This window comes from Cryptomeria japonica, chromosome 3 (genome assembly GCF_030272615.1).
Source record: "Cryptomeria japonica chromosome 3, Sugi_1.0, whole genome shotgun sequence".
Taxonomy (NCBI): domain Eukaryota; kingdom Viridiplantae; phylum Streptophyta; class Pinopsida; order Cupressales; family Cupressaceae; genus Cryptomeria; species Cryptomeria japonica.
Window position 1 is genome coordinate 882038111 of NC_081407.1, and position 72089 is coordinate 882110199.

General features: G+C 34.8%; 1 protein-coding gene across 1 annotated transcript; it reads right to left on the reverse strand.

The window, feature by feature from the left end:
- Positions 1 to 15987: 15987 nt before the first annotated feature.
- Positions 15988 to 43869, reverse strand: LOC131070777 (WRKY transcription factor 23). Its single transcript, XM_058006423.2, has 4 exons — positions 43094 to 43869; positions 42550 to 42655; positions 42197 to 42340; positions 15988 to 16399 (listed from the first exon to the last, which is right to left on the reverse strand). Exons 1-4 carry the CDS (start codon positions 43539 to 43541, stop codon positions 16222 to 16224), a joined length of 876 nt encoding a protein of 291 aa, XP_057862406.1. The 5' UTR covers positions 43542 to 43869; the 3' UTR covers positions 15988 to 16221.
- Between the last annotated feature and the right edge of the window lie 28220 nt (positions 43870 to 72089).

Below are 72089 nucleotides of genomic sequence, written 5' to 3' on the forward strand. Positions count from 1 at the left end.
CCTATTAGAAAGAAATACAATTTGCACTAGCATTGGTTGCTTTGTGCTAGGTACAAACTTAGGTTTCCACACCTTTTCAATATTTGTCTTTGATTTGCATTGACTAGAAGTATGTCCAAAGGTGTTACACTTGATACACTTTACAGTGTTTGGAAAGCCATGGGCTTGTTTATGTCCAAACCTAGGAGTTCTATTCAACAAAAATATGCAAGTGTTAACCTTTTGGCCAAACTTATTGTAATAAAAGCAATAGCCTTGAAAGAACCTAAATCTAAATGGTGTCATTCTATTGTAAGCCTGAAATTGCTTTCTATTTGCAGGCTTAGTGGTCTATTTTGATGATTCAACCTTTTCAAAGCCTACACCAGTCAAATTCTTGTGTTGTTTTTTCTTGCTCAATATATCATTTAAATTCATTGTACTTTCATACTATTCAATTTGCTTTTGCAGATTTATTGTTTGTTGTTATAAGGTTTCAATTTTCTTTTCTTTGTCTTCAAAAAGAGACCTTAGATTTCCAACTAGCTTTTTTAGTCTCTTTATTTCTTTGAGAGCACAAAGTAACTCTCCCTCAAGATAAATTTCACTTTGACCTAAATCAGATTGTTTTTTAGGTTTAATAGTCATAACTTTCATTGAAGAAGATCATATTTTTGCCATGAATAGTGTCTCATCACCTTCACAAGGTGAGTCATCTGACCCATCTTCAGAGTCTTCTTTTGTGAAGAGACTCTTCTTTTTCTTAAAAGTATTGAATTTATTTTTAGGGTTCCACATTTTCTTTTTGTAAATTTTTTCTAGTTTTTCCTCTTCATTGTTTTGATCACTTAGAGGATATTGAGCAGCAAAGTGTCCAGCTTTACCACAATTAAAGAATTTGAAGGGTAATTTTTCCTTATACTCCTTTTTCAGTTTTCTAACAAGAAGGGCTTCAATAACATCTGAAAGTTCAGATTCACTATCAGGTTCTTCTTTCTTTTCTACTTTGAAAGAAGTCTCTTTAGAAGTAGAAGGATTGCTACCTATCCTCATTTCATAGGCAGTAAGTATGCTTTGTAGGTTATCAAGAGATATAGTAGAAAAACTCTTCTTTTCTTCTAAGGTTGAAACCTTAGTTCCAAATTGGGCAACAAAGCTCTAATGACCTTTCTTACAACATCATTTTTCATCAATATTTTCACCAAGACCCCTTCTAGAGTTCACAACCTCATCAATTCTAAGAAAATAATTTGCAATAGTCTCATCTACTTTCATTCTCAAGGATTGAAACCGATTCTTGAGTGTCAGAATTTTAGATTCTTTGAATTTTGCATCTCCTTGATAAATAGTTTCAAGTTTGTCTATATCTCATGGGCAGATGAACAATGTATAATTAACAAAGACATCCTTTGTGAGACCACATAGGATAGCATGATTAGCTCTCGTATTTAATTCATATTGTGTCTTTGCATCAGGATATGTGGGAATAGTAGTAGGAACAACATAATTTGTGGTCACAATGTTCTACACATTAAGATCAATAGAAACCAAGTAAGTTTCCATCCTAATCTTCCAGAACACATAATTTGTGTCATCAAAGAGAGGAGCTCTAGAAAGTGAAGCACCTTCTTGTGATTGAGCCATATGAACTTCCAAATACCAAAATCAATCCCTTTGACAGACCTAAATGGAGGGACCCTATGCTCTGATACCACTTTTTGGAAGTGGATTGACTCTGAGGGGGGGTTGAATCAAAGTCAATAGCAATTTTGACTCAATTTGCTTAATTGAAAACTTTTAAGAGACTTGACGATTCTTTAACAAATGCTGACCAACAGAACATGAGATTAAGTGACTTTATTAAAGCATGTGTATTGGACCATTCAACATAGACAAATTGAGTAATATTTTTATGCTTTTATTTGAACCTGACTTTGACAATGAGAAAACTTGACCACAATATAGAATGCAGATTTAATGACAGTGAATGAGATATGAATCATAAGTATGTTCAATATTAATTACATTGACTAGATAACTGATGAATTTCAGAATGTAAAACACAAGTATCAAAGTATAACATCTAATGGAACAAATAGAAACAATTTGACACATGACACAAGAATTTCATGAGTGGAAAACCCTCTTGGGGTAGAAAAAACACTCAGCAAAATAATCCTTTTATTAACTCAAAGAGAACCAACTCTGTACACTGAATTTATAAGTATCAAACTTTAGGGAGCACCAACCCCCATGTCTCATACAATTTCAAAAATTATCATAAGTTACAAACACTGATAAATTTATAACTGCATCGTACTTTTGCAACTACAAACTTGTCAGTGATTGAACAAGTTTACTGAGATAATGATATTCAACAATCCCAATTACAAGGTACTATCAGAATAGTACCAAAATGCCTTACACTATCTCTATTCAATAGTCAGAGAATACAATATGCATTATGTATCAAAATCAGAGTACTACAACAATATCTTTTCACAAATATTTCTATCAATAAACCCTTTACAGTGTGTCTCAAATAATATGAATGCTTTGTTTTTCAATTGGATTATGTAACATTGTTTTCTCAAAAAGTGTCATTAAATAACAATGAAGTTTGTATCAAATAAGTCTTCAAATGTAACCCTCCTATAGGGTTACCAAACCTTAACTAGGGTTTGCTATACAACTGAAAAACCATCTTTCTTTTAATAAAAAATCAGAACTGAAAAATATAATCATTTTCCAAAATAAACAAAACCCTTTACATTTTTTGTTTCTATTTCAAAAAGAATTTTCAAAATAAAACCTTTCTTTCTCATGTTGCTTTTCTTTCAAAAAAAATAATTTCATTTTTGTTCCTATTGAAGAAAAAAAAAAGTAAACTCTACAAGTTACCTTTTGAAAATAACTCAAACCAAATCGAAATACTTGTGCCAAAAGATAAAACAATATCCCAAAAAATCTGCAACCATTTCCAAAAAAATTGGCACCATAACAATCTACACCATCGAATATCCAACATACTTGAAAACCAGATGAAAATTCGAAGCCAAACAGCCACTGTAGCTACCAATAAAACTTCCATGGTGGTGCCCTGTTTAGGGTTTTCAAAAATGCAAATGTAACAATGTCTTTTGTTCATTGTAAAACTTTCCTTATCGAACCCTTTACCATATTGCAATTTCATTTGGAGTCCACAAAACATATCATATCACCGATGAAACAATACCAACTCACATCCATGTCATTGATGATTGTGTTACATATTCAATGAAGCTCGGGCCCAAATTTATAATGTTGTTTAGTGAATAGTGTAGTATATGTGTAATCCACAAAATGTCGACAACACTGTTAAGTTCTTTGTAAACTTTAGTGAAGATTGAAAATTGGCAATCAATGATAAATGTCAATAGCACTATATAAAGTCCTTATTAAAACTTAGTAATCGACTATGTGTATATGAAACAAAGTCAATAGCAATATGTGCTATATACCATGCCAAGCATTTAAAAGTGCAAATTAAAACATGTATAAACCATAATACTTGCCTAGCACAATGATGTGCTTAAAAATACAAACACTATTCTATCACCATGTGCCTTCATAATGAAACCATGTTTTTTAATGTCATGGCAAACAAAACCATCATGTAAACAATGAATATTGCTAAGGCCATATGTGACAAGAGTAATGATGACTGTGTATGTCAAAACATTAAATGAAAAACCTTATACCTGTAGCATGAAGCATGAAACAAGATCATCTCTGCAAATATGATCATTGCACAAGATATCACATATGTCAAAGAAACAAAAATCTGATTATGTCAATGATCCAAAAATATCAAATCTGATCCTGCTAAAAGTCTTTGTTATGTATCAAATAACCTTTTTGTCATCAAGGACAAGTAGAAGGGGCAACATAAAGGGTGGGAGAGATAGGGAAAGATAGAGAGAGAGGTGAGATAGAGAGGGAGGGAAAGAAAAAGATTCAAATAATTAGAGGGAGAAAGAGAAGGGATAGAGAGCTAGATATATATCTAAAGGAGAGGAAGAAAGGAAGATAGGGAGAGAAATTTCAATATATAGAGATAGAGAGGGAAAAGGAGAGGTAGAGGGAGAGAGGGATAGATATAGATAGAGGGTGATATAGAGAAATATAAAGGGATAGATATTGATATAGAGAAATAAGGAGAGTGATAGAAAGAGAGGGAGATAGAGGTAGATAACAATATGGATGGAAAGAGATAGAGAGTAAGGGAGAGAGTAGGAGAGGGTGATAGAGAATATGAAGAGGGATAATGAATGTGTAGGGAGATAGTGAGAGAGATAGAAATGTAGAGAAAGAGATAGATATGAGCTGGGTAGCGAGAGTAGGATAGGTAAAGTGAATAAGGGAGAGGGCGATAGATGGAGAGATCATTCAATAGATAATTCTTCTCTTAATATTTTTGGTTGATTTTAAATTTGAAAAACATAAATAGATATCTAGATAGCTATATACTATGAACTAGATATTTATCTCACATGTATTAAATAGATGTCATGTTGCAGATACAACTAGCTTAGATATCTTTAATGCATCTATCTACAATGCATCAAGAGATATCAATCTTGAGGTGCCTAAGTTAAAATAGTTGATGGGAATAGATAGGCACCTCGAGATTGATATCTCTCGACGTATTTTAGATAGATGTATTAAAGATAACTAAGCTAGTTTATAATATAGTGTAGTACTTTGAGAATATTTTGTTCTTATTCAAATTGATATAAAATAAAAAATTAAAATTATATTTTACATTAAAGAATTGTCATTAAAATCATAATAGTATATCAAATATATTTTTCTTTTAATTATTATAATATTTGATATTATATATGATTGATTTTGATATTGTAAAACATTTTATTGTTGTATAAATAAAAAATAAAAAATTTAATTAGAAATATTTTAGATTTTAATTTATTTTATAAATCAATAAAAAATATTATTTTATATATATTATTTCACTAAAATTATAAGGATGTGTTTATATTTATATATATCAAATGCATTTCAAAACACAATTATTTTCTTTATATCTAAAATTAAATAATCATAATTATTTTATAATATTAGATCCATGAATAAAGAACATACAAATATTTGAAGATAAAGTGTTTCTATATTTATTATAGATAATATTACAAATCACATGACTAGATTCTAAAAGTATCATTGATTGTTGATAAATTTTATTTTAAATATATTAAATATTTTTATTTTATATAATATATTTTTTTCATATACTAGATATACACATGCATTTATATACAAAGAAATTATTTAAAAGAAAATATATAAATAACATATATTGTTTAGTTTTATGGATATTTCTTAAAAAAAAACAAATGTATTTGATTAGTTTCACATATCCTTTTTATCCATAAGAACATCTTAATGTATTCGCTCTCTTCATTTTACAAAAGTAGGAACATAATAACTATTACAAATTTATTATAGAATATTGATCAACATTAATCTCACATTTTACACAACATTGTGTAACTATACCCATGGTACACATTGGTATATGGAGCAATATAATATCTATATTGTTTAAGTAATTATGAAAGCACAACCAATTATCATTTTAAATGATTCTCAAAACCACTAATACTCTCGAAGAAATTGCATTTGATTTAATATATTGTCAAAATTCTCCATTGATTTCTTTGAAGGGTGCATGTGAATACCTTCATATGTTGTAACAATAACTCCAAGAGCTATAGACAAGCGTTGAATTTCATTCTTAACATTACATGTTTGTTATGTGCAACGATAATGACTCCTTTAGATATAATACAAAAGAACATATATTAGTTCTGAATTAAATTCAATAATTCAAATAATTTTCTGTTTTATAGCATATGACAAATCCTTAGGTACAATAGAAAAAATTGAACAAGAAGTATTAGAAAAAAAATTAAAGATGTATTTCGCCAATAATAATTTTACACAATTTTATTATAGCTATTTAAATTTATAAAAATACATCACCAATAGAAAATGAAAAAGGGTTATATTTAATCTCATTGCCATTATTTTTTTTAATATGTATCTAAATAATGTTCATAATTATAAAATACCTACCATCACAAGAAATTTTAACTACTAAAAATATTAAAAAAATAGATTTCACATATGGCTAAAATTTTAAAGTCCTCACTATCCTAAAAAGTTAGAATATTTATCAACCTACATAATATTAATGATGATCTTCCTTTGAAACTATGTTTTGGTTACTTCTAGTTAATTGTAATTTCTACTTTATAGACTTGATCAGAAACTTTGAAAATATTTATATCATCTCCATTCATTTGAATGTTTCAATGGTGAAATCTTGAGTTTTTACTCCACTAATTTTAAGATCATGGACTCTTTTCTTTGATTCACCCTTGATTAAAAAATCTTAGAGAATAATTATATCTTATCTATTCAATTGTTTCAATGGTGAAATCTTGACTTTCTAACTCTAACTACTTAAAGATCATTTTTTTTCTTGTATGCACCAATATGTAAATATTTAACTAATCTTACAAATTTTATTTTCCCCAATAGCATTCCATCTTTTCATCTCACCTTACAGATAACTCATGATTTGAAAAAAATTATTCAATATTCCTACCATGAGATAGTTTAATGAAATATAATAATTATTCAAACTCGCTCCTAAAATAATAGTCCAACTCTTAAACTCCACAAATATTTCCACACATCAATGTAAAAATAAAATAGAATAATGATGTTGAAAAGGGTCATTAAATTGTTAGTATTGGCATGATGTGATGGTTAAGTTGTGTTGTTGTTGTTCTTGCCATAAAGGTTCCTCATTTGTGACCTCACTAATTCATAGCTCCAAGTCAAAAGTGTTTACCCCTTAAAAGGACAAAAAGTGCCAATAAATTAAAATTTGAGGGGTATAATTGTAATAACTTTTATTTCTCAGATGAGAAATTTTATCCAACTAATTTTGAGCTTCAAGATGTAACTTCTTTTTCTCATCAAGTTATTATTACAATCCTATAAAAAAGATATATAGTTATTGAAAACCTTTCTCTATCCCTACCAGAATATATTAAGGAACCGTAAGGCAAGATCTACTTTCTAATTCTTCAATTTCTCACACAATCATTAATGGTATGCTCCAAAAATTGACTTCATTATTTGACAACAAAATCAAATATGATTGTCTATTTCTTAGGGGTTAAAAATGTATCCTACATTATTTGTATCATGTCACATGGGTCAATCTCTCCACTCAATCATATAAGATCAAATCTCTCTAGGTCTTTTAGTCCTTTCATACTTCATTTATATGTGAGAGCCACCCATAAGCACCATTGATTAATTTTGTAGTCATTTTCCATACTTCATGTCTATCCGAGGAACTCCATGTAAGTACCATTGAATTTCACTTTTTAAAAAAGAATAGTAGCAAGTATGACTCCCTATTTTTTATGACTATAAATTCACAACTTAACTATTGAAAAGAATTGTGTTGTTGTCACAATAAATTAGGTCCAATACTAAGAAATTCATAACTTTAATTAAGTGATGTTTTTGCATGCTTCTTTTAATACAAGTATTAAAATACTCTTACAAACTATAATTTGTGGATGCATGATAGGAAATTTGGTAATTTAGCCCTTGATTTCTCTCTCTATGACATTATAATTATTATTTTTCTATCAACAAGGAGAGTGCCTTAAGATAATTGTTAAGATCAAAATCATGTCTAGAAGAAAATGACTATAACAAAAGAATCTATCATTCTGTAATAGATCCAATTCATTCACAATATTATATATGTTTGATTTTGATATTGTCAAAATATTTTATCGTTGTCTTAAACAAACATTAAAAATTTAATTTAAAAAATTTTAAATTTTGCAGATTAAGTTTTTCCTTTGCATGGAGTAGCATCATACTATACTATTCATTTTTATTATGCAATGCGATGTCTGCGGAGGATTTAGAGCACGTTCAACAGCGAGTATGGCAATAATCAACACCATGTCGTCGCTATAGCTCCCTGTCGTTCCCTTCAGACCTTACACTTTTGGCTACTTTTTAGTTTCAATTTTTCCATAACTAGCATTTGCCAGATGATAGCTGACAGGACATTAAAGGAATGGCGAACAGGCAGATGCGATGGGCAGATGTTCCATTTGATGATCATGATTTGGCTCAACTACAAACTTCTGATCATTCTCCTCAATGGGTTGTCAAGGATGGTCGCTGGCATGACTTGGCTTATGACAAATTCCTTCCAACTTCGTCATATTTTCACAAATTTATAGGTAATTCTATTCCAAAACTTTCACATTCTTATTATAAATCTTCTGTTCCCAAGGCATTAATATTTCAGGGCATTCTGGGTCCTCATCTTGTTGATCACCCAAAGACTCCTTTTAAGCATTTTCATTCCTTTTTTGGTTCTAAAAAACCTAGGAAGCATAGGTATGTTTCGCCTCAACCGCCATTCGACATCTGTGATGGCTCCCCGTGTCCTGATGGTTTTTCCCCATTAGCTTCTTCTGGATCTCCCTCCTAGGATTGTAGTCCTTCCCTCCCATCTTATGTCACCTAGCCAAATAACACTTTGGTTTCGAACCCTCACTTCCTTTCTTCCCCGAATGACATTCATGTTGCTAAACAAGCTCCCTTCCATCCAAATCCACTTCCCCATAACTCTCCCTTTGCATTTTCCAATTTGATAAGGGGTAATCCACATTCTTCTATGCAGTATAAGGTTATATTCCCCGATTACATGATTCAGGACTCTGTGAAGTTGTTGCGTTCTACTAACCTCATTGGTAAGCTTCTTTCTCTAGTTTCTTTTGGTAAATTGTTAACATGGGCAAAGTCTAATTGGGATGGTATGAAGGATTTATTTCTGTTTGATAAAGATTCTCTATATTTCACTGTGATTTTCGATTCTGAAAAGTATAGGGATTGTGTGCATAAATTTAAAGGGTGGTTTTGTTTTGGGATGGGAATTTTTACCTATGCTTGGTCTCCTCATTTTGATATTCAATCGGCGAAGCCACAGTTTATGCCCTTCTAGGTAACTTTCCCGGGTCTTCCTTTGGAGTATCGTGATATATATATGGTTGAAATCTTGGCAAACAAATTGGGCATTTTTATTAAGCATGATTTAGTTCCTTTCAAACAACCTCATCTTCCGGTTAGGGTTTGCTTGTTATTAAATCTGTCTAAACCCATTCCCTCTGAGATTACTATTTGCTCCAAATATGGTGCATGGATTCAGCCTATGGTGATTCAAGATTCGATCGCTATTCATTCTTATGCTCTGTTACTTGGCCATTTCACCTCTCAATGTTGTGGTGATTCTAATGCACCTTTACAAGTTTGTTCAGATTTTTCATCTTATTTTCACCAATGTTCTCTTTTTAAAAGTAAGGATCGTCAGTCTTTAAAGGATCATAATGTTAAGGATTCTGCTCCTTTACCTCTTTCTGTTACATCTCTTGTTCCTTTTTCTGGATATACAGCATGTGATGTGCCTCTGATGGATTTTACTTTTCTCTGCTCTCTGGCCGTGTTCTTCTCTGTTCTATCTGCCATTCATCAGTTTTGTTTTGTTAAGTTTCTTCCTAGTTCTTTCAAGGATTATTGGTCTTCTGAATTTCGTTTGGAACCTTTTCTGTTCTCCTCTGCGAGTTTTTTTCAAATTTCTTGTCCTTCGGTTCCGTTTCCAAAATTGTTGTTACCTTCGAATGGTTGCACAAACCATTGTTCTGTTAATTCTTCTCCTCATTCTTCTTTTGTGGGTCTGGCGGATGATACCAAAATTGTTCATAGTTTGATTTTTGATAGTGATTCTTTTTTGCCCATTCCAAGGTCTCCTTCTTCTCTTTCCATTTCTGAAGAGAAGATTTAGCTTATTGCTTCAAATATTTTATTTTCAGTTTCTTCTGATCTATTTGATGAGATTGTTGCAAAGGAATTTCTTGAATTTTCTTTTTCTTCTGCTTCTACCTCTTCGGGGCCTGTTCATGATGGTTGTCATGTTTCCTCTTCTCAGCCAAGTTCAGTTGAAGGTGTGGATGCGAATCTTATTGATAGTCCATCTTCAACTGTTTCTAATGTGTATGGATTTGATTTCTCTCAGAAGCTAGCCTTGGAGCAATCTCCTTCTGTTTCCCCCCTTATTGTTAAAACTCCTAAGAAGAGGGGTCGAAAGCCAAAATTGGCTAAAATAAAGGAGGAGATTGCTGCTGGTATTCAATCCACTATTGTAGATAAATTTTCTTCTCATGTCAAAACAAGGAGGGCATGTTGCTCTCCTTGTGATAGATGAGGATTTTATCTTGGAATGTTAGGGGCTTAAATGCTCGTGATAAAAGGGGAAGGATCAAGAAATTTCTTGATTCTTCAAAAGTGGACATCATCTTATTGCCAGAGTCTAAACTTTCTTAGGATTCTTTTGATAACATAATTTCCAAATGGTCACTTTGGAAAGCTATTCATGTTCCTTCTTTGGGTGCTTCTGGTGGTCTTATAACTTTATGGAATCCCAAATCAGTCAAAGTTGAGATGTTATCTTTTGCTTCTCATTGGCAGTTGTTAAAGGTTGACTGGTTTGAAGTCTCTTTTGTTTTGTTTAATATTTATGGTCTGACTTCTCCTTCAGATAAAACCAACTTATGGGATTCCTTATCTGAATTGTTTTTACAATATGATGATTTTTTTATTGTGCTTGGGGGTGATTTTAATGCTCTCGTTTCCTCGAATGAAAAAAGAGGGGGTAATCCTATAACGCAGAAGGTTATTAATGACTTTTCTTCCTTTGTACAAAACAGTGCGTTATTTGATATTTTCCCTTCTAATGGTTCTTTCACTTGGACTAATAGGAGATCTAAATGCCAAATTTCCTCTCACCTTGACAAATTTCTTATTTCCCTAAACCTACGTTTGAGCAACTTTTCCTTTTCCTCTGAGATTCTTACCTCCTCAGATTCTGACCATTTCCCAATTTTGCTCAATTTTGATAAATTGGATCCTGTTCCCTCTATTAGACCTTCTTTTAAGTTTGAGAAAATGTGGTTCACTCATCCTTATTTTCTTTCTTTATTAAAGCAATGGTGGATAAGTGCTCCATTTTGCAAAGGGACTAAGATGTTCCAGTTTTATTCCAAACTGAAATTCGTGAAATCTCAAATTATGGCTTGGAATAAATTGGTCTTTAAGAATATTTTTCATGAAAAAGAGGCAGTTGCCAATGATTTGAAGGTTGTTAATTAGGAGATTATTAGACATGGCACTAATTCCTCCACTAATGATGCTCAAAAGAAATTGCAAGCTTACTGGGAGATCCTTTGCTCCCAGGTTGAAATCTATCGGCAGCAAAAATCTCATGAGGTTTGGCTTAAAGAAGGTGACAGGAATACTACCTTCTTTCAAGCTGAAGCCATGCTTAAAAGAGCTGCTTCTACAATTTTTAGTATTAAGGATTCTAAGTCTGGTTATGTCCTTAATTCAGATCAGCAAATTAGAGAGGAGGGGGTGTCTTTTTTTAAGGAATTGTTATCTCCTTCTTTTTCTTCTTCCTCCATGGATCATCATGTGGATTTGCTTTTAGATTCTATCCCCTCCCTTGTTTCCCATGAGGATAATGACTTTCTTATGAGGCCTTTTTCTTTAGATGAGCTTCATTCTATTGTTTTTTCCATGGCCCCTGACAAAGCTCCAGGTCCTGATGGGTTTACTATCTTGTTCTTTTAGAAATGTTGGGATTTTATTGGTTTTGACTTATTAATGGCTTTGGAAGAGTCTAAGAGGGGTGGGTATATCCTAAAAAAATTTAACATCACTTATATTTCTCTTATCCCGAAATCTAAGAATCCCCAAACTTTTGCTGAATTTAGACCCATTTCTTTGTTCAATTCTATTTACAAAATCTTCACCAAGGCTATTTATTTAAGACTTAAAATTCTCCTTCCTCATATCATCTCTCCTCAACAAGGAGGTTTTGTTCCAGGTCGAGAAACTCATGAGGGAGCAATTGTTGCTCATGAAACTTTATATTCCATAAATACGTCCAATATCCCAGCTTTTGTGGTTAAACTTGATATGATGAAGGCTTATGATAAAGTTTGCTGGGCTTTTTTGCTCAAAGTTTTGAGAAAATTTGGTTTCTCTGAAAGCTGGTGTAAATAGATCAAGAGTTGTATTTCTACTGCTTCATTTTCTGTTATCATTAATGGGGCTCCCTCTGGATACTTTTCTTCAACCTAGGGTGTTAGACAAGGAGATCCTTTATCTCCTTTCTTATTTATCATTATGGCAGAAGCTTTTAGTCGATTGGCTATTAAGCAAAGGGATCTGGGCTTTTGGAAAGGGGTATTAATTCCTAACTCTGATATGTCAATCACTCATAACCTTTTTGCCCATGATACACTTTTATTTGGGTCTTCTTCTATCCAAGAGGCTACTCATATTAAATTTATTCTGGATACTTATACTGTTGGATCTGGCCAACAAATTAGCCCCCATAAATCCAAGATCTTCATTTTTAATACTCCTTAGTTGGTGGCTGATAGACTTGTGAATATCTTAGGTTTCTCAGTAGACTCTCTTCCTTCTACCTATTTGGGGATTCCTTTCTTTATGGGATCTACTAAGTCTTCTATTTAGAATTCGGTTATTGAGAGACTTAAATCTCATATTTTTGCTTGGAAGGCTAGGTGGTTGTCTCTTTCAGGTAGGATACTTCTCATTAAAATAGTCCTATCTGCCATTCCCAATTACTATATCTCAGTTCTTCAAGCTCCCAAATTAGTCATTTCCCAAATTGAAAAGATTATTCAATCTTTTCGGAAAAACAACATGACAGAAGATAAAAAAATTCCACTGATTTCTTTGACCAAGATGTCTCTTTCCAAGCAAGTTGGTGGTGCTGGGATTCATGACTTATCTAAAAGAAATAGGGCTTTTGGGGGAAAACTAGTTTGGTCTATGTATACTAAGCCCCAATCTTTGTGGTACCAAATTATGCAGGCTAAGTATTTGGATTCCCAGAACCCTGCTAGGATCTTCACAATTTCTAATCCTCCACAGGGGTCTGCTATTTGGAACTTTATGATCTCATGTAGGGAAGTGGTCTCTAATTTTCTCTCCTAGCATGTCCATTCAAGGGAGAATATTCTGTTTTGGAAAGACTCCTGGAATGGCTTTCCCCCTCTTTCGCAACATGATTCTCTTGCTTCTGTTTCAGTTGTTCTTTCTCAATCATGGGGAGCTAGATTGGTTGATTATGTAGATAGTGTTGATCTGTTTTCTCACAAGGTCTCGTGGAAGGATCCCTCTACTCTGCCATTGTCCTTGCAGGAAATTCAAAATTTTAAATCTGTTTTGCAAGACTGAGTGGCTTTCCTTTCTAACATCAAAGATCAACTTATTTGGTGCCCTTCTAAATCGGGAAACTACTCTGTTAAAGAAGGATGTTTTGTTGTTCAACAAATGGCCAATCAAAATGCTCCTCATCGTGCCTTTTTGTTCTGTTGGAATAACTCAGTATTACCTAAAGCTGGTATTTTTTCCTAGCTCGCGCTACAAAATAGAATTTTGACTAGTGATCGTTTAGTCAAATTTAATATTGCAGCCTCCTTTTCTTGTGTCTTATGTGGTAAAGCTCTTGAAGATGTCAATCATATTTTTCTTCATTGTGAGTTTGCGAGTAGTTGTTGGCATTTTGTCCTACAAAATTTATCTCTTTCATTCCCTTTACCTTTATCTTTATGGGACATGTTTCAGTCTTGGCCAGTTTTGTATTCATCTTCTCTATTTGCTTGTTTGTGGTTTATAATTCCCTCTTCAGTCATATGGGCCATTTGGTGGGAAAGAAACAAGCGCATTTTTAGATGTAACTCATCAGATTTATCGGTTGTTCTTGGGATTTTGGAAAGAAGTATTATTGAGCAAGTTAATGCTCATGTCCAGAAATATTTTAACATGAATTCAGAGTTCTCTTCTTAGGACAATTTTATGATCTCTTCTTGGAAAAGTATCATTATTCCTATATCTCCCACCTTTCCAAGGATTCGGAAAACACATGTAGATAGAAATTCCATAAAATGGCATCCTCCTAATGCCCCTTTTTGTAAATTGAATTTTGATGGATCCTCCCATGGAAACCCTGGTGATTCAGGAATAGGGATAGTTTTTCGTGATCATTTGGGTTCTTTATTAGCATTAAAAGCTATACCAATTTCTCCTGGCACAAATAATATGGTTGAGGCTTGTGCTCTTTTAGAAGGTCTTGCTATGGCTAAGGATTTAAATTTCAAATACCTTCATATTGAAGGTGATTCAGCTATTGTCATTAATGCTTGCAAGGCAAGAAAAGCTGATAATTGGCATTTCCGGTATATTCTTGAACAAATATGGACTCTTCTTGATAAGTTTGAGCACCTCATCATCTCACATGTTTATCGTGAAGGTAATGCATTGGCTAATTGCCTCGCTAATATGGGTTGTGACAAAACTATTATTGATTCCTCTCAATTGGGGGGGATTTGATGAGATTCCCAAACCTATTAATTATAGCCCATAGAGAGTTGAGGATTTAATCTTTCTTATTATATGATTGCTTGTTTAAACGAGTTGATATTCTCTTCTCTTGGTGAGGTATTTCTTTTCATAATTCCATTTGGTTTTGATTTGAGGTACTTTGCTTTACTTGATCATCACTTGGCATTTATTAATGATGAGTTGGTTGTTATTGATGTTGTTCGTGTGTTTGGTACTCTCTTCTGGTGCGAAATATGGAGATATTTATTTTCACATTGGGAATCCATCCTTCATATGTCATTTAAAGTTTGATGTAGCATTGTTTTCATGATTATCTCTGTACGTCATTTCTTTCAGTTTGTCAGTTTTGTATGATATATCTCCTCTTTCTTTTCATTTTCAACATAAAAATTTTGGGCTTCATTTCTCTCTAGCATTTCGGCATTCACCTCTTCTCCTTTGGCATTTGTCTATAATGGTGGACTGCAGATCTCATTTCATTGGTGTCAGTCATGTTTTGGAACCTTGCGTTTCTTGTAAATTCTCTATGTTTTGTAGTATATATATTTTTTGGTTGCAGTTGTTTTTTGGTGCAAGGGCATGTCAATTTTGATTGCAGGAGTTCTTTGTTGCAAGGCATTCAAGATATCCCAGGAACTTATTTTGTAAATAAGCTTGCATGCTCCTATTCTATAAAATGATCTTGCATGCTCCTATGTGTAAAAGAGCCTGCATGCTCCTTTGTTGATCTCTATTTTGTAACTAGCTTCGGCTAGAGGATTGTTCACTACTTCTCTTCTATAATCATGTTGATGAGCAATGACCAGAGTTTTTCTTGCTAGTTCTTTTCTCTGGGAGCTCAGTTTGAACCAGTTTTTAAATATATTGTAAAAATTATTTATTATTAATAAAATATATCAAGTGGCATTGCCACCTTGCAAAAAAAAAATTAAAAAAATTGTTGTATAAATTAATAAAAATATCATTTTAAATATATGTTTTCACAAAAATTATAAGGATGCATTTATGTTTATGTATATCACATGCATTTCAATACACAATTATTTGAAACATTAATTTTCTTTATATCTAAAGTTAAATCATCACAATTTTCTTTTAATATCAAATGGAATAAAGAACATACAAATATTTGAAAATAAAGTGTTTCTATATTTATTATAGATAATATTACAAATCACATGACTAGATTTTAAAAGAATCATTAATTGTTGATGAATTTTATTTAACAAATATAAAATATTCTCATTCTATATAATATATTTTTTTATATACTAAAGATACACATACATTTATATACAAACACATTATTTAAAAGAAGTAGATATATAAATAACATTTATTGTTTAGTTTTATGGATATTTTCAAAAAAAATCAAATGTATCTGATTAGTTTCACATATCTTCTTTATCCATAAGAACATCTTAATGTATGCACTCTCTTCATTTTACAAAAGTAAGGACATAATAACTATTAGAAATTTACTATAGAATATTGATCAACATTGATCTCATAATTTACACAGCATTGTGTAACTATACCCATGGTACACATTGGTATACGGAGTAATATAATATCTACATTGTTAAAGTAATTATGAAAGCACAATCATTTATCATTTTAAATGAATCTCAGAAACTGCTAATACTCTCGAAGAAATTGCATTTGATTTAATATATTGTCAAAGCTCTCCATTGATTTCTCTGAAGGGTGCATGTGAATACCTTCATATGTTGTAACAACAACTCCAGGGTCTATAGACAAGCGTTGAATTTGCTTCTTAACATTACATGTTTGGTATGTGCAACGATAATAACTCCTTTAGATGTAAAACAAAAGAACATATATTAGTTCTAAGTGAAAATTAAAAGCCTAAAATTAAATAAAAAATATTTTTCTATTTTATAGCATATGACAAATCCTTAGGTATAATAGAAAAATTTGAACAAGAAGCATTAGAAAGAAAATTTAAAGATGCCCTTTGCCAATAATAATTTTACATGATTTATTATAGTTATTTAATAAAAAAAATCACCTATAGAAAATTAGAATAAAAGCTATATTTAATCTCATTGCCATTATTTTTTTCAATATTTATCTCAATAATGTTCATAATTATAAAATACCTACCATCACAAGAAATTTTATGTACTAAAAACATTAAAAAATAGATTTAAAAAATGGCTAAAATTTTAAAGTCCTCACTATCCTAAAAATTTAGAATATTTATCAACCTACATAATATTAATGCAATCTCCCTTTGAACCTATGTTGTGGTTACTTCTAGTTAATTGTATTTCTCCTTGATAGACTTGATCATAAACTTAAACAGTAATTATATAATATCCATTCAGTTGAATGTTTCAATGGTGAAATCTTAAGCTTTTTACTCCAATAATTTTAGGATCATGGACCTTTTTTTCTTTCATTCAACTTTGATGAAAAAAACTTAGAGAATGACTACATCTTATCTATTTAGTTGTTTCAATGGTGAAATATCGAGTTTCTAACTCTAACTACTTAAAGATCATTGATTTTTTTGTTGAAGACATTAAATATTAAACTATCTTCAAAATTCTATTTTTCCCAATAGCATTCCTTATTTTCCTCTCACATTACAGATAACTCATGATTTGAAAATAATTATTCAATATCCCTACCATAAGATAGTAATGAAACATAATACTTAATCAAACTCCTGAAATAATGGTCTGACTCGTAAAATCCAAAAATATTTACACATATTAATGGGAAAATAAAATAGTACATAATGATTTTGAAAAGAGCTATTAAATTGTCACTATTGGAATGATGTGATTGTTAAGTTGTGATTTTGTTGTTGTTCTTGCCATAAAGGTTCAAACCTCAATGGGGTGTTATTGTTGAATGCATGTAGAGGTCCCTCATTTGTGACCTCATTGATTCATAGCTCCATATCAAAAAAACGCCCCTTAAAAGAATAAAAAGGACCATTAAATTAAAATTTGGGGAATATAGTTAAATAACTTTTTATTTCTCAAATGAGAAATTTTATCCAACTATTTTTGAGCTTCAAGAAGTAACTTCTTTTTCTCATCAAGGTACTATTCTAAAACCGTAAAAAAAGACAAATAGATATCCCAAACCTTTCTATATCCCTACCAAAATATATGAAGGAACTATAACATGAGACTTTCTTTCTAATTCTTCAATTTCTCACATAATCATTAACAATATGCTCCAAAATTTGACTTTGTTATTTGACAATAGAATCAAATATGATTTTCTACTTCTTATGGGGCAAAAATGTATCCTCCACTATTTGTATCATGTCACATGGGTCAATCTCTTGTTTCAATCATATAAGATAAAATCTTTCTAAATCTCTTAAGTCCTTTCATACTTTATTAATATGTGAGAGCCACCCATAAGTACCACTGATTAATTTTGTAGTCATTTTCCACACTTCGTTTTTATGTGAGGAACCCCATAAGTACCATTTAGTTTCTGTTTTTAAAAAAGAATAGTAGCAAGTATGACTCACTATTTTTTTTGACTATAAATTCACACATTAACTATTGAAAAGAATTGTATTATTTTTTGTTGAGAAATTGTTATGATAAATTAGATTCAATCCTAAAGAATTCATAACTATAATTAAGTGATGTTTTTGCATGATTCAATTTTACAAACTATAATTCATAGATGCATGAAAAGAAATGTCACTTTGATTATTTTTTCCGCTCAACAAGGAGAGTGCCTCAAGGTAATTTGTTAAGATCAAAATAATGTCTTGAAGAAAATGAATATAAAAAAATAATGCAACATTATCTAATAGATCCGATTCATTCACAACCTTGGATATGCAACCTTGTATTTAATCACCAAAATTATCAACATACCATGCTAGATATGTTTTGTATTCATGAAAATTTTTAATGAACAACAATAATAGAAACACAAAGTGGAATCTACCTTCTAAGGGAGTTAAAATGATTTTTTATGGATCATTGAAAGGTAACCATAATGTTGCAATGAATAGTTATGCTATTCATAACTTAGATGGTGTAATGGCATTGGAAAAATCCAACTATATTGATTTGAAAATAAATAATGATGCAGAATGTGAAGCATCCTTAGCAAGCATTCAAGCAGTGTATGTGATAAGATATTGGAAATTACCTTCATTGAAGGAGGCTCCAAACTTATGGGGTAGATGGTTAAAAATAAATTTTATCCCAATTATGGACTAAGGGTTATCTCAAAAAAAATATTATGTTGATTAAAGTGAATTATAATTTTGTTTTTATATATTATTACTAGCAAGAAAAAATTTAATAGTAAACTATCTTACTAATCAAAGAGAACTTCAATTATATTTCCCTCCATGAAAATAAAAATAATGATGTTAATGATTGGGGCAACCTAGGTAACATTCTCCTCAATGATTAACCCCTTGAAGTCATACTACATTGTAGCTTGACCTATACAAGTATTGACTTTGGATGTTATTTAGCTTTCCTTTAGAGCTATGCATAGTTCAAGGTTTTATATTATTGACATTTGGATATTATATAATTTTCATATAGAGAAGTTGCTATGTATAGTTCAAGGTTTTATAGTAGTTTCATCATTGAAGGTAAGTAGAGGATTTACTAGGGATTTTGTCCAACATTCCAAGGTATTAGGTCATAGGTTATAATTTTTTATTTTTTTTTATTGATAAATTATTTTTGATTCTTCATATTTAGTTTTTATTAAGGTGATAAAGGTTGTTTAAGGTCTAAAAGGGTTATGTGAAAGCATCAATGTATGGTCATATGAGTCTATTATGAAAATTTTCATGTATAAACTCAATGCACGACAAACTTTAAAATGAGATGATGCATGTCAAAAACTTACCAAAATGGAGGGTGAAAGGAAAATCAAAGCACTTTAAGAGGTTGGCACAAGTCGTCTCCATGGTTATGTTTTAGATCTAATGGAATATGTGAGACCTTTAAATGCATACTACAAATACATTTTTTGTTACAAAATTTGGTGGTGTCTCACTAAAAATTGGTATTAGAAGTTGCCAATAGTTATATGCTACCAACATTGGAAGGATGGGGGGATATTTTTTTCTCTCAAATGTGAAAAGATTCTTAAAGGGGTTACGATTCATGGTTTAGAGTCTACTTCAAGCCTTGATGTTTCATGAAGTTTGTAAATACTTCTAAAAATGGCATTCATATATCCATGCATTTGAGTGTTAGAATTTACCCCCTCCAAATTTTAGAATTGCCTTATTTTGTCATGTTATTTTTTTTCTAGATGTTTAACTTATATTCTAGATGGTTTCTTTGGTTATTGTTTATGTTCAATTTCCATTAGAAGTAGTTAGATTTTGTATGTGGCTAAACCCATATTTCAATCTCTTCACATGATATTGTTCTAATATTCTATCCCCTATATGAATTGTTTTCCTTTGTATGGTATCTGTCTTCAATGTGTATGTAGCATAATATTGTTGTACATTGTAATAGGTGTAATTCAAATTTTTTCTATGTATTTTTCTTTCAATAATAGTATGGTCGGATTCTCTTAATAGAATTTCAATTTTATATCTAAGAATTTATTCTAGAGAGATCATGAAATCTATGGCCATTAGGCTTTGTTGTCAATGTATTTTATGGAGGTGTGAAGAATGTAATCTGTGAAGCATCATTATTAGTTTTTTAAGTGGTATGTTCCTTTTCAACATTAAAATGAACTGGTATCCCAAAATATCAGATCATATTGAACAACTTGCATGCTTAAAATATATGCATGAAAGTTAGTTGCAGTTGTTTACTATGTGAAGTTTCTCATTTCAAATTTTTGTATACTTGATATGATATAAATAGATGTCATTTGCAATCATGTGGAGAAGTAAGAAATATTTGTTACATTTTGTTAAATATTGGAGGTACAAATAAAGACTAAATTTATTTTTTCCTTACGTGTGTTTAGTGTAACTCATTCATGGATGTATATTATCATTTAAAGCTATCATCCTTCTTCTAAAATTGGTCATTATTTTTATGTTCGTGTTCTCAAATTTGCACTATCAAATAACTTGACTTCATTATTAGATTCATTAATGTTTCATCTAGTGGTCAAGATTTGTAAGGGTCTAAGTGAAAGTTTGAGGACCCACAAAAAAGAATTGAAGACCATTCACATCTCTAGATAGCTTCTTACTTTGAGATTAAATATACTAATTAAGAGATAGTTTTGATTGAACTATGTGATTTTTAATCTTTCATTTTGATATTTTTTACACTATATTTCTAGTGTTTGGATATGATGCAGTCAAGGTAGGGAGATCCAATGAAGGACATCCCATCCTTGCAGCCTAACACAAACACTGTGCAAGATATAATAGCAATCGGTAGCACAACACTAGATAAAGCAAAAAGAATAACCGGTAACATCACAGAATACTCAACCGGTAAACAATATGAACAATTCTTATTACAGTCTGAAGAATTACATATGCCACATGCTGGATCACAGTCCAGGATACAAACAATAATTACAACACAAATATAAGATCTGCAAATCATCCACATATCAAATCGGCCTCCAAAAACAGTTTGTTGATTCAACCCTAATCTGGACCTCAACCCTTTCAGCTTCAGTCCACCGGACTGGAATCTCACCGCTTCTACATCTTCGCTCGATCTCTAAACTCTGTCTTCTATCTTCTTTCTTTTGTCTTCTCAAATGATTCTCAAACTTCTATTTATACCATCCGCAAATAATAACTTGATCAAGTTAGCCCAGAGACCAACCAGTTCATGAAACGTGCTAATGGTAACATGTCGGGTCAAATCACTAAGAACATTTCCAAAATGCATAAAACATCACGTGGTTCTTGGGGAACATCAAACAAGGCACAAGAAACATTAATCGACGATCCACAAGTCATGGGAATCAACCGCAACCCGATCCAACTTCGCTCAACACACTGCAAGACTAACCGGTAAGAACATATCAACTGGGCTAATACCGAAATCGATATCTCATAGGGATTAAATCCAAATGCCATGAAACTCGAACACAACAAAGACCATGAACTCGAGGGAATAAATCCAAATCCACAATGCTAAACTCTCAAACATGAAGAAATGCCACGATCTCCAAGAAATTCCACTGCTAACTGCCCAACTGATAAGAACTACACCGGTGCTCCTGCATTAGACTCTCGGGGTTAATTGAAAAGTGAGTCCCATCACTTGATTTGGTTCAGCGATCTATCAGTAGGTATTTGCATCTGCCTTAGGAGTTCGGTGATCTGACTACAATGTTCGGTTGCCTCTCCATAGCGATCTACCGGTCCACTCTATAGCCTGCCTCAATCGGCGATTTGTTCAAGTCTCCACCCACTAACTGACTCAAGCTTAAGCTTTAGGATCAGAGGTCTGCTTGCAAACCTTTCTCTGCCTCATGATCGATGATCTGAACAAGCCCACAAGTTGCCTCAACTTCCTCTCCAACCATCTGGTGCATAACCGAGTCTTCCTTCAACAACAGGTTCACAAACCAGCTCTGATACCATTTGATGCAGTCAAGGTAGGGAGATCCAATGAAGGATATCCCATCCTTTTAGCCTAACATGAACACCATGCAAGATATACCGGAAACTGGTAGCACAACACTAGATAAAGCAAAAAGAATAACCGATAAGCAATATGAACAATTCTTATTATAGTCTGAAGAATTACATATGCCACATGCTGGATCGCAGTCCAGGATACAAACAATGCTTACAACACAAATATAAGATCCACAGATCATCCACATATCAAATCGGCCTCCAAAAATAATTGTCGGTTCAACCCTAATCTAGACCTCAGCCCTTCCGACTTCAGTCCACCGAACCAGAATCTCGCTGATTCTACATCTTCGCTCGATCTCTAAACTCTGTCTTCTATCTTCTATCTTTTGTCTTCTCAAATGATTCACAAGCTTCTATTTATACAGTCTACAAATAATAACTTGATCAAGTCGGCCCAAAGACCAATCAGTTCATGAAACGTGCTAACGGTAACATGTCGGCTCAAATCACTAAGAACATCTCCAAAATGCATAAAACATCACGCAGTTCTCCAAGAACATCGGATAAGGCACAAGAAACATAAATCAATGATTCGCAACTCACAGGAATCAACCGCAACCTGATCCAACTTTGCTCAACACACTACAAGACTAACCAGTAAGAACATATCAACCGGGCTAATACCGGAATCGATATCTCACTGGGATTAAATCCAAATGCCATGAAACTTGAACACGACAAAGACCAGGAACTCGAGGGAATAAATCCAAATCCACAATGCTAAACTCTCAAACATGAAGAAATGCCACTATCTCCAAGCAAATCCACTACTAATTGCCCATTCGGTAAGAACTACACCGCTGCTCCTGCATCAGGCTATTAGTTCACATTTGAGATTTTTTTTTTTATCTTTAATGAAGAAAGAAGATGGTATAGATGTTATTATTTTCCCAGTGACTAGTGAGGGGAGGTTGAAGGTTTTTATGCCTAGCCATGCATTGTTATTAGCATAGGATGAGAGTTGCTGCTCACATAGGAGTAAGGAGAAAATAGATCGAGTAAACTTAAGAGAGTGATTCTCATTGAGTATACCTTCATATTGATCAATGATAGAAGGTCACTATAATCGGGCAATGCATATATTGTTTACATTACATCCAATATATAGATTGTCAAAGACATACCGAATCAATGATAGTTCAACTTGATCATGTTAGGGTGCAAGGTATGGGTTGACCAATACCAATTCTAAGAGATGAAGTTTGTAGAGTTACAAAATAGCTATCAGACTATCTAAATCATTTGGTATACCTTTTTTGAATCAACGACGATGTTTTGAATTTTAAGGACATTACTAGTTCAAAAACACGTTTATATTTGTTTAATAATATTCAAGGTTACTGTTAGTTTCAATGATGTATATTTTTATCAGTGTACAAAAACCAAGCCCAACCATTGATAGAAAACTCTTCATCGTGGATGGTAAAACTCAAGATATGAGTTCTCACGGACTCGTAGATAGAGAAGGTAGAAAGAGTGGCATATCTCTGCATAGTGATCCTAGTCGCATAGAAAATCTTGAAGGATGACTCCAGGCACCCACCCAGAACCATGGGCTCTCTTTCTCATGTTGCCCCATATTATCAGTTTGACATATCCTAGTGTCTTCAAAATGAATTGGAAAGTTTATTATCATTGATTTGAATCATATTTTATGATCTATTATCAAAGATCATATAATATTTTGAATCATATTCTATGATTTATCATCGAAACTATATTCTATGATTCATCATCAAAATCATATTACATTATTTGATATCCTTAAAGACTTTGCAGCCATCTGTGATTTCCTGTTCGGCTGTATAACTCTTCAAAGGTTATGATCTCATGTGAGATTGTTCGCTCAAATATAAGCGCTGCAAAATACTTGAACAATAACTCCCAGAATTTTTTGACCCAATCTACTCTACTGTATCGCGCGTCCGTCGGGATCACGAAAAAAACTAAAACGAGAACAGATGTTATAAACAATCAAAATATTGCATAGCTCATATACGCACTGATCGCAGCGATCACAGCGAATAGAACGATAAAAATATCGTCGCGGATGCAAGATTACGTCAAATAAGATTAAGCAAAGACCACCATCAGATTTCACGAACCCACACAATCATGGGACCGACCATTTTATAAGTATCAGCATGGGCAATATTGCAAGTTTCCAGCAGTAAAAATCAATAATTTTTTCTATAATATTTGATGTGTGAAATTGACCCCAAATAGAATAAAGTTGTGAATAGTATTTATGTTATCATTTTAAAAAAGTGTTACATATATTCACAAAAATATTAGTAGAAAATGTCATACTTCTAAAGTGCATATGGGACATCAGCCTAGAGCATGTTAATATAATACATAAAAAAGGTCATTAGGTGGCTAAAGAACTTATATAAGAAGGAGGAGGAGGGAGATCTTGGTCATTCGATTTGTCCCATACATTAATGGGGTCCGAGGTAATTATAGCAAGGTCCCATCCATTATTATTACCAACATTTTCTTCTTGGCTTTCTTTAGTAATGACTTAAGCAAACGAGATGGCAGGAGCCAAATGAGTAGATTTGCTAGAGTCTAGCCAACAAAAGGATCCTCTACTAGAAAATGAAAAAAAGGCAAAGCAACTACTGCTAGGTTGTGACCAACCCATGACGAGGCTTGTTGAGCATGATCTCTTCTCATAAGAGGATGAGAAGCTTGTGAATGACTCTTTTAATAGCCATGAGTAGGTTGGCTACAACGCCCACAAGGAGGAGATTGACAACAAAAGGAAGGAGTTAGGGGTATCTTGGCTACAACATAAGGGGCATTACTCAAGTGATTCAAGAACACTTGTAAGTAGGTCACTTCAAGTGAAACTTTAATAGCTTGAACTTGAATTTATAGTAACAAATTAGAACAAATCATATCTTCAGCATAAATCAAACATTGATGATCAATGTAGAACATTTTAAAAAATTAGTAATTTTTTTTTATCTTGCTATATGTTTAACAAATTCTTCACCCTCAAAGCATACTATATTTGAATAAATTTGTGAGGGATTTGCATCCAATCCCCTAAATGGATAATTAAAATATTTCAAATTTAAACTACTTTCTCTAAGATGGCATGGAATTTCTCTAGCAGCTAAATGGGTAATTAAGGCTTTGCAAGGGGATGAACCCTGGAAGATACTTTTAAGACACAACTTCTCTCAATTTGTCCCTAAAACAAATACTTCATGGAAAGGGTTAGCAATCAACAACATTATCTCTGGATCTTTTGATGTCAAACCTTCTAGGTTGGTTGACTTCAAATCACTCTGGAAAGCTTGGGAAAGTGATAAGAAATTCATTTCACATAATGGCATTCTATGGGAAAATAAGGTGTGTGGAGAACGGTCTATCTTGTGGAATTTGGAACATAATGGAAAGCCTTTGACTCTTCTACAAGGATGCTCATCCAAAATATGGGCTCATAAGGGACTAGAGAAATTCTTAAATATCATTAAGGATGTGTCTCTAATGAGATGGAATGACATTATGTCGAAGTTTGATATCCCTACCTCCCAATATAGAACCTATTTTGTGCTCAAATTAGCTTGTGCAAGCCTTTCCCTCCCTAAAGATTGTGTGGGTGATACTTGTAGATCCTTTAAATGGAATGATGGATCCCTGCTTTCTAGTATCAAGGCCAAGTCAGTCTATAATCTCCTTGTTGATAATGAAGATGTGTTTTTTTCATGATAATACCTGCTAGAACTTGAGCCTCTCCACCACCCCCCACCCCCAATGGCACAAGGTCTTCGAGTCCCTATGGAAGATCCCTGTTGAACCTAAGACGAAAATATTTGTTTGGTATTTTATCCTCCAGAATTTGTGTACCAATTGGCCTAATGGTGAACCTGACATCTACTCTTTTTGCCACCTTGCTGAATCTATTTCTCATATATTCTATGACTTCTTCTTTGCTAGAGAATCTTGGAGGTTATTTGTTGTTCGTATGGGCAGAAATATCACTGTTTTAGATGTTGTCACTAATGATGTTCAAATCCTTAAAAAGAACTACAATATTTTTTGTTCTGTATTTTCTATTGAGATTCTATGGCTTATTTGGAAGTTTAGAAATGATAATTTGTTCAATGGTAGGAGTAGAATTCTCACTGATTCTTTAAGGGGACTCATCTTTCACACAATTGATGTGCAGGTCACTATCACTATAAAACTAGAGAGAAGGAAATTTGAGAAGTGGTTGCAGGATGGCTCTACAAGAGTCTTCACATGGCAAATATCCCACGGATTGTCTTGGACCAAATAGATTAAAGAGAGATCCTTGTTTGAAGTTGGGCTGGCCAACTTCATGAGGGAGCTAAATGAACAAAGAAGGAATGCTATGCAGGGACCTATACCTATTGTTGAACCTATAATGCATCTATATCTAGACCCCATAATATGGGGTAAGGTCCTACTGTGGAATGGTGGTCCACCCCTTGATTGGACTGCATGGATGGGGTTGTTAGGGGATACCAGCTCACCAGATGGAAACATTGCTTTTGATTGATCTAATGTTTTGTTCCTTATCTTTTGTATAAGCTTTACTCATCTCAGACTTCTTAGTTATCTAATTTTGTATATATTTATTTTGTACCACTTTGTCAGTCGGTAGACTATAGGTTGGATTAGCATATTGATCATGATCGATTGAGCTCTGCGAGTTGCTTCATTTTGTAATGTGACTTTATTATATTTAATAGACAAAAAAGAAGTATTCACAAGAGGATAATTCTAGTATTGAAGAATATGAGATCACCAAAATTTTTGTTGGTTCACGAAAACATCAATACAAAATATAGAGCTATTCTAGAGAAGACAAGGCCTCATATCTTCACAAGTCCACTAAATACTTTTAATGACAAGGTCCTTCATAAGAAGAAGGATATGAAGGTCAATTCCCTTCCAAGCATAGTTCAGATTCTTTGTATCCTTGAAAAGGAAGAACTAAAAGCTTCTAATGGGCCTAATGATGAGGAGACCTCAAGAAGCTCTACAAGTTTAGAAGAAGAATAACCTCAACCTCAACCATTGAGGAGGTCCATACATGTTAGGTGGCAACCTAAAAGATTCAGTTATTCACTGCATGATTCTAGTTGTATTTTTCATTGATTGCTAACATTGATGAGCCTAGAACTATGAAGGAGGCTATGGGTATGAAAGATGTGAATTCTTGGAAAGTGGCCACGGAAGAAGAGATGTTGTGTTAAAGAAAATAACACATGGGATTTGGTACCTTTTCATAAAGTAAGTAAACCTATTGGATGCAAATGGGTGTTAAAAAAGAAACTTGGTTTAGATGGCAATGTAAAAAAGTATAAGGCAAGTTTGGTCATGAAGGCATATTCCCAGGTTGAGGGAATCAATTATGGTGATATTTTATCTCTTTTTATTCTCAAGTTGTATAGATGGATGTGAAGACATATTTTCTTCATGGTGACTTGGATATGGAAATTTATATGTCACAACTAGAGCACTACATTGAGAAAGGTAAAGAAAAATTGGTTTGCAAGTTATAGAAGTTTTTGTATATTCTAAAGAAATCCCCTAGCAAATGGTACCAAAAGTTTGATACCTTTGTGTTGATTTTTTATTCTTTGAGATTGAAATTAAATTGTTGTTTTTATTATAAATAGGATAATGATTAAATTCTCAAAATTGCACTCTACGTTGAAGATATGTTGTTTATAGGTATATCTTGGGAATGGAAATAATAAGAGATAGGGAAAACATAAAAATTTGGGCAAGCCAAAGTAAGTTTGTGAATAATTTGTTGGAGAGATTTAACATGGAAGATGTTATACCATTGTGTGTTCTTGTTATGTAGGGCACAAATTTATCTATTTTATATTGTTCAAAATCTCCTAATTAAGAGGGGAAATGACTAGAATTCCTTATGCTAATGTAGTTGGCAGTTTGATGTATGTTATGATCTGTACAAGACTAGACATTGTTTAAGCAATGGGAGTCCTTAGTCAATTTACAATTAATCCTAGATATGTACATTGGGAATTTAATGAAAGAGTCTTCATATATTTGCAAGATACTTCCAATTATTCCTTATGTTATCATGGTTATCCTACAGGATCTCAACATTCTATTAATATTTATGGATTTTTGAATTTTGATTGGGCTAGTGACATTAATAGCAAAATAACCACGAGTGGTTACATTTTCACTATGTTTGGTGGTGCTATTACTTGTACATGTGTAAGAAGCAAGTTGTAGAGGATGGGAAGGTAAAATTAGAGAAGGTTGACACTTTGATGAATGTTTCAAATTCACTAACATATCTTGTGACCATGGACTTTTTTTTATGATGTTCAAATTCTATGGGCCTCACAACCCCTAGCAATTAAATCATATCAAAAATGGTTCTACTAAGGTGTTCAAAAGATGGAGAATTTTGGGAATTAAGGTGTTTCAACCTTAGTATTTCATAGCATTGATTTATTTAAATAACAAATTTATTTAGGTCTATGTTTGTATTTTCTTCAACATCCTATTTCATCTTTTTGTATGACTTGGCATGATGAATTGCCAGGATGCTTGGAGATGACATGGGAGGTGACAAGGATGATTTTGTCCTCAAATTAGAAGGTAGGCATCCCACTTTGTCCAGTAGAATTATTTTTCCAAGTATTGATATCTTATCTAGTCTGTAAGAGGTTATAATGACTTACGACAAGTTATGATGTATGTAAGAACCCAACTTTATGACAATTATGACAACACATATGACAATTGAATATTTATAGAGGTAGGTGCCCATGCATACAAGTTTATTGCATGCATGAGAGGTGCTACATTTTGAGGCATCTCATCACATGTAAGGTACTTGCTCGAGTTGGAATATTCTTATCATGGTTTATGACAATGCTTCATATGTGGATAGGTTGCATGCATGCAAGTTTTGTGCATTTCTATGGATCTCTTACAAGATCATATGAGTGACACGTGGACTTAGGCATCCATCTTGGGCTTATTCTACTATGCACTGTAAAAAATTAAATGTGTTGCCATTTTTTTTATGTTGCATGTTCATAGTTTTTTGTAAGTGAAGGTTATTATGCCATAATTAATCCAAATCATGGGTTTGTTGTGAAGACTCTTGTTGAGGAAGCCTAGTGTTGGCATTGTATCGTAACTTATTTGTTTACAAATAATACAAATTACTGTGCTTTTATACTCGTGTCTTATTTTTCTCCTAAAAGGATTTTCCCCATGTATATTGTGCATTCAGTGTAATATCTCTTTTCATGTTTAATGTCTCCCTTTTCATGTGTTTCTCTTTACATAACAGTTAAGATTTGTAAATAAAATTTTAATAATCTTCCCCACTAGATTAGTGTTATGAATCATTTTCTACACATTTTCTTCCTTTCAATTTTTAGGCTGAAGTTGTAGCCATTACTTTCTATTCGATTAATGGATCTCCTACTTTTGTGCTTGTTCAAAAGACACCCATGGAGGTGTCCTTAGGTGAGAAGCGTTTGTTGAGATATCTCAAAATATTTGGTTGTGATACATATGCACATGTGATGAATAAAAGGAGGTATAAGTTGGAGAACTAGGCTATTAAATGTATCTTCATTGTATATGGTGTCTATGTGAAACGGTATAAGCTTTGGGATCCAATGGCCAAGAAGGTTTTCCACACAAGAATTTTAATTTTTAGAGACATGAATCATTCCTCTATTAAACTATAGAAATAGAAAGAAGGGAAGGAAAATGAGTTGGTTTAGGTTCCACCTCTAATAAAAAATAAGCTACATACTCCTATTGGACATGATGATGAGGAGAACTCTAAAATCTCAAAAATTATACATGAACAAGAAGCAATTGGAGGTCCATAAGAATTATGCAAAAAATGAATAGTTTTTCTTATTCCTCATTAGATTTAACTTGTATTTTTTCTTAGAGTGCTAACATTGATGAGCCTAGGACTATAAAAGAGGCTATGGGTATGAGTGATCCAAATTCTTGGATAAAATCCATTGACTGAGAGTGTTAGTATAGAGTTTTTATTTCCCTTATGTTAGGGGTTATTTATTTTATCCTACACATTATTTAAGCTTTCTTAGGCTATTACAAGTGGTTGATATGAGGACATGTGGCAAGATAATTTAGCTACATGTGTTATTCTCTTCCATATATGGGTAGTTAAGTTACACAACCTCTTTTGACTTATTGTGCCACCTTTCATAACCACTATTATATCCTTGACAAAGTAGGTTATGGAGTAGTTGGGTTTATCACCCTCTTTTACATAAATCATTCCACTTTTTATGGGAATTATGATTTAATGAACCTCTTTGATGTATATTCTCTTATTTAGGTATATATACAACACTCTCCTCTCACCTTCATAAGTTTAGTGATATCTCAGTGAGAGTATCGAGAGTATTTTTTATTTGTCTTATTTTATCTCTATTTTCTCCCTCTTAAAATTATATCTACATTCAATTATTTTGATCTTCAATCATCTATCAAGTGGATTTGCATGTGATCTATGACCAACATCAAATCCTAGATTAGTTCTCACTTCTTGAAAGATCTAACATGGTATCAAATTCGTGTTGTCTAGTATTGCACATAGTATTTTCTAATTTTTCTTAAGAGATTTGGGATTAATCTAGATAGATAATATTTTCCTCAAAATTTATTATTCTCATCTTCTACATCCTCGTATGACCTATAGAATCAAAATATTTTAAAATAAAAATAAACATTACTTTAATTTGGTTTGCATATATGTTTTGTGAGATCTAGGTGATGGGAGCATTTTGGTAATATTGGAGGCATTTTTAGTATTTTCAAAGCATCCAGAAAGCCTCAAAAAGTCAAGATGACTTTTATTTCACCAAAAATAGAGATTGGAGGACATAGTAAAAGAATAAGAGTTAAAAAAAATTAAATTTTTTATTGGAGTTGTTTTCATTTTTTCTTCAAAATTCCAACTTCCTCTCACTGGAAAGAAATTTTTTTGGGGTTTTGTTCTTAGAGTTGAAAAACCATCTAGGCATCTATTAATTTTTCATACAATCAATAATTTTTTTAGAAATTAATTCATAAATAGGTGTGAGTCATTCCTAATAGTAAAATTCAACCAAGTGCATAACTTTTGCCTCAGGTGCTAGAAATTAGAAAATGCATACTTGACAGAAAGCTACCTTTTTTAATCAAATATTGTAGGTTGTTTCAACAGGCCATAACTTTTGCCTCTAAGCTCCTTTCTTCAAAAACAAATAATTGTTGGAAAGGTATTGAAGAGTATTACATAGCTATAAGGTTAACTTTTTCAGATTTTGTATCAAATTTAAATTTTATCAAAACTTGCAATTTTGGCTATTGTTGGCCTAAAAAGCATTGTAATCTAGTAAAAGCCTTGTAAATGCACTAATTATGAAGTGTCAACCTTGTAATATCTCGGGGGTGATTTTTGAGAGTAGTGAAAAGGGAGGGTGTCTCCTGATGTCCTTTGTGTAATCAAGAACTTAGATAAACTTCCATTAATGGGGGTTAATCATGTCTCTTGATAATTATTTTCATCCTAACACTTGTCATAGGCTAACACTTGTCAAGTTCCTCAAAGTGGGATGACTACTTCCACATGTGCAACATATGTGTCATACAATAATCACCAAGTACAATGCCACCAAGATTGTGGGTCCCACAAGATGACTAGACATTTGTAGGAAATTAATAAATTAAAATAATAAATAAATATAATAAAATTAATATTATGATTTTGAAAGGTTGAGACACCTTCATCCCAACATTCTTCCACTTGTCGAAGACCTTTCAAATAGTTCACAAATTAGCTATAGGGGAATGATAGGCCCATTGGCCTAGAACACCATTTGAACTTCTCTATTCTCACTAGTTTCATCAATGCAAAAGTGTCAACCTTATTCAATTTTACCTTCCCATACTCTACCATATTTTGAACAAAATCAAACTAAACATCAATGTGCTTTGTTCTGGAATGGAAAGTCAGATTCTTTGCTAAACAAATTGCACTCTAACTATCACAACAAATAGTAATCATTCCTTTATCAAATCCAATATCTTAACACAAACATCTAAGCCAAATGGATTCAGTATGAGTAGTTGTCACATACTCTTCTTTTGTCATGTACAAAGAAACTACATCTTACATCCCTTACTCATCCAAATAATAGCACCACCACTCATAGTAAAGATATATCCGCTAGTGGATCTTCTTTTGTCAATGTCACCTACCCAATATGAATCCACATATCCATGAATACTCATAGAATCTTGAGGTCCAATAGGATAAACATGATAACACAACGAGTACTTGGAAGTACCCCTCAAATATTCAAACACTCAATTACATCCCAATGCACCTGTCCAAGTTTAGCCATATATCAACTTAGGGCTACCACTGCTTGGGCAATGTTTGGTCTAGTACAAACCATAGCATACATAAGACTACCAATTTCACTCACATATGGTACACTAGTCATTTCCTCCACCTTAGTAGGAGATTTTGGACAGTCCTCCATAGGTAACTTTGTTCCTAATGCAACATGAACTATCATAGATCTATAAGTTATCATGTTGAATCTCTCCAACACTGAATTCACATAATTACTCTGTCTTAACCAAAGATTTTTGTTAGCTTTGTCTCTTCTGATCTCCATCCCTAGAATGCATCTAGATGCACCTAAATCTTTCATCTCAAACTATGCGGACAACTGATCCTTCAAGTCAAAAATCAAATATCCATTCCCAAAGAGTAGCATATCATCCACATATAGTGCAATAATGAGAATGCAACCATTATTAGTTTTGAATTAAACATAATGATCAGATTTAGACCTTTGAAATCCTAAACTCAACACATGGGTATCAAAATTAGGTATCACATCCTAGAAGATTGTTTTAGAACACATAAAGACTTTTTCAATTTTTAAACCAAATTTTCCTTACCTTTTACCATGAAGTTCTTTGGATATGACATATAAATCTCTTCCTCCAAATCACCATGAAGTAATGTTTCCTTCATATCTATTTACTCGATTTCCCAATCATGAACTATAGCAAGTAATAACATGAACCGAATGGATGTCAACTTTACAAAAGGAGATAAAATCTCACCATAATGTATTACCTCAACCTGGGAATATCCCTTCATGAACAACCATGCTTTATGCTTCTTAACACTACCATCAAAACCCAACTTTTTCTTGAACACCCATTTGCATCCCATGGGCTTACATCCTTTAGGTAGAAGTACCAAATCCCAAGTATTTTTCTTCAACAAAGATACCATCTCATCGTTCATGGCTTCCATCCAAGAATTTGCATCACTCATACACATAGCCTCTCTAACAGTCCTAGGGTTGAATCAGTACTAGCAATTAAAGAAAAAATACAACTGGAATCCAACAATGAATATCCAAACCTTTTTGGTGAATAACCATATCTTTCAAGTCGATGCCTATCATGAGTAGACATCCTCATAGGCTTAGGTTGATATTCTTCATCTTCTTCTAAACTATCAAAGCTACTAGAACTATCCTCATCAACAAGACAACTAGGAGCTCATAGTTATTCTTTCTTAAGGGTAGAAGGGATCTGAACTACCTCATTATGTCTCATTTTTCTATGGTTGTAGCTCGACAATGGAAGGTTTCAACTCTCTAGAAATAACTCTTTTACTATAGAGAACCTTCCATATCACTAGATCCCAAATCTTGTACCCTTTTACACCGACACCATACTTGATAAAGATACACTTGACAACCTTGTTCTCCAACTTGGATCTTTTATCACTTAGAACATGAGCATAAGCTTCACAGCCAAATACTCTGAGATCTCTCATCGGGGGATTCTTTATTGAACAAATCTCCGTAGGTGTCTTATCAATAAGCATTGATGTAGGAGATCTATTTACCAGAGAGCAAGCAGTGGCTAATAGATTCATCCCAAAACTTTTTTTCGAGGCCACCACCACTAAGCATACTCCTAGCCCTCTCCATCAATTACATGTTCATCCTCTTTGTAACTCTATTCTACTAAGGGGTGTATGGATTTGTATTATGCCTCTCGATCCCATGGTCCTTACAAAACCTATCGAGAAAAACTCACCACCATTATCAGTCCATAAACACTTATATCTTTCTACTAGTTTGATTCTCAAAAAGAGCCTTAAACTCCTTAAATTGACTAAAGACTTCAGATGTACTTCTAAGAAAATAAAAAAATGTCCTTATACTATAGTCATCAATAAATGATGCAAAATGCATAGATTTTAAAATCAAAGAAACATTAGCAGGACCAAAACCATCAAAATTTATCAAGTCAAACAACCCAAAAGATTTGTGAAAACTAGACTAAAACTGAACATAGTTTTGTTTACCATAAATGTGGTGTTCGTAAAAATCGAACTCAAGATTACAATCATCAAGCCCCTCTACAAGGAATTTATTTTATAGGGTTTTGAGAACCTTCTCACCAATGTGACCAAATCTTTGGTGCCATAACATTGTCTTCTTTGCTAAGAGTTTCATCTCCAAAGCATTGGCACCCTTAGGTACCCAAAAAACATGACCATCAAATGTAGAAGAAAAAATCCTCTTCATAGCTCAATCTAATGGTGAGGATGGAGAATCTAGAGCCCTCTTCTTGGAATCTGTAGAAGCACTATTGCATTTTATAATGCATGCATCTGACTTATTCAAGGTGCCTATCTGAACACCCTTAACAAGTACCAAAGAGCCTCTAGTCATCTTGCATCCACCTTGTGATAAAATGACCTGCACACCCACATCACTCAGCTTACTTATAGAGAGTATATTTCATGCCAAACTTGGGATGTTCATAACACTGTTGATCACCTTCACTTTGCCAAATCAGGAAATATAATCTTGACTTTTCCACAACCAACAACTTTTAGATTAGAGTCATCATCAAGATACACCTTCCCACCATCATATTCTTTATATTTTGAAAACAAAGCCCAATGTAAGGTCATGTAAAAATATACACCTAAATCTATCAAAAACACATCTTTTGATGCATGTTTTACCAAGGTTGCGACAAATGCTTCACCACCATCCTAAGAGAATTTGTTTGAATTTAATCGAAGGGTCTTTTCTTCTTTTTATCCTCACAATCTTTAAGGAAGTGGTTGGTTTTGTCGCAGTCCAACATTTTCCCTTAGACTTCCCAAGAGACTTATATCTCCCACAAGATTTGGATATGCCTCTTATGTCTTTCTTTTCGTTCTTCTTCCTTTCTCTTTTGATCTACCATGAATCGCAAGAGCCTCCTTAACTGAATTAGAAGTCTTCCTTCACATCTCTTTAGAAAGTAATGATGCTTCCACCTCACCCATCTTGAACTTGGTGGTTATACTCTAGATAGCCATAACAAGGTGGTCTCATGACTCAAACAAAGAACACAATAGAAGCATGCAATGATCCTCCTTCTTGATGTTGTCACCAACATAACCCAATGGATAAAAAATAACATTGAATGCATTGAGATGATCACTAATAGACCCTCCATCTTCCATCTTTAGAGAATACATCTTCTTTCTCATAAGAATCTTGTTTACTAGGGTTTAGCCTGATAAATGTCTCCAAGATTCTTCCAAAGTTCTTTTGTAGTCTTATCTTCAAGGAAATTCAACAAAATGGAGTCTACTAAACAAAGCCTTATGAGGCCCTTAGCTTTTCAATCCATCATATCCCAAACATCTTATGTTGTGGTCTAAGGTTTTTTTCTAGATATTGTAGCCTATAGATCTCTATCCACAATCACATCTTCCATTTTCAACTTCCAAAGTTTGAAGTTGCTGTCATTGAACTTCTCCTTTTCAAACTTTGTAGATGTTCTTGTCATCTTCTTCCTACAACAAGATTTTGAAACTACTCTGTAAAAGCTACCACTCAAACTAATATTTGTATAAAAACCCCACTACCCAACAACGGAACCAAAATTGGCCAAGCTTTGATACCAACTTAAACGAAGTTAAGGTGCGAAAAGAACTTTCTAGCACTAGTCTAGTGGAAGAGATAGTGTAAATTGTCTTTACAAATCTTAATTATTACAAAATTAGAAACACATTCACAAGGAGATAATGAACATGCATAAAGATATACAATAATAAACACAAGATATATTGTGGGAAAAAACCTTTAGGGAGAAAAACCCCAGACTCCAAAAGCATAGTACTTTGTATTCTAGTAAACTAATGGTTACAATACAATATTAGCACTTAGTTTCTTCAATAGAAATCTACAACTGCAACCCACAATTTGGATTGATTTCAGTAGCATAACAATTCACCTACAAAATATTACATGACTAATACTCTCCAAGGCTTCCTTTTATAGAGAAATACAATAAAGAAGGAAGCTTCTAGATGAATGCAAAATATTTGGCCCTATATTTTGGCCATCAAAAAATATGCAAATGACACATGTACATCTCCAACTGACTCCCCATTCAAACCTCCTAAGTTGGGCACTCAAAATTTACTATTTTGAGGTATGGCAAATGCTCTTATGCATCTTGCAACTGTCATAACTTACAACACTTGTAGTTGTAAGAGAATCTGTCATATCTAACTATTATTAGTTGATTCTCTTATAACTTGTCACAACCCAACTTGGGCATCCACCTTCTCCATGCAAAAGGTATCTCTTATCACTTTTAGGCTTAAAATTGTTAAACAGTTAGAGTTGACTGACATTCTAGACTTAATATGTTGCTTAGTGGGTATGGATTAAGATTGGCCCAACAATGATGACATCATAGTCAAGAAACAGAGTGGAATGAAGGACCTATGTGATGAATATTTTATTTTTGACTCTTGGAATATTAAGTATAATGCAAATGTTGATATGAATGAAAAGGAAAATGAATATCTAAATTGCATATAAGAAGCTCATTTTGACAATTGTAAAAAGGAAAAAACTATATGTAAAATCATTTTGAATATCAATATAAAAGGTATAGGCCCAAATATAACAATTCACTATAAATAATATAGTTTATTTATTATCATTTTAAACCAATATATAAATCCATATTCAACCTACAAACCTACACAATTTTATAAGTTAGGCAAGTTAATACGGATATGATGATATGACTAATTTGCACTAAGTTTACCTCATTTCATACATCACTTGGCAGACCATTTGTAGCACTTCTCTACAACACGTAAGGTAATAGAAATGTAACTCATTGCATGTGAACAAGGTACGTTGTATGAGTAAGAGAGGGATAATTAGAGTATGTGGGTTGCCCCCAATGTCAAGTAGGCATATGAAATAGTAAAGTATTTTTCAGAAAACAATATACTAGGGGAAAGGACCCAGTAGTTGAGCACGTTCCAATTCTTGTGATAGAAATTATTGATTTAATACCCCCATACTTGCTGATTTAATGTTCTACTTTTGTACAACATTGCACCAATAGTTGCATGATAAGTACCAATAATTGAATGAAATATACCATTTGTTGTGAAAAGTAACCAATCATGTGATGCCACATCAACTGCACAAGTATTGGGGCCCTTTTGCACACGTATTGGTCTCACTTGTTTTTAGGGTTGTTCTGGACACCTTGGAAGAAAGCATGCTGATGAGGCATCATATTTGATGATGTGGCCTTGAAACCTTAGTTATAAGCAGGGGACTTGCCAAGTAAGCTGCTGTAAAAAATTCGAAGTGATTTGAAATTTCCATGTAGAATTTTGAGAAGCGCGAAGGTAGGGTGCACAACTACTAGATCCTCTCCGCTATCTAAGCTAGACATCAGCCTATACTACTGTGCATGGTAGAGACTGCTTCTCAACCATTCAATTTATTTTTATTAAAATCTACAGTCCTGCACATCTATCTTGACTATTGACTACTGACCTTTATAAGCAAAATAAGAGGACTGGTACTACAAAGACCAGAATTCCTTTAAATAAATTAAATCATCCTCTATGAACATGGTGTCAATTTCTAACCGGTTCAATTTTATGCTTTTTCACCTAGTGTGCTACATGCATTTCATCCAATAGGATTTGTTTTCCAACAAATAACGAGATGATAGTTCAATTGAAATAAGCAAGAAGAAAACTGTCTCTTCTGAACTTCACAACTCTTTATTCATCTGATCTTTCTTTCTGCAACTTCCAATGTGATAAAGAGTAAAATTTCAGCAACGCACTATTTGCCACTACAGTTCTATGTTCACTACTCCAAATGGAACGTTTCACTTTATGCCTTCTTCATTTGAACACCAATACTTCAACCTATTGTACTATTCATACACACAAACATAAACTAGTCGTAATTGATTTTATTTCAGCTAGCATCCTTCATAAAATAATAATAATAAATTTTTAAGTTTAGTTGTAGTTCAACAGTATCCCTTCCTCCTCCAATGCAAGAAAGTTTTCTGTTGTAAAAATATCGTCACATGTTCCCTTTATTTTTCTATTTATTAGCTATATAATTATATAATTTAGCAATTATATTTTAGATCCATAATATATAGATTTTGTTATTTGAATGATTAAATTGTAATGATATCATTATCATCATTATAATTATATATATAAATCACTAATTTACTATTACAGAAAAGATAGGTAGAAATAACATTTTCAAAATTCATATTCTAACCGAATTTTTTATAAAGAACATATATACCATCACTTTCTGTATTATTAGATATATATATCCTAAATCAATTGACTTTTACTTACAAATACATTTTTACATTGAATCACATATATGAACATGCATTTTCATTAATTTTGGATCAAATCAGTGATATTAAGGTACTAGAAAGGAGTTTCTTATTTATCTTTGGAACATACCTAACATTCATATTCCTAAGATTTATGTTTAGTCATTGGAAATTCATTCAATAGAAGAATTTACTTAATAAATCAATGACATACCATGTATTTATAGGGAATTAATAAACACTCCTAAAATCATTCTCAATATTCATCTACACACAAGGATAATTGAAATACCTCCATATTTTCACTAGGTATCTTATGTATCTATTTTTTGGTCTTTTTTATAGCTCATTATTATTTTTACATTATCAATAAAAAATATTGTCCAATTCTACATTTGACTCAAAACCAATTCTGAGATTGTCATCTCATATATTAAAACCTTGACATTAGAAAACTATATGAACTATGAGAAATATATTATTTTATGAAGAGCTTTGATTTAAATTTACTTATACATCTCAATCCCTAATTTTTTGTCAAACTAACTTTTATGGTAAATCCTCCTAATTGCATATATCTTATTTTATTCTAAATTAAAATAGAAGAGTTAGATATCTAATGATTCTTCTATGTGTACGGTTATGGAATTCAAAAAGTGGCAAATAGATAGTCTTAAGAAATTGGGTATGATTGCAACTAAACTTGCATGGTCTTGTTGTGACCATTGTTTTCTTTGTTAATTGCATTAGATTTGAGTTTAAGAAAACATGTCTAGAATAGTTCGCCTCTAGTACAATACAATACTACAAGACTATGTAATGTAAATAAAGATAGATTAATGACCTTTAGAAAACAAAGACATTGAATGACATTTGTCCTAATTGATTCATACAAAATAACCTATAAAAAATAAGAAATGTCACTTATAAACACAACTTCTTTTTACACATACTTTCACACCCTTAATTCTTATCATATCATATTTAATAAATTATCTCCTCCTCTCTAATATTAATACATATATATAATTATAATTATATAATTTTTTAAAAAACTTAAAAACATTCAATTATTTATAACATGTCTAAACTAAATTCATTATTGCCATTTTATATTATTGAATGATTTTGTTATATTTATTTATAATCATACTTACAATAGATGGAAGGGGACAAATGAAATTTGTTCATTACTGCAATCTCTATCATGAATGAATCTGTTTTTCTTTATTTATTTATTTTTGGCTAACCTTACCCTATCATATTGATGGAGGGGGGCCTAGGTAGGTTGATGATGTATCTAATGTGATGGGAGCAGTCCAATCCCTTTTGTATCCATTTTAAGATTATACTATAGCTACACTAAATAAATAAATAGAACTCCTATATTGATGGTATGTATCTATCTAAATTGTATAAAGTTTAAATATCCACATTTAAAAATACTTGTGTTGATCAGAGAGTATTATTTTATTCATATCCAAATTATGTGTAGGAATGTGTTTCCATCGAACTGGGGCCTCATAAAGATCTCTAATTTTTGAAGGAGCCAACAATATGGCAGCAGTCAAGACGAAGCCAATAAGACAGAAACAGAAATCGATAGGAATCCCCAAACATGAATGAAAGAAGTCATTGGGCAACAGGGAAATTCGGGGCAATAGCAGTTTTGCAGTTACCCAGCTAAAAACATTTTCCTGGCTTTTCTACCGTTTCTTCTTTGTTTCTTTTGTTTAATTTTTGCAATAGAAGCTGAACCGAGAAGAAAACTACACAAATTCATATCTGGGAGGTCGAACTCAAATATGAAACCAAATTAAGAGCACTGTGATATCACATTTCTAGTTTACTTTCTTACATGGAGAACTGTGGAGTAGCCTAACTCTGAGCAATTCCCCACTTTGTCAAGAATTTGTGAATTAATTTTAACGCCATACAAACAACAGATTAAAACAATCAGATTATCACGATGAGAAACATACCTGAAAAAAACAGTCTGATTTAAAACAATTATTTTCTCTTTCTTATTTGCGAATAGATCATGATCTGAAATATGAATGAAGGAAAACGATTATCTTCTTGTTGCTGAAGAAAACCATTATCCTCTTTTGCTTGCTGATCAATAATAAAATGTAATCTGAAACGTTCCTCTCTCTTCTTTGCTGATCAATCATAAATTATATTGCGAAAACAATTTTCCGACCCACCCTAGAATGTACCATACAATGTAGTTGGAACCCTTGATGAAGAAAAATATTCTCAATCTAATTGAAAAAAAAAAGTCTGTACCGTACTGAGTGGCTGACACTTTGGAAAATTGGAAATCACCAGTAACTTTATAGGGTGCATGAACCCAAATCCAAGCACTATTCATGTACCTTGCAAGGATGGAATTAGAGGAGCATTTTGACCCAACATGGTAATGTATTAAGTCATTCTTGCATCTTTTTTGAGAAAGATTTTACCTTTGAGATTACCTACCAAAAGTTGGAAAATGGCGACGTCCAATTCCATTCTGAGATTTATGAGGAAGGTCTAACAAACAATCAGGACTTTACAGTTGTGTTCCATTTCAAGTCTTTTTCCATCATTATGAAATAAGCCGCCTCTTACGTACTATGTTCAGAAGTTGTTGAGACCTGGTTTTTGGCTTAGCCTGTCATTTTACCTGCTCCTCCACAAGCCCTCAAAGTTTTCTGAGAAATCGTTTGCATGTATATTCTAACTCTAAGCTTTCCGACAACGTTATCGTGAAAGTATCCGCACTTTGTTTGAATGTTTTCCATTGTTAACATAATATCCTGGTATTATCATTGCAAGCAATTTTGTTCCCCACCGTAGAGCTGTGATGATAAAGAAGCGCAGAAAGAGATTCATTGTTTGGACGTGGCTACTTTATATACTATCTATGGTTTTCACTCTCAGGGCTTAGTGCGTTAGGTGATAAGATTTTGAGTCCACATATATAAATGCATGGACATTATAGCTTTAATGGGAATCTAATATGGTCCATTTAGTTTGTGGATACTACTATAAGGGAGACAATCATCTCCATTTCTTGCTGAAATTTGTTGTAAAAGTAACCCATGTTTGATGCGATCGATTTATATTCTACGTTTATAAGATGAAAGAGAAGCAAACTGTTTTTTCTCAAAGAAAAAAATATCATGGTGGAGTAAATTGGTTTAATGCAGAAGTTCTTGTATTTCTTTCAAATTTTTTATGGAATAAGAAGGGCACCTTGGATAGACGTTGTTCTTCACGGACTTCTGCCCATACTTTCTCCATCGATATCCATCGTCCAGTATATCCACATGGCTTCTGGTCTGAAATGCATATCTGGGTCTCCTAATCTTCTTCTCTGTTTTACTTCGAGGCTTTGGACTGCAGTTATAGATATGTAAACCCATTAGAATAATCTTACAACCTAGTTCTAATCATGTGCTTTGTTTTGGCTGCAGATGGATTTAAACAGTAGCTGAGGGCTGTCTCCATACTAAGCAGATAAATTTACTACTTTTTTGGGTTTCTAGTTTTGGGGGTTTGTAGAGAAAGTGAGTACTTTTTGGCTAATGAAAGTAAGAAAAGTGTACCTGCTATCTCTTGCATTTTGGTTCTCATGATTTTCTCCTGAAAGCCCTTTTTCTGTTTCACTGGGTTTGGTTGTACGTCCATTTGCTACTGGAGGAAAATACTGCCCTGCAAGTAACACAAAAATATCCATACCACGCATTAGAAATTTCATTAAAAAGAATCAGATTGAAAGAAGAATGTGTCTTTTGGCTACCATATTAATAGTAATATTGTATGATTGTTTTTTCTTGGTTTTAACTGTGTATATTTTCCTTTTTCTGATGATAGATCATCCACTGTGATCTATAACATCAATCACAAAGTATACACAGTTTAAATCAGAAGTTCGTACATGAACTCATACCAACTATTATTGTGTATATTTGTCAATTGATATTTCTTTTTCGATTATACTCTCTTCTTTCTGATAATAGATCATTGAGTGTGATCCGAAATATCAATTGAAAATAAAACATAATTAAAATGAAAAACAATCATACAATTCTTCAGGAACTGCCAAAAAGAGTAATAATATTATTGAGTACATTAGATTTAACATAATACCATGTAAGGGATTAAAGGGTTGTGCATCTGCTGATGACTTGGAGCGATCTGTGAAGTTACCATTGAAAGGGAAATTGAAATCCCTTGTTACATCCTCTTGTCTGTCCTTCACCGTTTCCTGTGTTGACCAAGAGCTTGGTTTCCAGAACTCAGGATTATGGTGGCGTTGCGCGTTATTCATATGCATTTCTTCATGATCACCATATGCCTGTTTTTCCATCAACTGTGGGAAAGATGACTGAGACGGAAAACCTAGGGATCTTCTTTGGCCATCTCCTTCTTTTAACCCGGAAAAAGTTGAGGTATTTCTATTAGAGACTTGTCCCATCATGAATTCTGTATCACCCCAAATTGCAGGATTGGGAGTTGCAGAAGATGAGAAAACCAGATCATCTGAGTAATTAGTGGTACCAGATTGAAAGGTGCTTGTTATTGCTGAACTCTTCATGTTATCCTTCCTTTAGAAAAGAGAAACCTTTAACAACATAGGATAATGAAAATGGAATCTTTGGGTTTCTCTGTGCCTGAAAAATACAGAAGAGATAAGACTTGCAGAATCTAGAGGAGAGACAATTGGGATTGTTCTAGCTTGACAGGGAAAGTGTTACTAGAAGATGTAACAATGGCATGAATGGGCCGGAAAACCATATTATATTTGGATAGAAAAAGTGGGCTATAAACTTTTCAACCTTAAATGGTCAGAAAATGAAGTTACCGGCGGCGTGAGAAGTTTTCTAGTTTGGCAGAAGAAAAGCATAGCACTAGGAAATTTCTGTGAAACCCTTTTCACAGTTATATGTTTTGAACAATATAACCGGCACGTGACGTAGACGGCACGCCTCCGGGTCTAATTTTACCTTCTCCGAGTCTACATATTCTACGCATGGTCTGTAAGGAAGGATGGCATCCATTAAAAAGCAGAAGAGGGACCCAGTGATATGACAGATTGTTCAGCTTCCACACCTAAGTCAATTCCATACGACACTGCGAAACGGATCCAAATTAGTCAGTCGTTCCATCCATACACCAACATCACAATCTTTTTTCAAGAAAGGCACGTTACATAAAGTCTGCAATCCTTTTAAGCCACGAGGATTAATTTGCTAAAACACCGCCTAATTCCATCCTTAACCCATTTTTCACTCGTCCACGCCAATTTTTTTATCTTTTTAGGATAAGAGGTCAAATAGGCGAAAAAATCTGGCTTCGTTTTTGTAGCGTTGAGCCTCTTTGCATTTAGTGAGAATCTATAGCTTCTAGTATCAATTTCATCGAATAGGACGTGAATTTGGAGTCAATATATCTACTTTGTGGTGTTCGATTTTCAGTAGCGTTGAGCCTTTGCATTTAGTGAGCATATGGTTTCTAGGTATCAAATCCATCAAATAAGATATGAATTTGGCTTCATCTAGTTTGTGGTGTTGGTTTTTTAGATATCCATTTTATCAAATTTATCAAGAATGTGAAGTTGGTTCTTTTTAAGAGTGTTGGGTTATTTTATTTTATTAGATTTGTCTACGATATGATCTTTGATTTCATCTATTTTAATGTTTGGGGCTTTGTATTTGACAAAAATTGAGTATTTATGTATATATTCTATTAGATTAGCTTGAGACACAAACCACCCATATCCTTTATGGTGTTGTCTTTTATACTCAATAACAAATGAACTCGTAGGTATCTATTAGATTAGCTTGAGACACAACCCATATCCTTTATGGTGTTGTCTTTTATACTCAATAACAAATGAACTCGTAGGTATCTATTATGTTAGATTCATTTAGGACACAAACCCAACCTCATCCCTTATTTACCCTCTTAGCCAAATTCACCCAAGACATGAACTGAACCTCATCCCTTGTGATGTCAAGCCTTTGCACTTGGTAGGATTGCATATCTAGATGATTCTACCAAATTTTCTGAAGACGTGAATTTGACATGATCCCTTATATTGTCAAGGTTTGTAATCAATAATAATTGAAGTAGTTCCTAGGATGTTGACCATGAAAGAGTTTTTGTTGGATGCACTAGAGAAAGGAAATGTGTGCTAGCTAGAGGAAGCATGTGAAGGTAATTTGGGACCAATTGTGTTAATGACATAAAATACATAGCATGTTTTTACTCTTGGAGTAACACATTAGATTTAGAACCAAGCCAACTACATGTTGCATAATGTTAAGCTAAGGAGTTTATTCTTGGTCGACTTGCAAGCAATGGAAATGGGTTCTAGGTTGACATGAAGATATAAATTGCAATTTAGAATGTATATATATTACCAATCAATTTCATTCTAGTGGTGAGTTAGTGTTCATGTGATGAGGTGAAGAAGGTGGTGAATGAATATATGTTGTAAAGTAACTGAGCTAAGTTGCAATATCATGTTCACACTATGAGAGTGGTATGAAGTAGATTAGATTAGTCAAATGATGCAAATTGAGTTTGAAAGGCCCGCATAAAAAAATCATGTTATTCTTAAATTTTCTTTGTAATTGAGGTTGGAGCCTCATAATCTAAGTTGATGACAACAAATTTGATTGGGGATTGGTGTCTCCTTCTTGGGTTGAAATTCCTATTGCTTGGTGCCTAAAATATCATTGTAAGTTCATTATTATTTTTTGAGTTTGGATTTGGGCAATAGATACAAGCATTTGTTCTCACCATGGTTCTTCCCTTCTGGGTTTCCATGTTAATTTGTTGTTCTCTTGTGTTGATGTTTGGATGTGTTCATAGTTATTGTGATGTTATTTTAATATGTGGTAATGGTATTATTATTACAATAGTTTTTAAAGTTGAAAACTAGCATATATTGATTCACCCCCCCTAAGTATATCTATGTGCATAACACACTTATCATGACTAAGTGCCTTAAAATGGATAGGTATACATGCAATTGCTATGATGCCTTGACAACCCAACTCTTGAACTTACATGGTTTTAAAACAAGAAAATAATCTTCAAATTTTGATTCCATGGTGGAAAGCACTAATCACCTTCCCAAAGTCTCATAGAAGTCAAGCTAGGTCAAACCCAACATGTTCATACTTTCCTATACAAGAATATTTGTTTCATACCTTATTTTTTTATTTTTATGTACAAGTTACTAGTTTTCCACTATGAACATAATGTATATCATGGTAAAATTCTTAGACACCTTGACAAACGAATTAGCAATAGGGGTAAACAACTATTTCTTTGATTTGCGTGTAATTTTTGTCATTTAAAATGACTTTTTTAATGTTTTAACTTAACTTGACACCCAAATTGAGGCAATTATATTTAGCTAGTGTAGTGTCATAAACTATAACCCCTTACAATTTTACACTCCTTTTTGTTCCCTTACTTTCAAGCGTGTTTCCTCATGGCTCTCTTCTAAGCCTATATATGGTTACAAATTGTTGTCATTTGATCATATGGTGATCTAGATCTTTTTCTTGAGCTTGAGTGCACCTGATCCACCATTGTTTCACCTCTTTATGGGTGGTAAAGTGTGCTAAGCATCCTTTCCCTAGTCATCAAGGGTTTTAGGCATCCTTATCCCCCTAGACTAGGTCCATTTTCAAATATGTCAGTGGCTCAGTTCTAGCTAGTTGATCTCCAAGCTCAATAGTTCAATATGACCATTGGAGGTCAACCTAATTTATGAAATACCTTTGGAATGGAATATAAGAGCATCTTTCCTCATTAATTTTCAATCCATGCATATCATAAGCATCCATTAAGCATCATTTTATCCCACCATATCCTCAAGATTGAGCATAACTTTAAATTCAAACATTATGGAGCATCAAGTTGTAGTAATCCTCATACAAGCATGTGTTCATGGTTGATCCTTTTTATGTCTTGTCATGTCATGTTATTGTATCTGCACCTGTGGGTCATATTCGAAGAGAATTGCATAATCACCATTATCAACATTAGTAAGCTTGAGTTATAATAATGCAGATCCAACATTTTTACTTCAAAGTTTTCCTCTCATTTATTTCATTTATTACATTCAAATCATATCATTCCAAAATCATTTTACAAATAAAAATAGGTAAGTGAATTCCAATTTGTGCTCAACCCCCTTTCCTAATAGGTTTTGAGGGTGAACTTATTAAATTTTATTTACCTAAATGTATTCTTGCAAAATGGGCTTGATTCTCTCATTTGCATACATAAACTAGCAAGAAACACATTTCGATTACATTACAACTATTATCCTACCTTCATCCAACCCTAAACATAATCCTATTTTCTTATAGATAGTTAATTTTAGTCTAGATCACTTAGGATTTCTTAAGTGTCCAAGTATTGTGACCATTTGAAAGCTTCCAAGCTCAAAAATTATAGTCTACAATACAATTTTTTTTTTTTTTTTAAGCTCAAGCCTATTTTGTTATTCTCTTCTACCATTAGATTATATTTAGAAGTTGAAGGAAGCAAGGTTACCAAACAAATAGGTTATAAAGGATAACTTTAACACCAAAATTTCCTAATTTCTTGTTCAATTCTATTCTTTCATATGGATTCTTAGTGTAGATTCATTTTATAACTCTTGTTTTGATGTAAATTTCTGTAATATTTTTTAAATAGATACATAGTTTTAGCTCAACATTTGAGATTGCCTCCAGGCTTTAAAAAAAATCAATTTGAAAAAACCACTCATTGTTGTTTGAAAAGCTCAACTTCATTGGCTTATTAGTTCTAAGAGAGGGGAAACTTTATTTTTATATTTAAGTCATTACGTTGTATTTTTTAACACTATTTTTAGACACGAGGTGGATTGATATAGCCTTGGTCAATCCTTTCTTAAAAACTGGTGAAGCCAACTAGCATTTATGCACTGGCTTGTATTAATGGTTGTTTTGATGTAATAAAAAAAAGTATAACATAGTTAAATTTATAAAGAAGAGTTAAGGAAAACAATGTGATTGAAATAGTTAGGTATAGGTGTTGCTTTATTTTCTTTGAGGTGATGATTTTAGTTTTGTAGTTGTTTTGTCAATTGCGATTTTATAAATGCTAGATGATGTTTTTTTGTTATTAATTATTTTTTATCGACGTATGAATGTTTATAGATATATGTACACACTTACCTGATTTGAAAATTTTGGCTCACAAAACAACAAGATGTCACAAGAAAATAGGGTGTTACAAGACACCAAGGTAATAAATAGTTTAGGTGATAGCTTTGGCATGTGGAATTTGGAATTTGAATTAGGTTGACCATGCAACCTAGAATAGATTGCCAAGATACCGAGGGGTGTATAGTGGTTTGGACCAAGGATGTGTGTAATGTGATTTGACTAGTGGGTCATATGTATGATTTGTTTTGTGTACTAATTGATTTGAATTGAGCATTACATCAGTTTTATTTATTATGTGTGTTCAAAGTGGTATAAAATAAAGGTGTAAAAGTGCAGAGTATGCACTTTATCCTTTGTTTTATTTCTCATCTTATTTTCCTTGTGAATCTATATGGATATTGCATGCCAAAATAAAATATACAATATCCATATAATTTATACCAAATAATTTATTTGTGGCTATAGATTATGTTTACAAGATTTTTTCTTTAATGTCACCAGATGATTTCATCATCAAATTGCCTCCAAGCTTTAAAAGAAATTAATTTGAAAAATCTACTCATTGTTGTTTGAAAAGTACAAGATCAACTTAATTGGTTTATTAGTTCTAAGAGAGGGGAAACTTTATATTTAAATTATTTTTCTTCCCTATTTTCTATTTCATATTTAGTTATTATTGAAATGATAGTTGAAATTTAGATAATATTTTATTTTTTCATCTTGGCTCAAGAAGAAAGAAAGATTGATCTAAACTCTAATATTGTTCTTCTCCGTTATTGATTTTTAAGATATTATTTGTTTAAAAAAGGAAGGAATAAATTAGAAATTTATCAATCATTTCTCCTTGTAACAATGTTGTTTATACTTCTTGATTGTTGCACTCCCATTAGGTACCCAGACAAACCACTTTGTTGAGGCAAATGCAGTCTACGTTGGGTTACAACTGGCTATCCGTAGAGGGCATAAAAAAGTCCGGTTAAAGAGTGATTCACTAAATATTATTAAATGTTTGAGTAAACAAATGGCCCCCAACTAGACTATCAATCATTGAATCCAAGAGTGCCACATAATGATGACCAAATTGGACAAAATTCAAATTTCCAATGTGTATTGGGAAGGAAATATGCTTGCAGACTATGTGGCAAATCTTAGTGTGGCGTATGAGGATATAAGGTGGTGGACAACAAGGGAAACATTCCCTATACACCTGTGCGAACTGACAAGAAAGGATGCCAAAAATATTTCCCAAAGATAGCCTATTAATGATACCATCCTATCAAATGTGCAAAGGTTTTTATTGTAATATGTGGTATAGATTCAATACTAGGATTTCTAGATTGTTCCTTACCATCTAGTTTTTATTCTTCTAGTTCAGGTTCAATTCTAATAATGATTATCTCCAAGTTTGTATAGGTTGTTTACGTATGGGGGGGATAAAATTAGAATGGAGCCAACTTCTTGCCACAAGTGCGAATAGAACAGGGACCTCTAGACAAATATTCCTATTAGTGCTACTGTACCATACCTCAAGAAACTACATGGTCATAATCCGAGGAAAACAAATGAATTTGTGAAGGGATGGCATAACGACATCCTTACTGCTTATGGGGCCAAATTCAAAATTGATGAGCACTTTATAGCTAAGATTACTGGCTTACAAATGGAAGGCAAAAATTTCTATAGGGAGAGAAAAGTTGTGGAGGAACCCCTTTCGGTTTTCTTCAACAAACAAAGTGAAAGAGATAGAGTGAGGAAGATGGCGGATGGAGGATATAACAGGAAAGACCTTATGACACTCAAGGCAGACATGGCCGAAGTCATAATGAGGTACATAACTCTGGATGGCCAATTTGCTAGCATTTTATCTTACCGTTTTATGATTCTAAATCACTTTAGGCATGATAGAAGAATTTCCTTGCCTTTTTACTTATTGTCTTCTCTTGAGCATAGTTTGGCAAATCATGCCAAGAATAGTGAGAACCCTGTTCGACATGAGGTTTTAATTGTGCTTATTATGGAATATGCTAAAGTGTGCAAAATTAAATGGGCTCTCCTATTGCAAAAATGTCTAAATCTTTTGTTAGCCCCGAGGTGCAAGTGGTCTCCGACTCTGAGATTGATGAGGAGGGTAGGGGAGGTTTCGCTATGGATTGGCACGATCTTAATGTGTCGGAAGACCCTAATTATTTCCCTTCTAAGGAAGAGGAACCCCCACAGAAAGTGACTCCTAGTACCAATAGTAGCAGAAGAAACAAACATCCTCGACTTGCTACCAGTAAGTTTAAAACCCCCGCTTCTAAGCCTCAAGAGCTGGGCCCATTGAGCATGAAAAAGATAAAAGTGGGGAAAACAGGGGATTCAAAGGGTAAAGGAGAAGAAGAAATCAAATTGGACATCCCTCTCAATGTGGGTCAAGTGGACCCAAGAGAAAACAAAAAAGACATGTACTTTGAGGTGCTCCTGGAAAACTCCACTAACAGCCAGGAAAAATGCTTCCACTGGATTACCAATGAAATTATTTTCTTAAAACAAGGCATTAATGACATAATCAACACTTTCACTGAGAATCCTATGCCAGACAAGATAGATAAGCTCCTCAAAATAACTCAAAAACTCACCGAGGATGTCAAAGTTATAAAAACTGAACATGAGTCAAGGATTGCTCATCTCGAGAAAAGTATGGAAGAACTTAAGGGAAACCGGAGGAACTTGGTGGAAATAAGCAAAGAAGCCATAAGCAGTAGTGCAGAAGGTCTGGAAAAGGTAAACGAGATGATTGTTGTCCAAAAAGCCCAACCAATTAATAAGGTTCTGCCTTCAACTGCCAAGCCGAAAAAGAAGAATTTGGATCCAAGTTCTCAAGGGGCAGACATGCAGGTTACAACTGGACCCTCTACCAAAATGAGAAGCAAAAACTAGGAGAGGAGCACCACAAGATTCATAATGGAATAGCTCGAGGAAATCAATAAGAATATTATACAAAAGAACTCTGAATTCATGCAATCCCTTGGTTAGTTATTTGTTGTTTGTGGTTTTGGTATCCCTGTTAGGTGATTCCCCTGTTTTTGTGGTCGTTTGGTTGTTGGTTTAGGATTGGTTCGCTACTATTTTAATATTTTTGTATGGATTTGGGTTTCAGGTCCTTGTAAAACTCGTTTATCTTAATAAAAAATAATGTTGTTTACACTCATAATTGAATTATTTTAGTAAGTTAAAAGAAATACTTCCATTTTGTTGGAGGGATTATTGCATTCATAATACATTCATATTAAATATTTAGTTTGCATAGAATATTAGAAACTTAAGAAAATAGATTTATTTAATTCATTTCAATCTAGATTAAAAAATGATAAGAATACCTATAACATTTAAAACACATAAGCAAAAAAAACATTAGTAAATAATTATAGTCTTGATTCATTCAAGTGAACAACACTTCAAAATTAGATAAGCATTTGAACATATAAAACTTGAGCACTTTGGAAAGCATAAAAAATGTTTCATTTAAACTAAGCGTATCATGATTCATACTTTGAAACTTCCATCTCTACTTCATATGTCACACCTAGATTCTTATGCTTATGTATATTGGATGAAGAGAACTAATTTAGTAGAAGAAATCTTGGGAAAGCTAAAAGAAACCTTGTCTACCCTAGTTTGCATCATCTAAGAACAAGTAGCTATTCTTTAAAAAACTTAGCTATTAAACACGCATTTGGAAAAATTAACAATTCTCGTTGAAGTTATAGATTATGTAATGACATATCAAGATGATTTTGATAACCAAAGAATAACAAGACTAATAGGTAGCCTCCACTAGCAAGCCTTTATCCTCGAATCATTCATTTGTTTCTTCCTTAAGGAGAGGATTTTTTATGACATTCCTTATACCAACATTATCCATGAAGAGAACTCACAATAATTGCCATTAGTTCAACATCCTCTATTATACTCTTTCCATGCTTTGTGGATGGTGCGCCTCACTCACCCTCATTATAATATCATGTCATCCAATCAAGTGAGCCCTCTTGTGTATAATTAATTTTGTCATCCTTACTATGTCCGTGCAATTTAGGTGTACAATTTGGTAATCGTTTCATGCAATTCACTAGGGACATGAGTCTAACTTCATCTTTTATAGTGTTGAGCCTTTGTAAACTCAATTAAAATTAAATCCATGGGCTTCAATTCTACCAAATTCCCTTAGCAACATTATCCTTGATGATTTTGGGCCTCTACATTAGACAACTATTGAACCCATAGCTATCAATTTCACTATATTCAGCTAAGGCACAAGCCCAACCTCTTCTCTAATGGTGGTGAACATTTTCACTTGGTAGAAATTGATTCCATAGGTATCCATTCCCATGAATTCACATTCGACATGAACCCTACATCATCTCTTAATACATTGTTAGAATTTTTTAATTACTAAGAATTGAGCTCATGGGTTTCCATTCCACCAATTTTTCTCATGGCATGAGCCTAATCTTAACCCTTATGGTGTCAATTCTTTATACTTTACAAGAATTAATCTTGGAAGTATCAATTCTACTAATTCATTTAGGACACAAACTTAGGGTCATTCCTTTTAGTGTCAAGTATTCACACTTATAAAGAATAAAATTCATTAATTAAATATGAAGTTATCCATTTTGCTAAATTCTACTAGAACATGAATCTAGCCTCATCCCTTATCTCTTGAACCTTTACATTTGGCAAAAATTAAATTAGTAGGTATCCATTTTGTCAATTTTCTTGGGACATGAACCCAACCTCATCTTTTATATAGTTCCAAGTCTTTGTACTCAACAAAAATGAATCATGTAGGAATTCATTATGCCAATTGATCTTATCCCTGAGAGAGTTGAGCCTTTACAATTAGGAATAAGTGATCCTATAGGTATCCATTGTGCCAAATTATGATGGGAACACAAACTCGACTCCACTACTTATGGTTTTGGGCCTTGATAGTTGGCAAAGATTAGATCATACACACGTACCCATTTTGCCAACCAACCTAATCCCCTGTAGTGCCAACTCTTTACAATTTAAAATTTGACAATAATTAAACTTTGATCCAACCCGTAAATACCAATCCTCCTAATATTTGAGTCTCTACTTGACCTTGACCTTACCCTAACCTTCATAATATTAATCATTACATTTGACAAAAATTAAACCCTTAAATACCCATCTAACTCCATGACCTCATCCCTTATGCTATCAATCTTTTACCCTCAACAAAGTCCATAATAGACCCATGGATTAATCAAACCGTGTCACCAATACACCAACAATGACTCGTCCTAATTAAAAAACCCTAAAAAAGATCGTATTGGATTCCCTAGGAATGATGGCGGCGTTGATGAATAGCCTGCCTTTCGTTTTATGTGGCATATTATTTTGTGCTGATCACAAGTGACAAGTGATGTGGGAATGATGTCAGAAATTTCATTGTGGGGAAGAAAAAACATTGAACGACTTCAATCTCTCTCTCTCTCTTGATGGGCGGAGAGGAATTAAGTTACCAATCGTTCCACGCTCTCATCCGGAGATTGCGTACATCAAAATCAAGACTGAAAATGCAATTCGACGCGATGCCCATCATCATCATCATCATCATCATCATCATCATCGTACGCCGGCCAAATAATAGAAAGATGGTGTGTTGTATCTGGTCAGAGTTGGTAAGCTAGAAAGATGCATGTGTTTGAATTTTTACATAATCGAGTAGTTTATAAGTTGAATAAATTGGGTTTCACCATTGGATTAATAGCGATATGCTTTTTTTTATTTTTATTTTTATTTTATTTCAAGTAATCCACGAGGAAAGGCATCCTTTTTCCTCGTTTACTTTGGCCTATTTTAGTCATTTCGACGCTCGAAGCTTCATCGGAAACAAACGAGGAGAATATCAAAATATAAACTTCCACTTCAGAAAGTATATAAAATTTGGAGTCTTATTTCCTTTGGATTCGGATTTTTATTTAAAAAAATTAAGGAAACTAGCAAATGTCATCTCACAAAGGAAAAGTAAGGAGATCTTGGGGACTTCTAGATGACCGCTAGGGTTTCTATGCATGTGTTCCAAATCCCTTTGTCCTGTCTTCCTTGCCAACTATTGCGTTGTATTTTTGGAACACTCATTTTAGACACGAGGTGGATTGATATAGCAAGCAAGCCTTGGTCAATCCTCATACTACGGAAGAAGATTTGCCTTTATGATTGCTAATGGACCTCTACACATACACCCTTGGTCAATCCTTTCTTAACAATGGTGGAGCCAACTAGCATTTATGCACTGGTGCTTCTTCTATAAATGGTTGTTTTTAATGTAATCAAATAATATAATACTCTTAAATTTTGGAAAAAGAGTTAAAGGAAAGTTATGTGATGGAAATGGTTAGAAGTAAGTGTGTTATAAATGATTGTTTTTAATGTAATCAAATAGTAGAACACTGTTAAATTTAGAAAAAATAGTTAAAGGAAAGTTATATGTGATGGTTAGGAATTGGTATTTGTTTATTTTTTGAGACGACGTTTTTTATTTTATAGTTGATTTCTGGAATGTGATTTTATATTTGTATTAGTTGATGCTAGTTGTTATTAATTGATTTTCACTGACGTGTGAATGTTTATAAATATATGTACATACTTACCTAATTTGAAAATTTTGGGTCACAATACAACAAGATGTCACAAGACAATAGGGTGTTACAAGACAACAAGGTAATAACTAGTTTAGGTGTTAGCTTTGGCCTCTGGGATTCGGAATTTGAATTAGGTTGACTAAGTCACACCATGCAACCTAGACTAGATTGCCAAGATACCTAAGAGTGTATATAGTGGTTTGGACCAAGGTAGCCTGTAATGTGATTTGACTAGTGGGTCATAAGTATGATTAATTTTGTGTACCAATTGATTTGAATTGAGCATTGTGACAGTTTTATTTATTATGTATGTTTAAAGTGGTATAAAATGAAGGTGTAAAGGTGCAAGGTATAAACTTTTATCCTTTGTAGTGTTTCTCATTTTGTTGTACATGTGAATCTATATGGATATTACATGCCAATTAAAATATTCAATAAAGTACTAAAAGACCATGCAAAGATACAATTTTGGAGCATCACACAAAACCTTAATATCTAAATTATGTACATAAAAAATGATGTCATCCTTCATACATATGCATAAAATCATTATTTATACTTTGGAATATCACTAGTATACAAAAATACATAATCTTAAATCATATAATGTACATATGTGTGAAGAAAAATTATATTAAAAAATGACACAACAATGTAATATATGTTATGATGTATAAGGAGATGTTGACTAGGAATGAATGTGCCACCCACAAAGTATACACATGCAAATAATGTAAAAGGGTTCATGAAATTAACATGGGGTGGCATGGAGTTGTAACTAACATCTCTCCCACAAAAGTATACACATGAATGTTGGATTATTGGGGAGATTGTTGGATTTGGTTGTTCATTGTCGCTGCTAGGATATATTTTTGTCATTGATGTCAACATATTCTTGTGAGTTTTTCCAGTGAGTTTGGGAAGAGTTTCTGGTCCGATTTTGTAGTTTGGTTGTGTTGATCACTATTTTGCAGAATCTGGTATTTCCTCCGGTATATTCTGGTGTCATCAGATCTTGTGCCAAGACTTTGGATTATTGTTTGGGATGATCTTGTGTATCTTCATTTCATATGGTTCGTGATTTGGTGCTCTGCAAGTTATCCTTCCTCATGATAGTTGTTGATTGTTGTGTTCTTGAGCTTTGAGATGTTGACCGATGAAGATTTGAAGAAAGGTGTTGGTGCAATTGTTCCAGATGACTCTAACATGCTTGTTGGTGTCTCCTAGTCATGTCCTATTTATTTTGGCGATCTGCATTGATCGTTGTGCGAGTTTTTGGTGATTTCTATGAACCGGTGATAATTTGTGTGTTATGCAGTATTTCTGGTGGTGTAGTGTGTTGCGGCTGATCTTGGTGAGATTTCCAGTGGATGTAATCATTTGGGAATTTGAATTAGGCCCATGCTATGTAATGTAAATCATAATATTGGTCTAGTGGTCTATCTTTATATCGTGTAATGTAATTTTTATAATTATGAGTTGAGGGTTGAGGTTTTAGCCGACCTTGTTATCAAGGTTGATGATTTGTATATATAGGTGATATACCTATGTAATTTAGGTGTCGGTATTGTGTCTGTATTTTCAGAGAGAAGAAAATGTGTGAACAAGGATATATCATTCAGTGAAGTGTTGAGGTGTGTTTGGTGTTGCAAGGCAGACAACTGTGCTTAATTGGAACTGCCATTAGACATTTGTAGATGCTATTATTGCAGATTATTCCTTCCAGATTGTAGTCTGAATCATATTGTAAGTCAGTGAGACTTCCTTGAGGGTTGTAGCCTTCTTGGCATATATATTTTGAGTAGTGAGCTCTAGGCAGTGTGCCTAAATGCATGTGCATTCCCCATTGTAATATTTTCATATAGTACTGCAGAGTATCATCTTATTGTGGGTAGGTTCCCACCATGGTTTTTCCCTTAACCAAGTTTTCCACATCAAAAATATTGGTGTTGTGTTTTGTTCTTATTGTTGTGGTTTATCAGTTAATGTCTTGAAGTTTAATTTGATGAGATCTGGTGAAGACTAATTCACCCCCCTCTCTCAGTCTTCCTGCTTGATTGCTACTAACAATGAATACCTTGTAAAATTGATGTTGATGGAATCATTATAACTAAACTAATCTATAGTTTGAACTAGTATGGCTCGCACAATATATGTAATAACACCATGTAAGACTATTTGACTGATTCTTCGATACTCTAATGTGATTGTATGACGTTTCTCAAATTAAATGTATGAAGGCATGTTATAGTTAATATGTGGAGAGAAGTTGGATGCAATATAATAATATAATGGATAGATACATACTAGTGGTCTTGGATGTGATTCATATAATTTTTAATTAGAAGTGATGTCTTGTGTTAGTGTTTATGCATTGTCTTATCATATCATTGCTTTGGATATTAATTGTACAATATGTTTGGTGTGTACATGATATCTAGTATAAGATAGTGATAGTTGAAAATGGGGCACGATGAGATGAATGTGTGTATTTCTTTTTGAGCTTGAGGAGCATTAATGTTCCCCAGGGATTTCCAACACCATTTCTCAGCTCCATCAATCCTGACCACTTATTCATAACTGCATACCTTACTCCCCCACACCCTAATTGTTTTTAATCTAATCTCTTGAAGATGAGGATTTTCGCATAGCTTTGGTTGGTCATCCCACGAGTCTTCCCAGAAGGAGGCGAATTGACCATTGCAAACTTCCCAGGTGATGTGTTTCATTACAATCTCCCTACTTTCACATACGAAATTTCATATATTTGAACCTTTGGGAGGATCCCTGACCCTTAGGATACTAATAGGGTCATTTGAATCTATATACTTCCTCTTGAGAATCCATACCCATTTTAAATTAGACTTGGGCATCATCCATGAGAGTTTTACTCCTAAGGCCATGTTCATGATATTGATTTGTTGGACCCCCACCCCACCAGCCTCCTATGGCCTACAAACCTTGTCCCAAGCTAATAATGCATGTTGTGGGTCTCATGTGGGCCACTCCAGAAAAATTTGATTGAGATTGTCTTCTACTGATGATGGCAATTTCATACAAGCCATTGAATAGATTGGAATTGCAGATAGGACAACTTTGACCATTGGAAGCCTACCTGCAGATGTGATCCACTTTACTTTCCAAAGCTCCATTTTTTTCCTGCGGTTCTCTATTAGTCTATCCCAATAACACCTTTTGATGATTCCTCCAAAGAGGGGTAGTCCTAAGAATTTCCTAGGAGGTTTGCCACTTTTAAGCCCAAAATCCTAGCAAATATCTTTCTGGAGGCCCGGTTGCACATGAAGGAAAAAGACTTTTGATTTGCGCTAGTTTATGGATTGTATTGATGCCCTACTATAGTTTTCTAGCATGAATCTAATACACCTAGCTTTGCCCCTTGATGCTTCCTCGAATAAGATAGTGTCATCAACAAACTGTCGATGAGTGGTAGGTTCTATACCTGGCGTGATCTCTATTCCATGCTACTTCCCCTCCAATTTGTCTTGTGTGATGCTCCTACCTAAATCCTCTGCCTAATAATGAAGAAATATGGTGACAGAGGATCCCCTTGCCATAACCCCCTGCTAACACTAAAATACCCATTGGCCACCTCATTGACTAAGACAAAAAACTTTGGGGTTTCAATGCATCCTTACACCCACTCAACCCAGGAAACTTCTATCCACCAAGTAATAGGCTTTTAAAATATCCAACTTGATTATGTTGCAAGGTTTTCTAATCTTTTGGGCTGTATGGACAACTTCATGAGCAATAATAATACCCTCTATTATAGATTTGCCTAGAGCAAAACTGCTTTGCTCTTATGATATGATCTTACTTATGACTTTCTTGAGTCTGTTTGCTACAACTTTGGTGATGATCTTATAGCATGTATTGCATAGGGCAATTGGTTGATAGTCAATCATACTTGTGGCATCTTTTTTCTTGGGAATAAGGGCTACACACGTGTGATTGATTGCTCCAAGGATGGTGGCTTTTTTCCTCAATTCCTCAATTGCTTTCTGCAGGTCTTCCTTGATGATTTCTCAAAATGTTTGGTAGAAGCAAGATGGGAAGCCATCTGGTCCAGGGGCTTTGTTTGGAGCCATCTGAAAGGTGACCTTTTTTAGTTCATCCAAGTCAATGGGTCTTATGAGCTCCCCGTTTTCTTCTCTGTTATGATGTTGGGGATTTGATTGAGGAAATCCTCTCTGATTTCTCTTTGATTTATGTTCTAATTATTCTAATTTAAAAGGCTTTTTAAAAATACCTGAGAGATTCTTGGTCGATCTCCTCTTTAAAGCGAGCCATTGTCCCATCTTCTCTAATCAGTTCCATTATTGTGTTTCTATTTCTGTTGGCTATTACCAAATTCTGGAAGAACTTTGTTTTTTTATCCCCCTCTTTAAGCCAAAGTTCCCTTGACTTCTACCTCCAGAATTGTCCTTCTCTAGCTAAAATTTCTGCTTTCTCTTCCTTAAGACTTTGTTCATTCTTTAATTCTTCATCCCTCATGCCATTGGAAATGATTACTTCATTCAGGACCCTCAACTCAGCTTCAACCCTCTCACTTTATGTGAATATATTTTTGAAATGAACCTTATTCCATTCTTTTAATTTGGTTTTTATATATGATAACTTTTTGTGGAAAGTGAACATCTTGGAATGGTTTCCAATCTAACATTCCTGCCACCACTTAGCCAGAAGATCATAGAGTGACGGGTCCCTGATCCACATCTTCTCAAATCTGAAAGGGGACCCTCCAGAATACGAATCCATGGCAAAGAATAATTGAATTAGAAAGTGGTCCAATCCACTATAGGGTAATATTGAGGCTTCTACCATTACTGGATCCACATACCAATCCCCATGGAGGAAGAATCTGTCTGATTTCTCTGCAATACAAGTGAAACCCTATCATCTATTAGACCATATGAATTTTGTGTTGCTTGAAACTACTTCCTTGAGATAAAATTTAGAATCCACAAATTCTTGAAACTCTTGTTGTGTTCTTCTCATCGATGATGCCTCCCTACTTCTCCAAATTATTGAGTGTTGCATTGAAATCTTCCCTTATAATGACCTTATCTTCCCTATTTTCACTAAGCTCCTTGGTAATTTCATGCTATATCTCTCTCTTTGCAGTTGTAGTTGTTGGCCCATACACATTGATCACCTTCCAAATTTTGTTTCCCTGGTAACATTAATAATATACCTTCATCTAGTTATTATGGGCTATTTCTAGAGTGTGCCTAGCTTTAACAAGGTTCTAGAGAACACCAATGCCTCCTAAAGCCCAAATTGATTCCACAAACAGTCCTTCTCACTGTCTCCAAAATTTCATCTTGCCTTCTTTCTCTGGCTTGCTCCATTTTGTCTCCTATATCATAAGTAGATCAACCTTACTATTTTCAATTTGGCACTTCAAAAGGTGCCATTTTCTAGGGGCATTTAAGCCCCTAGCATTCCACCTTAAGATCTTCATAGATCCTTGGGAAGGGGTATCTCCTTCCCATTTCTAAGAATTGTTTGAAAGAGCTTATTTTTTCCTTTTGCACATCCAACCATAGCAATTTTGATCTTGTTGGACCAGTATCCCCTCTACCTATTTGTTATAATTTTGGGAGCCTTCAGCAATGATTGAATTTTATCAAGACCTCTTTCCTCCATAATCCTTGCTTGGAAATCCTTAAAACTATCATCCATATCTGAGTCTAAATCGAGACCAACTTTTACTTCAAAAAACTTTGTTAGAGCCCCAGTATCCTGCTTCTTCTTAGCCCCCACCTAGTATTCCTTAGTGCTTCTACAACCCATGTCTCCATCATTAGGCAAGTGGGTAGTCTTTTCTAAATTCTCTCCTTGTCCTAGAAAAGATATTTTCGATAGGCCTAGGAAGCCTAACACTTTGGGGTCCTCATTATGGATACCATTCTCCTTATTGATTATGTCATCTTTTGTCTGGGGTTCTTTGCTATTGTCTGATCGTTTCTACTCATTATCTACACTCCCATCCACTACTTTTCTTACTTCTTTCAAATTCATCCTTTCAAGCCAAATCATTTCAATCAACTCCTTTTCCATTTATGATAGCAGAGCCCTGAGCAACATGCCTATCTTCTTGAAGTTGAACTCTATTTGAATAAATTTGTGAAGACTACTTATTGATACTGAGGAGTGGCATCTATCTGAGTCATGAGATACTAATTTACATTGAGGATATAAAGTCAATTTTTCTTCCCTTTCAATTGCTTGTGTCCAATTGCCTACTTCAGATAATAATTCAATCTCTATGGAGATTTCTGCATCTTTTGTGATGTCACACAAATTCTAAATTACACCCCTAATTTTTGGTCTTCCAATGGTCTACCTAGATTGAGAAATTTGCCTAGTTTCCTGCTAATGCCTCTAATTATCTCATCTCCCCATTATTTCAAAGGCAAGTTATATAGCCGGAACCATGTTGAGGTTTCCACAGACGTTTCTACCCAGGGATTGAAACTTGGTCTCTAGTCAAATAGATGCATTTGAGTCCCCTCTATGAAAATGGGGGCATAGTTCAATGTCTTAAAGTTTTGCTCATTGGAGGCAAAGGAGACCAAGTAAAAACCATTTCCAACTGGTTTGATCAAAATTTTCCTTCCCCATTGATCATAGTAGCATGCCCTGATGACTTCCCAAATTTTTTTCCATCTAAACCCTCCCCATTTAATGAAAATCCCTACTTTCTCCAAGAATTCTTTGTTTTGTTTGACTACTTCATATACAATGGAAATTGTACAAGGAAGGTTTGATGCAGTCTCACCGATTACCGATTCATTTCCATGAGAGGGTCCTTCTCCTTCAATTTGCATGCCTTTACCTTTGGCATCCTGCCTCAGTACAGTGGATTGATTTGATGGCCTTGCCTTATACTTCTTCACTCTCCAATTGAGCGATGCATCTACCTCTAAGATTGCCATTTTACTGAACCACCCATTCTTTCCTCTTTGAAAGCCTTTATCTTTCCATTCTTGTGAAGAGGTTGGCCACTCACTTTGAGGGTATCTTTTTGGTTTGGATTTGTGATGAATCCTTTGCCTAATCCAAGGGGGTCTCTAATTCTTGGCTTCCTATCCTTGTAGCCCTCCCTTGATCCTAAAACCCTATTCTGACCATGATGCACCATTTGATTTTTCATTCCAAGCCAATATAGTTTGTTGATCCATCGCCCTTTCACAAAGACCCACTGCAACCTATATTCTCCTGCTGGGGGAAGGGATGAGCATGTTGGTTTCTATCATCATGCCTCTAGCCATATCCTATGTTGCCATATGCTTTCCACCCATTGTTGATTCTTTCTTGGAATGACTCCATCAAGATTGCCTGGTCTGTCTCATTGCTCCAGGTAGTCGCTTTCTTCCATTTGTTCTTCATGTCAATCTAATGCTCTATCTATTGATTTTGGCCCTGCTGGAACTCCTCAAGATCCCCTAGATTTGTTGTGCTCTTAACGTTGAACTGACCCTCATTACCGCTTCCCGCGATCACCATGTTTTGTTTAGATCTGTAGCGTCCTAAAATTGCGACACTTGCAATTTCGACTGCATTTCGGTCTTCACGATGGCGACACACCACACAACCTAAATGGAGACCCCGAAACTTGATTATGACACTGAAAACTGCATTTTTCAAGCACCCTGGCCTGAACCTCCTTGCACCCTACTGTCCCGGGAGGTGGGACCAGAGCGCCCAGCGCCCTGGTCCTTCAGGACTAGGGCGCCCAGCGCCCTGGTCCCTGGGTCCTATTTTGGGCCTGGTCTCCTAAGGGGTCTCGGGTCTTTTTGTTTGCAATTTGGAAATTAACTTTCCTGGTCGGCCTAAGGTCGGGAAAATCAGTCTATCAGCCCTAAATGACAAGTATATAAACTACATTTTCCTCTTTCATTCGACATGATGGAAAAGGCGTGGAAATTATACTCAAGCATTCAAGCATTCAAGCATTCAAGCATTCCTTCAAGCAATTGATCATTTCAAGTCTCCATTCAAGGCTAAGTGTTGCATTCAAGACAAGGATTCAACCATTGAAGAGGAGATCATATACTACATGTTACATACAACATACAACATACAACATCTAAACCTTCGCACATAAGGATACCAACATCCTTAGAACAAGGTATTAGTACTTATTTTACAGTCATTTACATTTACAACACTTGCTCATTTCTTGGTTAATTCCAAAACCGGGGTTTGACCTAAAGGCAAACCCCTAATCCCTAACCCCCCAATCGTTTTCGCTTTTCTGTGTGTAGGTTGCAGGTACGTGGCTGAAATTGAAGATCTGGAATCCTTGTGCAGAGACGAATAGATCCCCCTTCGTTTCGCGGATTTTTCGGAGGACCGTGGCGCCGAGCGCCATCGTCCCGACAACTTTTGCTCAAATTTGTAGGACAGCGCCGTATCGACATTTTACTGCTAATTCCAGGTCCGCAGCTTCATACTGTATTCCTATCTCAGTTTATAAGCGAATCTTTATCACTTTCTATGCATGCTTAGCTTAATTCTCCTATCAATATTCTTTACAAAAGAGGGTAGCCTTGCTGTCTTAACCCTTGAAACACATTTAGCATCCAATCTTGCATTGCGTGGGATTGGATCTTGTGGGTTTCAAACCCTCTTTTGAATGTAAAGTCTCTCCCCTAAGTGAAAACCATCGAATCCTAGCGAACCTCCCTTCTCTCTCCTCGGAGTTGGAAGAGGGGAGTGCAACTAGGGTTCGATCGCGATTTTCCGCTTTACATTTTGGTGAACCCGACGTGAACATCCTTTCTAATTTTTCATGCTTAGATCTGAAAAAAAAAAAAAAAAAAAATTGATTACATTTCCATGTTTGATCTTTTGCAAAATTTTAGAGGTGATTGCATAAAAACCCTAAATTTTCTTTTTAGTAATTGAACCTGCGAAATGTCTAAATGTTAATGCCTGTTTCAGATCTGCCCTTCTATTACAAATTTTCAATTCATATTTGTGCTTTAATTCTGAAAATTAAGTGGTTAAGTGTCAAAACCCTAATTTTTGAAACCCTCTTGATTCAACCTTTGTCCGACAATTTCACTGATCAAAACATCTCCAAATCAGCTGTAACTTTGGATTCCACAATAAAAGCGAGACTAGGTTAACATGCCCTAATCCTACCTTTTGACACACATTACGGAATACGAAAGAGCCTAGAGGTATCACACAATTGGCTACTTCTTTTTGTGAAAGAGAGAGCCACGGGCTACCTATTAGGATTTCTATTCCTTTGTTGTAATTGAAAGGTAAGATTATGCAAGTTCAATTCCTAACCCTAAAATGCAAGTATGAACTAATAACAAGATTGCAGAATTGAACTTAAACAATGGAAAGCTGCAAACACAAGGACAAGACAAGAATGCAGATGCGTACCCGGAGTCAAAATTTGACTGAAAATGTTCGGGACGGGGGCGCGGGCGCCACTATCCTGATTTTGTCCCGGAAACTGCACCTGAAACTGCTGTTTTGCACTCTGGAAAATTGTTGGAAATATTGTCTATCAGGAGGACCAGGGCGCCCAGCGCCTCTGTCCTAGGGACCAGGGCGCCCAGCGCCTTTGTCCCAGGGACCAGGGCGCCCAGTGCCCCTATCCTGGTAGGACCAGGGCGCCCCACGCCCCTGTCCTGGTCTTTTGCTCTGCAATTTGGTGTGGAGTGCTGTCTCGACCTGCTTTTCCCGGATCTGTAACCTGCGGTGTCGTCCGAGTCCTGAAACCAGCAGTTATATTTGAAAAGGGTGTTTGGGCGGCTATATAGGGTTTTGCCTTAGTCAAACCCCCGCTTCGGTGATTTCCACCTCCATGAATAGCCAAGTTGTATTGTAAAAGTAATGTGTGTGCAGACCTTGTGTGTGTGCAAGATCTAAAATGCAAGTAAGCAAACTAGAGCAACCTAGTAAGTAAACCCTAATTGCTTGTAAATGATAATGTAAATGCTCTAAATCAAGATGCAAAGTGATCTAAAGCATGAATAAATGATATATTGAAGCTTATGCAAAGACATGAAAACAACATGAAATCATACCCAACCCCCAAGGGAGAGGTACAAGCCAATCTTTAGTCGGTAATCTCCTATTGTTCTTCAATGTCTTCCAAGCCCTAAATGGATGAATGGAATTGATAAATGCTTGATAGAGGAATGTTGAATGTTGTTGAAGTCTTCAAAGATCTGCTCTTTCGCTGCATATGAGGTTCCTAAAAACAAAATTCTGATCCCTTCAAATGAAGAAAGAGAGCTCTTATGTATGAAACCCTAGGTCGTAATTTCGTCTTTTGGCCGACCTAGAGATTGAATACCCCGCCAATTTCTTGGGGTTAAGCTTTATTTTGTGATTGGATCGTGCTCCTAAAATTTTGGGAAAAATGTCCGAGACCGTGTGCACTCTGGGCGTCATGGTCTCGACAACTTTTCACCAAATTTTCAGGGCCGTCAGATATGATGATTTTAGAGAGAATCCCAAAGTTACAGGTGATTTCGAGATGTTTTGACCCCCGAAATCAAGCCCCCAAGTTCAAAATAGGACTTAATTAGGGTTTTTGATTAGATGATGTATTGGAGGAATAACATGAAAAGGGGCACACTTTAATGAAAGGGCCCGACTTTATGATGTGAAGGATGATGAAATAGGACCTTAGACCTAATTAATTTGATTAATTAAGTGCTAAAGGAGAAATGCAATGCCAAATGTAAAATGCACCAAGGCGAGTGCTAAACTAGGTGTGAAATTGTACCACCCTAGCAAGTGCATACAATTTACGATGCTACATTTAGCCCCCACTTTAGCGGTCATATGAGTACTACGTACATATGCAAGCTAAAGTACAGAAAGTAAACATCATTTGAAAAATGATATATCCATAAGTTCGTCGAACGAAGCCCCCAGCGGTATCTGCAGTACATAGTTAGGAACCGCACCCTACAAAACACACGTTAGATCACAAAATCACCTAATGCTTACTAAGGAAGGTGATGAAATTTGTGAGTAGCTATATGCCCCCCCTGTTTCAACTTGCTTATTAGGGAGGTGAAACAGGGTAGCATGTTTACTTACGACAAATTGTGTAAGAGAGTATTGATGAGGGATGTTCACTGAAAAGGCTTCATCAGAGCACTTTTTGGAACATCCCGAGAGTAGGGGAATGAAAATATGATTCCTACGCAACAAACGGTTCGAAAATTGCATCTCCCAAACTCAAGTTATGATGAAATGAGTGATAGAGGAAAATTAGGGTTTTGAAAGTAAAGGTAAAGGAATGAAAGTATATACCTTGAAAGTGACATTTGCATTTGTCACTTTCTTGATTTCTGAATATTGTTTATTGCAGCCGAGCCCACATAGCCATCATCATGCTTTCACGATGACTGGAGCGTCCCACGAGGATTGAGATCCTGCGACAGGCCGTGATCGACGACGAGCCACTGGATGAGGTGAGTTGACTGAATGTTGACTTTTGATTTTCTGCATTTGACTTTCTATGATTGTTTGCGGGCCCTGGAATCTGACCGTGGGTCCCACGCAGGGCACCATGGTCCCTATGGGGCGCCATGGTCCCTTCAGGGTGCCATAGTCCCTGTGGGGCGCCATGGTCCCCTCAAGGCGCCATGGTCCCTGACAGGGCGCCATGGTCCCAATCAGGACTTGGCGAGAGATGTCAGGGTTAGCATATGATGTTCGACAATTTGCATGAATGATTTTGATGATTGAGTATTGATTATAGTTATGTTTTTGTGTTACAGGGTCTCCCATACATGAGAGAGCATACGGCAGGGCAGATTCTTCGTAGTTTGCGAGATCAGATTCCCCGGCTGACTCAGGCAGAGAGAGACACATTGTCGATCATGGGTTTATGGTCTATGATTCTTATGTCGGCCATTCAATTTCATCCCGCGATGCTGATGGCACTCATGGAGCGATGGGATCCTGACACATGCACGTTCCAGCTTCCAGTAGGGGAGATGACGGTGACACTTGAGGATGTGTACCGCATTCTTCGCCTACCGATCAGAGGAGCTACCGTGACATATGCGACCGATCGGTCAGTAGAGGATCATCAGAGGGAGCAGGTATATTGCATAGGGAGAGTCATGCCGAGTGAGACGAGAGATCGTATCATGGTCAGCTGGCTCTTACATCCTACAGGAGAGGTGCCCCTCATGAGACGTCTTATGATAGCCATCATTACACTAGCCGTCTGCCCTAATGGGCGAGGTACGCACATGCATGGGGATCTCACATGGTGCATTAGGGCTATGGAGAGACACAGGAGAGTATATGCCTGGGGTCGAAGTATGCTTGCACATCTCTATCACGACCTCGAGGAGTATGTTTTCGGACAGGGTTGCAGCTTGATGACATGCACACTTCTGCAGGTGTGGATATTTGAGCACTTTACATGCACCAAGCCTGTCAGCTATCCGATGAGTGCGGCTAGCGAGCGACCTAGGGTATTTGCTTATCCACTTACCAGCGAGTGGAGATTTGGAGATCTATTGCATTGGAGAGTGACATTTGACAGATTGACCGCTGAGGTGACTATGTGGAGACCATATCTATGGATGCACAGATGGGATGGGATGGAGAGACAGTTAGCATGCTTACAGAGGAACTGCCTTCTGAGAGGGCGATATCCCCACATCATAGTCCCATTCTACTTTGACCGAGTACGAAAGCAGTTTGGGCTAGAGCAGTGTGTCCCAGCCGATGTGCCCATCTACACTCGACACTCACGAGTCCTTCCCAGACCCAGAGCAGTAGCGAGACCTATGATAGATGATATCGAGATCATAGATATAGAGGGGTCCGACCAGGATGTGGTCATTGATTATGCTGCAGACCCCGGGGCACAGCGCAGGTATCTCTTATGGTTTATGAGATCATACCCAGGGCCTATCTTTCCACCAGATCACCTGACAGGCCATCCAGGCCCATGGAGACATGGAGACCGAGATGAGGATCAGGGATCCAGGTCGGAGGAGGGAGAGGGTCATGAGGAGGCAGGAGATCTTGATCCACCCACAGGGGATCAGCCTAGTGCCGAGGAAGAGGAGGATGATGACATAGATATAGATGAGGAGAATGAGGATGCAAGTGAGGATGCAGACGAGGATGAGGATGAGGATAGAGATGATGAGGAGGGGTCAGATGCTGCTCCCCACCATTCAGGAGATGATACCATAGCCCTGGATCCTCCTCTTATTCCCCAAAAGGGGGAACATGAGGCCATACGGAGACCTGTTTCTAGTACGGGCCAGCCTACACCCATCGTGCACAGATTATTTGAGCGTGGGGAGCCTAGTAGTTCCCAGTCACAGATGCTACCATATCACGATCCCTACTGGCATGAGGGAGATCCAGGTATAGTAGGTTTAAATTGATTGATTGATGTTTTGATGATATAAAATGGTACTAATACATGATCTGTTCTACTACTACAACTAATGTGCAGGAGTGGCATTCTCTGATCCAGCAAGCAGTGATAGATATTTCTACGACGGCGCAGATCCCTAGTTCCTCATAGGTTGCTTATAGACCTCAAGGGAACGCGAGTCGGTATGATGACTTATTTTCCCCATTTCGAGTACATGTAGAGATATGGAGGGAGAGAGAGCGAGCTCTATCAAAGGACCTTCAGTGGGCACATCGTGATCTAGCAGCAGCTCAGGATGAGGCTACCTCGTATTGCACGATCCTTATGGATAGGGATCGTAGGAGTTCCTCTCGGAGCCATTCACGATCTATATCATGGTATACCCCTATGGGTCCACCTACATGGCCAGATCAGGAGGGAGCTTCTAGTCATCACTCTCCAGCCACCAGCCCTAGGGATAGGAGATGATCTTATGATGTAGGGTAGGTCACATTTTGGATGTGTAGTGACCTACCTTTGTATATTGATCCACACACACACACACACACACACACACACACACACACACACACACACACACACACATATATATATATACATGCTTCTTTGTCTCAAACGTGTTATCTTTAATGTCTAAAAACAATGGGTATTTTGATTAAAGTTAATACATTTGGTAGATGTACATGTATGATCCGAATTTAATTTCCATGTGATTGATTTCTCAATGCTCCATGATTAAATTGATACATGTGTGACTTAATTAAAATATTTAATCAAGTACTACATTGATGATAGGGAAGAAAAATATGTGTTAAGCCTAAGAATCATATAACTAATGTGATTTAATTTGAATTTAAACACAACATGACACGATTCAACTTAACACATAAAGATATTGTATAATATGCCAACATGATGAAAAATGTAAATCTTTTGCAATTTACATAAATGAATTCAAGACAAACCATAAAGTAAAGAAACACGCTTGTCAGGAACGAAGCAATATAGATTAAATAAAACATCATTTAATTCCATTTGCTCTAACAAAGATATGCTAACATACCATCCAATTTTGAAGAAGTGAGAAAGGAAATAGATGAATGATAAGGAATGAGGAATTAAGCATAGTATCTACGCAAGTGCATAGCGTTTATAGGGTCTTTAAGAGACGTACTGTCTACACCCGCTATTTTGTAAGCACCTGATCCATAATCTTCAATAACGATATACGGTCCAAGCCAATTAGGACTAAATTTTCCCTTTTCTTCAGGTAAGGCATTCACATTGCGCTGATTCTCATAGAGCACTAAGTCACCCACTGAGAAGGAACGTTGAATAACCTTATCATTATAACTTCATTGTAAAGTTTTGTGATACGCTTGAATATGCTCAAGAGCATTTATACGCTGTTCATCAAGCATCTCAAGCTGTTGAAGTCTTTGTTCTCTATAAGCGTCATCATCTACTATACCTTGGAGAGAAACTCTAAGTGATGGAATCTCTAATTCTAAAGGCATAGTAGCATCAGCACCATAAACAAGATTATAAGGTGTAGTTCTGGTAGCAATTCGTACACTCGTTCGATAGGCCCAAAGAGCATAAATTAGCTGAGTACTCCAATCCTTACCATGCTTATTCACGGTTTTACGAAGAATTTGTTCAATTATCTTATTGGATGATTCGGCTTGACCATTTGATTGAGGATAGTATGGTGTAGAAAATCGATGTTTGATATGATACTTCTCGAGGAATTTCTTCACGTCCTTGTTCTTAAATGATGTCCCATTATCAGAGATTATAGTGGAAGGTATCCCAAATCGAGAAATAATGTTTTCTAGAAGGAATCGACAAATCACTTCAGCAGTAGTAGAGTGAAGGGGAACGGCTTCTACCCACTTTGTAAAGTAATCTATTGCGGTTATAATGAAAGTATGTCCTTGAGATGAAGGAGGGGAGATTTTACCGATAAGATCCAGCCCCCATGCAGAGAAAGGCCAAGAAGCTACATGAGAACGAAGTTCTTGGGCAGGAGCATGAATCAAATTATTGTGTTGTTGACATTGATGACATTTCTTAACAAATAAAAAAGAATCCTACTGCATAGTTTGCCAATAATATCCCATACGAAGCAATCTTTGAACCAAGGATTTGCCTCCAAAATGCCCCCCACAGGCACCTGAATGCGCCTCTTCAAGAGCAATAGGGATTTCCGATTTGTTAAGACAACGAAGGAGAAGACCGTTATAACCCCTTCGGTAAAGAACATTAGAAAGAATGATATATCTAGCGGACAGCTTGCGAACTCTAGCCCTAGTGTTCCTATTAGCAGAATCAGGAAAGGTACCATCAGTCAAGTATCTTACGATATGCGAATACCATTCATCTGAGTCTATAAAGTCACAACATGTCACTAAGCTAGAATCATCTACAATAGCTGGAGAAATAAGGTTGTGAATAACAAATTTAAGATCAACTATAGGGTCCTCTAAAGATATCAAAGAAGCCACACATGCCATTGCATCTACATGTCAATTATCTTTTCGAGGAACAGGTTCCATGGTGTAAGAATCAAATTTTTGTAACAAAGAGATAGCAAGGTCTTTATATTGTGATAATTTGTCTTGTTTCGCTTGATATAGTCTTGTTACTTGTCTTATAATCAGTTGAGAATCTCCAAAAATATGTATGTGTTTTATATTCAAAGTTAAGGTTGCCTTTATTCCTACTATAAGAGCCTCATACTCAGTGATGTTATTGGTACATAGGAAATTGAGACGATAAGATAAGGGAATGGACTTCTTTGTAGGAGAAATCAAAACCACCCCTGCCCCCGATCCTGTACGACACTTAGAGCCATCAAAGTATAACTCCCAAGTTTCATCTTTCTCTATACAAAGAATGAAGTCGTCAGGAAAAGACTCAGGGTTAGGGAAGGAGAAAGGTGAAGGGGCCTCAACTAGGTGATTGGTCAACGCTTGCCCTTTAATTGCTCTTTGTGAAACAAATTTAAGGTCAAATTTAGTTAACATCATAACGCACTTAGCTAAGCATCCTGATAAATCAGTTTTAGAGAAAAGATGCTTCAAAGGATCAAACTTTACCATGACGTGGACTTCTGAATTTAAGAGATAATGTCTCAATTTCTGAGTCGCAAACACCAAGGCCAAGCATTGTCTTTCTATCACAGAATATCGGGTCTCATGATCGAGTAAGGTACGACTTATATAATAAACCGAACACTCCTTACCATCTTTATCATGTTGTGCCAATAATGCTGCAAGAGCATGAGAGGAAGTAGGTGTATAAAGAAAGAAGGGTTTAGAAGGTTCGGCCGGTCGAAGGATAGGAGGATTAGCCAGATACACTTTTAAATCTTCAAATGCTTGCTGACAATCTTCATTCCATTGAAAAGTGATATTCTTTTTGAGAAGTTGAGTAAAAGGAAAAGTACGATCCGCAAGTTGAGATACAAACCTACGAATAGCTTGAATCTTTCCTTGTAAGCTTTTAAGTTGAGACACATTTCTAGGAGGTGGCATGTTGACAATAGCATCTATTTTCTTAGTATCCACCTCAATCTCACGATGCGAAACTATGAATCCTAATAGTTTTCCACTATCCACACCAAAAACACATTTTCGGGGATTCAAGCGCATGTGATATTTATGAATCCTTTCAAAGATTTGACGAAGGATTTTAATATGATCTATGCGAAGAATGGATTTGGCCAAAATATCATCAACATAATCCTCTAAAATCTTATGCATATAATCATGAAAGATAAGGGTCATTTCTCGTTGATAAGTTGCACCGGCATTTTTAAGTCCAAAAGGCATCATTATCCAACAAAA

What these genes read in the sequence shown, in the direction of transcription:
- LOC131070777 (XM_058006423.2), bottom strand. Translation starts at nt 43,541, where the DNA reads ATGAAGAGTTCAGCAATAACAAGCACCTTTCAATCTGGTACCACTAAT. An exon ending in ACCCTTTAATCCCTTACATG is followed by an intron (nt 42,656 to 43,093) that starts GTATTATGTTAA and finishes TGTTACTTGCAG; the next exon opens with GGCAGTATTTTCCTCCAGTA. An exon ending in CAAAATGCAAGAGATAGCAG is followed by an intron (nt 42,341 to 42,549) that starts GTACACTTTTCT and finishes CTATAACTGCAG; the next exon opens with TCCAAAGCCTCGAAGTAAAA.